The sequence below is a fragment of the Musca domestica genome, unplaced genomic scaffold (assembly GCF_030504385.1).
Source record: "Musca domestica strain aabys unplaced genomic scaffold, Musca_domestica.polishedcontigs.V.1.1 15, whole genome shotgun sequence".
In the NCBI taxonomy this organism is placed as follows: Eukaryota; Metazoa; Arthropoda; class Insecta; order Diptera; family Muscidae; genus Musca; species Musca domestica.
The window spans coordinates 10,965,059-11,037,147 of NW_026712207.1; the positions used below are offsets into that span (position 1 = coordinate 10,965,059).

The 72,089-nt window shown below is 35.0% G+C and overlaps 1 protein-coding gene across 1 annotated transcript; it reads left to right on the plus strand.

The window, feature by feature from the left end:
- Positions 1–21,877: 21,877 nt before the first annotated feature.
- On the plus strand, positions 21,878–55,089 carry LOC101893325 (uncharacterized). Its single transcript, XM_059119830.1, has 9 exons — positions 21,878–21,914; positions 22,277–22,386; positions 40,818–40,947; positions 48,969–49,288; positions 49,350–49,545; positions 49,620–49,970; positions 51,873–51,905; positions 51,982–52,215; positions 52,285–55,089. The coding sequence occupies exons 2-9, from the start codon at positions 22,363–22,365 to the stop codon at positions 54,573–54,575; spliced, it is 3,579 nt and encodes a 1,192-aa protein (XP_058975813.1). The 5' UTR covers positions 21,878–21,914; positions 22,277–22,362; the 3' UTR covers positions 54,576–55,089.
- Positions 55,090–72,089: the final 17,000 nt, after the last annotated feature.

Here is a 72,089-nt window from a genome sequence, read left to right on the forward strand (position 1 = left end):
TTTATTCAATTAAAATTGATCTAATTGTGTGTGCCGCTGTACATAAATAAACGTGACCCATATTTCACGGATTACATTTCAATTGTGAACATGACTCAGTAACTTACGCCTTCGAATGATCTACAATTTTAAATCGATTCAGGTTTTTTTGTTTTTTTTGGTTCCCCGTCGTATTTGATATGATTCTCGTCTATGAATGTAGTTGATTTTTTTTATTAAGTATTCAAGAAAATAAATTAATATTCGTTTTGTATCAATTGTCCCCCGGCCAAGTGAACGTTTAAATTCACACAATTCTCATTGTAATGTTGGGGGAATAGCTGCCGCTGATGGCGTTAAGTTTATGGTCGAGCATTTCTTCGTCTTTAAAAGAATAAATTCTGGCTTGAAAATAATTGTCTGGTCTTGCTTGCCTTGTCGCATAAATTCGAATTGTTATTGAGTTGTTATAAACATTGTAGATAGTCGATTCAGAAACATGATGAAATGCACAAGACACCCTGGGTAAATCCAAAAGAAATCTCTTTTTATGGCCAACACAAACCACAGACCAGCATTTTTTTTATGCAGTTTGAAATAAATTCAAACAAGATGCATATTCCTCCAGCTCATAACTCCCGAGAATATCACACATTTTTTTCTTTGTCATAAAAATATTTATTAAATAAACAACAATGGCTACAGTAATCTGCGGAATTTGCTTATGTTTAATTTGTTAGTACAAACAAGGCGGATTTGTTTAAACAAAGTGTGCGGGCACAGAAAAAATAGATTAAATTTGGTAAAAAGCCAGATAATAAAAAAAGTGCTAACCAAATATTTTAATTCATTATCGATTGGAATATCCCAAAAAAAGACTTTCTAATCACATTAAATTTTGCAAAAAAAAATCGCAAATTTTTTAATGCTGGTATTAAAAATTTTTTGCTTATGTGGATTATGTCAGATCAACTTTTAATGATTCCGCTCGAATCATTGGGGAAAGGAAAAGGCCATTAAATATGTATCATATCATTATAGGGTTGTGTGTGTGTAATACGTTTGGTATGTTTGCGGTAATGATATCTGCACAAAAGAAGTTATCAAATACACCGTTTTCACAATTTGTATACCCTCCACCATAGTATGGAGAGTATATTAAGTTTATCATTCCGTTTGTAACACCTCGAAATATACATTTTAGACCCCACAAAATATATATATTCTTGATCAGCATAAAATTCTATGTCGATTTAGCAATGTCCGTCCGTCCATCCGTCTGTTCGTCTGTGGAAATCACTCGAGCTTCCGAACGAAATGAAGCAAGTTGATAAAAATTATTACTATTATTATCTTATTACTCAAATGTGTATTATGTCTGCAGGACTTTCGGTATTGAAAATGGGCCATGTAGGTCCACGTCTTCGTATAGCGCTCATATAACGTTACCTCCCGACATGCGGTATTTTGATGATTTTAGCGACATTATTTACCGGAATTGTTTCAAAATTGGTATTTGAAGTTCGTAAGTGATAATACAGCCTAAGACAAAAAATAGGCCATGTAGGACTACGTATTCGTATATCCCCCATATAACGACACCTCCCGATATTCGGTATTTTGATGATTTTAGCAACAATATTTACCGGAATTGTATCAAAATTGCTATTTGAAGTTCGTAATGGAAACTATAGCCTATGCCAGGTCCACGTTTTATAACCCCCATGGTACCTCTCTATATTCAGTATTTTGATGATTTTAGCTATATTATATACAGATTTTTTTTAAGTTTCGCATTTGAATATTGTAATAGTTTGTGACAAATTTGCCTATGCAGGTCCACGTAGTCGTATAGACCCTAATATACGGCTACATTCGGTATTTTTAAGATTTTAATATAATTTTTAACGGATTTTATTATTACTATTATTATTTTTATTTTTTGAAAATTGCCATATTTGTACCAAATGGTGAAGGGTATTCAAAAATCGGCACGGCCGAACTTACAGCTCTTTTACTTGTAATACCCTACGATACTCTGGGGTACAGGGTAATTAGTCTTTGGACATTTGTTTGTAACATGCAGAAGGAAACGAAGTAGAACCATAGTTCCTATTGATGATCTTCATAGATTCGCATTCTGAGTCGATTTATGCACGTCCGTGCATCTGTCTATGTATTTTTGATTTCGTTGATATGTAATTTTCCACAAATGATTTGTTTGGCCCAAGGACAATCCCTTTTGAAATTTGTCAGAATTGATTCAAATTAAGTTATAGTTCCCGTTTATATCTTCATCAATTTTATTGTGTGCCATCTGTGTAATATTTGTCCAAATTGGATGTATTTCGGCACGTCAGACTTACAAGCAAGTACTCCCAATTTGGCGAAAATCGATTCAGATATAACTATAGCTCCCATACATAGGTTTCATGGTGCTTAAGTCCCTTATATTCACAATATGCACTCCACAACAATGATATTTGGTAACAGATAATAGATACCGTCCAGAAATACAACTCTCAAATTTTATAAAGATCGGTTTGGATGTGCATAGAGCTCCCGTATACGATTTCACGTTTTTTTTGTGCACCAAATACTTAAAATTAGCCTAAATGGAGTGGATTTTGCCACATACGTCCTAATTCGGCCTAGAAGCATGTACTTCAAATTAGGTGAAAATCGGCTACAATATCAAACTTTGTAATTTCAGTTCCATCCCTTCACCCAATACCCAATTTAGTACTTAGTACTTTTCAAACAATTATAGTACACGTTTCCAAAACCACCTCTATATCTAACTCCCATATACCAACTCAGACCACAATATCGAATTTCGGGATTCTAGCTGTATTCCTTCACCCAATTCCCAACTTAGTACCACTTAGTACTTTTCGTAAAATTATAGTACACATTACCAAAAACACCTCCATATCTTAAACACAGGCACCAACAATGGACATAGATAAAATTGAGGATTCCTTCACCTAATACCAAGTGTAGTACACAATTATACACAATTTCCAAAACACATTCATATCCTAACCATAGACAACAAACAGTGACATTTAAATTAAGTTTCAGGATATCAACTCTATCCCTTCACCCAATACCAACGTTAGGAACACTCAGTACTTTTAGTATAATTAGAGGGTGAGATAAAAAAAAAAAACTGCAACGCCATAATTTTTACATTTTTTTTTAAATTTCATTGAATGAAAGTAAAAAAGGTCGGAATTTGCATCAAATTTTTGAATAAGTTTAGATTTATTCGAATTGGTCACCTTTGGCACGAATTATGGCCTTCAAACGGCCAATGAAACCGTCACACGCTGCCCGAATGTTGCTTTGCGGTATTTTGGCTCATTCCCGGCGAAGAGCTTACTTGATGTGATCGACTCTTTGGCATTTTTTAGTGACAACCATTCTTTTTAAAATACTCCAGACACAATGGTCCAACGGATTAGTATTCGGAGACTTTGGTGGCCATTAAGCGCTGGAAATGAAGGGAGAAACCTCATTTTATAACCATTTTTGCGTGGCGCGTGCTGAGTGCGATGTTGCTGAGTCCTGTTGTAATATGTCCAAGGTCTGCGGCCAAAATGTTTGCGTACCCAAGGCTTTAATACACTCTCAGAATACATTCGTGATAATATTCGGCATTTATTCGATTAATACGAGCGGAGAGCGACCATCGGCTGTTATGGCGGCCCACACCATCACCATGGCCGGCACATTTTCAGCTGACCTCTTTGGCAAGTAAACACCGTCATTTTGATTGTTTACGATTAGCTGGACAACAAATGTTTTCAAACGAATGTTTCAAAATCAAATTCGACAGTTCACCACTTTCGGCCAAGCTAAGCAACTCTTAGCTCATTTGAGTCTATTTTCTTTCCGTTGCGGTGTAAGTTGTTGCACTTTTTGGAATTTCAATGAATCAGAAGAGCTCATTTTTAAATATTTGCCGAATGGAATATTGCGATATGTTCAGCTCACGAGCCATATTCGGCCACTGTGACACGTGTTTCGATAAGTCTCTTATTTACTTTTCGAACCATTTCTGCTGATGTTGCTGTTTTCTTCCGTCCATTTTCTTGACGTCGGGCTACGCTACCAGTATCACGGTAACGAGCGATGGTACAAGACAAAAAAGATTTTTTCACATTTAAATGCTGGAGTGCTCTAACAATAGGCACTTGTCTTTTTCCAGCCAAATATAAAGAAATCACACTATCACGCTTAAATTCCATTACGACTAACTTTTTTCTGGAAAATTCTCATAAAATGCTATTGTACGCTTGTAAACATTTTTTTCATCTCACCCTGTATTTGGGCCTTGATTCTTAGTCAGTCAACCTATTAATTCACTACCCTTCCATATACAAATAGATACAATTGTCACATAAATTTATAAATAATATTAAAGGGACAGTATTTTTGAATATTGGGCACTTAAAATATGTTCAATTATGTTTAATAATCCATGTCAAAAAGCGTAGAGGTTTCTCAAAAATTTATTTCGATTTTTCGGTTCTGTTTGAAATAATGATGTATGCCTTACTTTACATTTCCCCATAGTTTAAGTAATATAGATGATCTCCAAAAACGATTGAAACAAAACCTGATTTACATCCAATGGAATTTTGAACCACCAAGCGGAAATTTGTAACACGAAGTCAAGTGAGTCATTATTTTTCTCACAAAACTGGCTTTTGATTCATTCAGATAAAAGATTTTTCATTAAAATTTTCAAATTAAAAAAATAAATGTTTGTAACTAAGTGTTTTTTTTTACATCACTCGAAAAGTGCAACGATCCCGGACTTTTTGAAAGTACCGCCTACCCATTTTTTGAGTTTAAAATGAAATTTCCTTATAAAATGCGTGTCTCAAACCCACCGCTGAAATATTAACGAGAAAAAAATGAAATTCCTTTAAAACATTTGTTTGTTTGTGTTTGTCGTTTTCGATTACGAATTTTTAACAAATTTAAAACAAAGACAAATTGCTTTCGCAAATAATTGTCAATAAATAATACTTTTGTGGTAATTGATTTACGGACTCTGACCACTACACCTGCATTCCTTTTTGAAGACCAGTTTCTGTTTTTTTTGTCATGCGACCAATGAAATCTGCAGTCGTGACTAATAACGGCAAAGATATTTGGATTGTAAATAGAGACAAATAATTGAATTCATAGAGACGCAGTTAAAGAAATAGAATTTTGAATATTGAATAATTGTTGGAGTGGTCATGGTCATTCTCTCCTAGTTATTTTCACTTTTTGTTTTAGTAAAATTATTTAAAAATGTGTATTTAGTTCTTGGGAAGATGAAGAGACAACAACAGGGTAACTACCCAGCAATAAGGCACATTACAAAATAATGGGTAGGTCGAAATGACTATATACAAAACTATGTATAATGTGTTGAAGTCAAGAGAAGTAAGTACTTACCAAACTGTATACATCGGCCTAGTCATTTCTGTCTGCCCGATTATCTCCCTATATATTTGTCAAATTTAAATCGACCTTTTTTCAACTATTTTTTTTTTTTTTTTTGAAAATACCGCGATTTTAAAGAATTATTTTCAAGGACTTTCTTACCAAATATCTATAGATTTTTCTCAACATTTCAAAAAGGACAACATTGGTAAGGTTTTTAATTGTTTTTTTTTTTCAATAAATCATGGATTTTCTTTAAGAAGATATTTTAGCTTTCGTGGACATCGGGGGATCACAAAAAATCAAGGATTTTTTTTTGACATTTTAAGACTATTTTTGGGATTTTTATTTAAAATGTCGTGGATTTTTTAATAAAAACCCAATATCGTAGATTTTTTTTTTCAAATGTCCAAAAATCGATTTTCTTGTCTAAAATCGTCCATTTTTATTATATATATAATTTTTTTTATTTCCTGAACAAGAATATACTTTTTTAATTCTTTTCGGACAAAAAGAATATTTTTAGAAGATATTCATGCATAATTGTCATGGAATTTTTAAGAATGTGCTTCAAGGACCTTCTCGGGATTTATTAAGAATAATTTTCAAAGGCAAAGCTCTAGATATTTCAAGAATGCTTTTACGAGTTCCTCCTAAAAAAAGTTTTTCAAGGATCTCCCGACCCATAGATTAAGATTTTTCCACATTTTATGATGATATTCCTGGACAACAACGTGAATTAAGAAAAAAGAAAAATTCAAGGACATCGTGACAGAAAATCTTTCCTTTTTAACAATATTCTTACAAGATCTTTACGCAAAACAATCCTGAATTTTATAAGGAGATTTTTCTCAAATTCCTCCTTTGGAAGGTTATTTTGGAGAAAATTCTTGAAATATTTACTGAATTAAAATTGCTGATATTTAAGAAACATTTTAGGGAAATTCCGACCGAAAACTTGGACTTTTTAAGAATTTATTTGAGGTCTCCCAGACAAATGTTTTGAGGTCTCCCAGACAAATGTCTTGTATTTTCAAGAATATTTTTTAGAATGTCCTCCTGGACAAAAAATAGTGGACTTTTAAGAAAGTTTTTCCAAGGACATCCTGCCCAAAGCCCTTACATTTTTAAAACAATATATTTGGGGGTTTCCTTTACAAAAAACTGAGGATTTATAAAAGGACTTCTGTCCAAAATTGCGGATTTTTGGTGCTGGTTAAAAATCGCAAATCTTTAAAAAAACATTTCCAAGGACCTAAATCCTTATCCGCTACCTAAAAACTAAAAACTTTAGATTTTTGTCAAAATTTTACGAAGATCTTCCTGGACAACACCGTGAATTTTAAAAAAGAAAATTGCCTGCTGTCCAGAATCCTTGGTATTTTAAGAATATTCTTACAAGATCTTTACGGACAACAACCGTGAATTTTATAAGAACAAGTTTTTGAAGGCCCTTCCTTTGGAAAATTTTCCAAGAGAAGATGAGGAGATTCGGAGATTCAATTCAAGGACCTGGATTTTTGAGTATTTTTTTGTATAATCTTCCTAAAATTTTTTTTTTAAAAAATGCGGGAAATTCTGACCCAATACCCTTTTTTCAAGGATCTCCTGACCTAAATCCTTACATTTTTAAAACAATTTTTGGTGGTTTCTCTTTAATAAAATTGCGAATTTTTGAACTTTTTTAGAATGTCTTTCTGGATAAAATTTCGGATTTATAAGAAAATGGTTCAAGGAACTCCCAACCAAAAATTTAGATTTTTAAAGAATATATTAATGAGGTCTACCGGACAAGTGTGTTGGATTTTTTTTTAGGAATATTTTTTGAATTACACCCTTTGCAAAAATCGTGAATTTTTTAGGAAATATTTTCAAAATTTTTGGATTTTAAAAATTAAAGGCTTAGGATTTTTCTTGGACAAAAATAGAGGACTTCTGACCAATATTGGGGATTTTTTAGATTTTCCTAGAATATCTTTCTGAATAAAAAATTGCGGATTTTTAAGAAAAATTCTCAAAGAACTCTTAACCAAAGAACTAAGATTTTTAAGGAATATATTTACAAGGTTTCTCGGGTAAATATGTTGGATTATTTTTAGAATATTTTTGGCTTGTAGTCCTGTGCAAAAATCGCATATTTTTTCGAAAATTTTTTTCAAGGACCTCTTGACATAAATCCTTAGAAACAATTTTTTTGGTTTTTTTCTCGGACAAAAATTAAGGATTTAAAAATGTTTTCCAAATTTTTACAATGTCTTCCCAGATAAAATTTTCAGGTTTTTGAGAAGAGAAGCATAATATTTTAGTGAGGCTTTGAGAGATACAATCATAGTTGAGAACATATTCTGAGGGTCTTCCCGGACCAAAAAAATAGAGTTTTTAAGAAAATGTTTGCTGAACCAAAGTCATGGATTTTCCAAAAACAGTTGTCTATTAGGTTTTATGGCCTTATTCAAGTATTTTTTTCTGAAGTCATTAATTTTTTGAAGATTTTTTCTACCCCTTGAGTTTTAGGTACATCGACATTTTTTGAAGTTTTATTGAAAATGTTCTTTCAAGGTCGTCTGGCAAAAATTATGAAATTCACTATCGAATTATACAAATAAAAAAAAATGTAACTAAAAATATTAGAAAATATATGCGTGAGGTGATCCTGAGGACGAATAATCTTTTCTCATTTCGAAAAATGCGTAGTTTTTACTATTTTCTGAAGAAAGAAAAAGTAGTTTCTCCGAAGCTAGTATTGATAATGAATTCTTTATATTTTTATACCCTCAGCCATAAGGCTACAGAGGGAATATATCATTTAATACGGCCAAAACGTGCCTCATCAAAATGACGGTTTTAGACCCTAGGTCTCTTTGGACCAAATTCGTTTCAGGACATTTGGAGTAGATTTAGCGATGTCCGTCCGTCTGTCTTGCTGGTTGGCTGGTGCGCACGATAACACTCGACTAGAGTATCCGACTTGGTCCAAACTTGGTACATCGTAATATTATTATCAAACATAGATCGAGTTCGGAGATGGGTAATATCTTTCTTGTACCTACGATTACGAAATTACACGCATTTCAATATTTTTAACCCAAGGTCTGCTGTGAAGATGGAATATATCGGTCGACTCCCTCTGGGTCAACATTTTGATTAACCAAAACGATTATAAAATCCGAAAAAAGTATCCGGTTCCCTTAATATTTTACACATCTAATTATTTCTACAAATACAAGGTCTTCTATGAAGATGGTATATCGGTCCACTACATCAAGTTCTTCCCCCGGAAAGTGTCTAAAATGTTAATATCCATGAAGCTCATAAAACGCGAAATTAACATCTGATTCCATTAAGACTTGGCAAATCACAATATTTCAACAACCCAAGATTTCCTTTAAAGATAGTAGAAATCGGATCAGTCCTTCAGTCTTCCACAAAGGCTCAACACTTTGAGTAAACAAAAAGGATCATAAACTCCGAAATAAGCATGCGGTACTCATGAATTTTCACACATACCAGTTTTTTACTAACACAAGATCTGCTGTGAAGGTGATAGATATCTGCCAACCCGTTCTGGTATCTCACCCACAAAGGGTCACAATTTCCAATACCTATATCTGTCATAGCTTGCGAAACAAGTCGGCGATTCTATACAACTTTTTATATTTGATGTGATTTATCAGAATTTATGATTTCGAATAATAGTACCTCAAGCATTAATTTATATCAGACTTAGGTCGATTAGAATTGGACAATATTGGCCAACGGCTCCCATTCAATAATGGGGTTATGACCCAAAAAAAATCCCCATAATTGTAATGGAGATTATGACACGGCGCCGAATAATCATAACTCAAGACATTGGGTATACATTTGTCGGAAAATCCGACTTATACTATTTAACTAGTTTTTTTTGTCAGATAAGTATTTTTATCGCATTTTTACTGTATTTTAATCAAATCCCACATTAGTGGACCACAATTGAAGTTCAAATAAAGTCCTGTTAAAGTCCCAAATTTCATCGCCATAGTAAACACTCTGAGATATTAGTGTTAATAAAATACCCCAACATACCTATTTACAGCCAACACAACTCAAAAAGGTTGCCAATTTCTTAGAAAAAAATTTGAAAATCTCTGAAATCAAAAAAATGTGTGTCACGACAAAAATAGTTGCCCTCTAACTTGGACTTTCCCACAACCAAGGTTTGTCACAGTAGTGTGTCATAACTAAAGAAAACGATTAAAGTCAACTCCAAATAACATCTATAAAATCGATTAATTTCAATAATATCACAATAACAACAAAACATCTGAATAATAATTAAAACGATTTGAAGTTCATTGGACTTTTACATTTATCACCGGAGTGGGGTGTTAAAATTGTCATTTTTAAATATTTTATTATTCTCACAATAAATTTTATGTGTCATTGTCATTGAAAGGTCGAGATGACGATGCTGATGATTTGTTGCATATTTTGTGTAATATTCATGGTGTTGTTGCTTCTGTTGTTGTTGTCGCTGGCGTTATTGTTAGTTTTCCATATTACAAATGAGAAACTTGTTTTCTATGTAGAATTGACGCTCGACAGACAGACAGATAGACAGAGTGTTTCATTGGAAAAGCCAGGCATATTGTCAAACGGCCAGCTGAGTAGGCATCATCAGCGCCATCTCCCACCGGCGACCACAACCGAATAACATGGCTAAGCGAACATTGCATTTCTGTGTGTAGTTATTGTGTGTGTGTGTTTGTTGTGCTACTCTGAACATCATTTCTCACCATTTGAATAAATGGGTTATTTTGTTGTTGGTACATGAAATCGGAATCCCGTCTATGTCAATAACTCGAACATTGTCATATAAATGTCAGTAATATTTATCACGACTCCACGCTCGTCGGCATCACATGATTCCATTATTAATTCGCTGACATTTGAACTGGACATTATTGTTATGTTGTTTTGTTGTAATTCGATATCTCGATTTGTGATTCCTGTACTCTTTTTTTGTGGGCAGGAGTATGAGTGTGATTAATGGAATGTAGAAAGTTGGCTGATTGATACTGTCACAGGGGTGGCATAATTAACACATCAACCTGTTGCTAAATTTGAAAATCGGGCGGGGCGGACTGTATAATACCCTACACCACGATGCAGATTAAGTAGACGTACGTAAGACAAATAAAAAATTATATTGCGAAGTTATGTAGGTTGATAATATCAATTACGATCGGGTTTTAATGCATATTATGGGTTTAGAGCAGTTATAATTTGAAATCGAATGAGAGGTATATCCTATTCGGAATCGATCTCTACTAAAATAAAATACATGTATTGGATATCTAAAGTACGGCCGATTATCTCCAATTTTAATATGGTCCGCAACATTCAAAAGGCTTTTGGAAAATTTCATCTCGATCGGATATTAAATACGACCTGGACATTTTTTTTTACAAAACAACATGAACAAACGAATGGACATGCAGAAATCGACTAATTTTATAGAGATCTTCGAAAGGAACTATGGGTTTATAAATGCACAAAGACATAATACCTTGTACCACAGGGTGGGATATAACAAGTAAAAAAGCACATAAAGTCGACCGGGCCGAACTTTTAATACCTTTCACCATTTCGAAGGAACTTGAACTATTTCTTGAACTAATCGTTGAAAAATACCAGATAAATGAAAACGAAACTTGAAACAGTTACGGTGAATAATGTCGCTAAAGTCATCAAAATACCGAATATAGGGAGGTACTGTTATATGGGGGCTATGCGAATACCTGGACCTGCATAGATTTTCGGTCATAGACTGAATTACCCATTATGAACTTCAAAAACGAAAATTGAAACAAATCCGGTTAATAAAGTCTCTGAAATCAGCAAAATACCGAATATAGGGAGCCATATTTGTTTGGTGCAAGGACGAACCCTATTTTCAACCGATTTCGGGTTAATTGTGCACCAAATGGTCAATATCAGTCCAAATGACCTGCATTTTTGGTACATCCGACTGAATTCAGTCTAGAAGTAAGTACATCAAATCGGTTGGGATATAGCTATAGTTCCGTAATATGCATCCTACTAGAATGATATTTGGTAGCAGATTTCAGATACAGCCCAGAAATACCTCTGCAAAATTGTATCAAGATCGGTTCTGATTTGGATGTATTTCCCATATATATCTTTAACCGATTTCAATATCAGTCCCACTGACCTGAATTTTGGTACATCCCACCGAACTCAGTCTTGAAGTAAGTACATCAAAGAAAATCGGTTGGGATATAGCTATAGCTTCCATATATATATATTTCATCCGATTTGGTGTTTAAGTCCCTAACATCTGTAATATGCATTCGACAACAATGGTATTTAATACCAGATACCTTGTAGAGCTTGGAAATACTTTTTCCCAAATTTTATCGAAATCGGCTTAGATTTGGATATATATCCTTAATCCGATTTCAGGTTTATTGTGCACTAAATGGCTAATATCAACCCAAATGGAGTGAATTTTGGGACGTAGGCTTAAATTTGGTGGAGCTCGGCTCCGATAAAAATATTTTTTTTAATATAATCCTTCTGAAAGCGCTCTACGAGTATAACAATGTTATTTGGTATAAAAGACAAAAATGTCTGGTCAAATTTAGTGAAAATCGATCTGGGTCCAATTTTCTTTCAAAGGTATTTTTTTCTACATTTGAATGTTGAAAAATATTTTTTACAAGGGTTTCCTGGACAATAATTGTGATTTTTTTCCTAAAATAGTTTTAAGAAACATCTGAAAGAAAATTACGAATTTTCATTAACATTTTTTCCCGAACAGAAGTGTTGTATTTTTTTTTAGAAAAAAAAATCCAAGAATCCTCTGACTCAAAATTGTTGAGTTTTCAAGTAATAACTTAGGACCATTTTACCGAAAATCGTGGATTTTTATACCCTCCACCCTCCATGGAGGGTATATTAAGTTCATCATTCCGTTTGTAACTCATCGAAATAATAATAATTTAGCCCTGTTTTTCTTTCCGTCTGTTGTAATCACGCTAGGGTCAAAACGAATAAAGATAGGAAGCTAACATTTTGCACCGATATGTGTTTTGTCTGCAGGCAGATTTGGATATGCCCCCAAATATATTAGTTCTCTCTGAAACCAAATTTTAATTGATCTAAAGCCAGATGTTGATAGGTGATATGATCTACTTCAAATAAATAATTTTGTTACGGGAACTCGTCCGACTTTTGACTTTTTCTTACTGGTTTTGAGTTGTATCTGGCTTGCTACGGTCCCCTTAAGGGAGTTTTTAACAAAAAAGGCCCCATGGTTGACTCGTTCGAGGTTCAAATCTTATATCAAAATAATTCTTCCATTTTTATCTGTAATATCGCCAAAGACACTATATATCTATAATGCACGGATTCCGGGGAATCTTAATCCAAAAGTGTGGAAGAGGGAGGAACTTGCCCTTCCCTTGGTGGAAGATTGCATTAGAAATTTTATGGGATGTTTCAAAAATATTATAAATTTTCATTTCCCCGAAAATCAACCAAATTTCAGCTTCACATAATTTGTAATTTTACATATTAAAATTAAACATTTATTTATATATTTTTATATTTTTGGGTATAAGGTCATCCAAAAAGAGATTCGTTAACAAAGCCACGAATTTCAATTAAAACAAGATGTAATTTTTAGTAGGTCGCAAAACAGCTGGCAGCCTGCTCCTGATATTGGACAACAAGTACAACAGCAGAAGCAGCAGCAACAACAACAGCAACCAGACACAAGGATTGAATTTCGTTTTCATTTTCAATATACTTTAAAACAGCTTGAAATGTGTCCACGTATAAAGGCAACTAACTGTGTGAAGATGACATTATAATTGTGTATGTGTGTGTACGAAATATATGCCTCAGTACATTCGCCTGGATGTGGGCGACAATGCGTAAATTATATTTAAATGAGATCGAACATGTATGTGTTGTATGGTACGGTACGGTCATTAGCAACGAGCCAACAACAAAAACTAAAAACAATGCGACGAACAAAACAAACTGAGGTCATTTAAGTATATCTTCGAAATACATTCATTCATTCATACCAACACCACTGCTACCATTTAAGCGTTAAATCGATCGATTTTTTGGATTTATTTTATTTTCATGATTTTTTCCTCTCTTTGTTGTTATTTTTTTTTTTTTTTTGATGCAAAAAGGAATGTGATGAAATTAACTTGTTTTCCCCGATGTCGTGACAAATCGCAATGTTGTTTTTTCCGACGTTTTTTTTCGAGAGTGACATATTTATCACCCCAGTACGAATATGATACAGTAGTGGTGGTGTTTAAGATTCGTTCGGTTTTTTAGATCAATGATTTTTGCCAGCCAATGCCCATATTTTGTCCACGCATGACCTTCACGTTTAAAATAAATTTAAAAAAATGTATATATTCAGAATTTCTGTTTTCTTTTCTCTATTGTTAAATATTCTTCTATAATTAAATTATGTTTATGGCATAATTTAAATTGCACGAAAAAATTGCTATGTTTGTAGAAAACTACACTTAAAGGTTATTTAATCGTCGATAGATTTTGAATATTCAACAATTTCGACTATGAAATGATACACATCCACTTTTAAATTAATTGGTCCAGTCAGTGATGATCGTTAATAGAATCGAAGTGAATACATAATCTATGAAACTATAAATTGAAATGTGATTTGTTTTTGGAAAAATAAACAGGATCAAATTTTAGTTATGTCATGTCATTTATTCCATTAGCAGAACGATTTTAAAGAAAGCTGAAGCTAATAAAAATGTCATAAAAATGTTGTTTCATTTGAGAAAAAAACATAGAACGCAATTTTCTTGAAATAATTAAAAAACTAACGGTAAGACAGGAATTATGTGACTTGATTTGCCATATTTAAATCTCTGTAATTGGGTCAACCTCTATTTGAGTATGTAGAAATTGTTAGGCATCTCTTTTCTAGAGGAAAAAGGAATTTGTTGAAAATTCGATTCGAAAACCAATGCTTGTATTGAAATTATATAAATTGCGATATCAGATTAATATACAGCCTGTCTATTTTATAGGTCTTCGATCTGGGTCCAATTTTCTTTCAAAGGTATTTTTTTCTACATTTGAATGTTGAAAAATATTTTTTACAAGGGTTTCCTGGACAATAATTGTGATTTTTTTCCTAAAATAGTTTTAAGAAACATCTGAAAGAAAATTACGAATTTTCATTAACATTTTTTCCCGAACAGAAGTGTTGTATTTTTTTTTAGAAAAAAAAATCCAAGAATCCTCTGACTCAAAATTGTTGAGTTTTCAAGTAATAACTTAGGACCATTTTACCGAAAATCGTGGATTTTTATACCCTCCACCCTCCATGGAGGGTATATTAAGTTCATCATTCCGTTTGTAACTCATCGAAATAATAATAATTTAGCCCTGTTTTTCTTTCCGTCTGTTGTAATCACGCTAGGGTCAAAACGAATAAAGATAGGAAGCTAACATTTTGCACCGATATGTGTTTTGTCTGCAGGCAGGTCAAGTTCGAAGATGAGCTATATCGGTCCATGATATCGCATAGCCGCCACATTTTTCATTTGAAATTCTAAACAAAGAGTAATCATCTGAAAGGTAATTTTTTATATAGGTCCACGATATCGTATATTAGGGGATTAACGGTACCTCCCGATATTCGGTATTTTGATAATTGTAGCTACACTTTTTTATGGAATTGTCTGAAATTCCGCACAAGGAGTTCGTTCTGAGTACTTTTCTCCTTGGAAGCGAATTGTCCCTATATGTTCACGATTTAAGCCACATTTTTCAATGGAATTGTCACCGAATTCACACAAGGAGTTCTTTCAGAGTTCTTTGCTCCCTGGAAGAAAATTTTCTATAATGGTCCACGATATTGTATGTCCCCTCTCGGCACCTCCCGATAATCGGTATTTATATGATTGTAGCCACATTTTTTAATAGAATTGTCTGAAATTCCACACAAGGAGTTCCGTCTAAGAACTTTACTCTCTGGAAGAGAATTGTCTATATAGGTCCACGATATCGTATATCCCCCATATAACGGTACCTCCCTATATTCGGTATTTTGATGATTTATTTTTAAATATAATTGTTCGAAACTCTACAAAAGGGGTTCTTTGAGGGCACTATACCGCCTGTAAGAGAATTGTCTATATAAGTCGTATATCCCCCATACAGCGGTACCTCCTGATATTCGGTATTTTGATGATTGTAGCCACATTTTTCAATGGAATTGTCACCGAATTCACGCAACGAGTTCCTTCTGAGTACTTTACTCCCTGGAAGAGAATTGTCTATATATGTCCACGATATTATACCCCCATATAACGGTAACTGATATTCGGTTTTTTATGATTTTAAAAATATTATACACTGTAGTTGTTACAAATTTCGTATTTGAAGTTCGTAATGGATACTACAGCATATGACAAAAAAGTGCGTATGCAGGAAGAATTGTTATCGGATTTTATTTTAAAAAATCCAAATTCGTTCCAAAATACGAGAGGGTATTCAAAGTTCGGCCCGGCTGAACTTACTGCTTTTTTATATGCTCCACCATAGTGAGGAGGGTATATAAGGTTTGTCATTCCGTTTATACTCCACAAAGTATATATGTTGATTAGCATAAAATTCTATGTTGATTTAGCGTCCGTCCGTATGTCTATCTATCCGTCTGTGGAAATAACTCTAGCTTCCAAACGAAATAAAGTAGATTGATAAAATTTGACTCAAATCTATATCATGTCAGCATGACTTTTGGCATTGAAAATGTGCCATGTGGGTCCACATCTTGGTATAGCCCATATATAACGGGGCTAATTGTATTACAGCCAATGACAGAAGATTGTCTGTGCAGGTCCACGTCTTCGTATAGCCCCCATATAACGGTACCTATATTCGGTATTTTGATGATTGTAGCGATATTATTCACCGGAATTGTTTCAAAATTTGTATCTGAATTTCATAATGGATGATTCAGCCTGTGACAGAAAATTGTCTATGCAGCTCCAGGTCTTCGTATAGCTCCGATACAACGTTACCTCCTTATATACGATATTTTCATGCTTTTAGCTACATTATTCACGGTTTATTTCAAGTTGCGAATTTGATTATTATAATGGTTTATGACAAACAAAGCCTATGTAGGTTCACGTCGTAGAGACCCTAACATAACAGCTACATTCGGTATTTTTAAGATTTAAAATTCGTTCCAAATGGTGGAGGGTATTAGGCCGGGCCGAACATTTAGCTTACAATGACTTAAACAAAGTTCGAATATTTTTTAAAAAATTGTTCGAGGACCACATGACTGAAAAGCGGTTTTTACGACATATTTTCAGGGAAAATGCGACCGAAAAGTTGCGGATTTTTTAGATTTTTTTTTTTATAACGTTGTCATGAACATATGCCTTTTTTGGGGAAACCAAGGACATTGCTACCGAAAATCGTGATTTGTTTATGAAAATTATTTTATGGATAACCTGAACCAAATATCTGAATTAAAGAGAAGATGAAGTCTGACAATTTCGGAATGTTTTTCACAAGGTCGAAAACCGTCAATGAAGGTTTCCAAGAAAAAAATCAAGAACTTCCCAGTCGAAACATGTGAATTGTTGTGATTTTTTTTAGAAAATTCTTGGTAGGACAGATTGATGGAAACTCATGAAAATCGTAGATGTCTTAAGATTTCCCTGTAAAAACAAATCGTGGATGTTTTAAGAATAATTTTTAAAATCATCTGGACAAATGTCTTGAACATAAGCAAAAATTCCCTGTACTAAAAATTGTCAATTTTTTTAAAGAAAATATATATTAATTCGTTTTTTTTAATATTTGTACAAGGCTTTTCCTAAAAAACAATTTTTTTTTTTGAAAAACTCCTTACCGAAATCTGTCATATTCATTAAGAATTCCTTTGTAGAACCTTGTGACCTAAACTCATGTAAATAGTTGATATTTCCAAGGACTTCCTGGTAAATAATCATTGATTTCTTAAGAAATTCGTTTCAAGAATCTCTTGAACGGAGATCATAGAAATCGTGAGCTTTTTCCAAGGATTTCCTGGTAAATTTTCTAGTTCCCAAGTTAATACAAATTTCGATCGAAGACTTATATTAAGCGAGATTTATATTAATCTTGGAACTAGAGAATTTGTTTTTATTCAAAAATTTTGATTTTTTTTATTTAAATATCTCGAAACAAAAAAAAAAAAAAAGAAAATATGATTTATTTTATCGGATTTTTATTCTTCCAATTATCTACTTTTAACTTTGAAAAAATAGCAAAGTGTCGAGAATTTACAAAGTATTTGTCTCTTCTTTATTTCATGCAGTATATAAAAATAAAAATAAAATTTATAAAAACAAAATTTATTTTCAAAAATATATTCACATAAAATCACAACATGCCATTGACACAAGTCGTTAATATCAAGCGCTGCAAGTCAAAGTACTTTTGTAAAATAAGGAATTGTTTTTTTTTTAATACGCAATCATTAATATTGAAATTCACACTTTCGATGATCAGAATGCAGGCAGGCACTCATGTACACATATCTGTTTGTATATGTAAAGACCTTCAGATTATTATTTTTTAATATATATTTATATGTTTTTTTTTTTTTTTTTGTTGTGCAGTAGGGGTTTAAAGTCATTCATAAATACTTATCCTCGTTAATTGCTGACATCGCCTTTTGTTTTGTAAAATGTCGAGTCCAATACCCATGCACCGAAATCATAACTCATTTGATAAGATTGATAAATGTTTGTGATTAATTAAAAAATACAATTGTGAAATAAAACGAAATTAGATTACTCATGCTGTAGTTAATCATAAGTTTATTTAAAGTCCTGATTTCATAAAGGTAGAACCTTACATTTTGATTTCAGGAAGAATTATTTGTGGGAAAATGTTACAAATTCTATGAATATAGATTTTAAAGTTTCTTGACAATATACTTTAAAAAAATACGATTACGGATATGACATCCTCTCACAATATATTTATGGCAAGAAAGAATATTCTATATATCCACAACAATAATTTCTCAAAAAAGAAAAAAATAAATAAATAAATTGACGATAATGGTCCACTAAAATATATTTTAAAAAATCCACGATTGCAGCCCAAACAGTCCATAAATGTGTATTATTAAAATTTCCAAGAAAAAACCAGTAAAGAAAGTCTTAAAGTCGGGCGCGGCCGACTTTATGATACCCTATACCACTTTGCTAATTTAGTAGAGCTCCACTTAACAAATAAGATTTTTTATGGGAAAATTCAATCATACACGCTATGATTATAATTATAATTTAAAGTTCGGAAGACAAAATATGCCGAAGCATTTGTATCTTTTAAATTCGGACTTGTATTGCCCATTTGATATATGTGGGAGCTATATGCGAATCTGAACCGAACTTGATAAAATTTGGCAAAGATATTTCTGAGCTGCATTTGATATATTTCCCTGAATATCGTTGTTACGGAGTGCATATTGCGGCTGTTGGTAACAAATATAAAAAATCGTATGAACAATATATATGGGAGCTATAGCTATGTCTGAGCCGATCTTCACCAAATTTGACATACTTGCTTCTAGACTCATTTCGGTCGTAAGTGCCGAATACCATACTATTTGGGCAAATATTTGACGTTTGGTGCACAATAAAAGGTAAATCGGACGAAGTTATATATGGGAGATATATCCAAATCCGAACAGATCTCTATAAAATTTTGCAAATGTATTTCTGAGCTGTATTTGATATATTTCCCCTAATATTGTTGTTACAGAGTGCATATAACGGCTGTGGAGGACTAAAAGTGACAAATCGGATGAACAATATATATATCGGAGCTATAGCTATATCTGAACCGATTTCGATCAAATTTAACATACTTATTTTCAGGCCTAGTTTGGTTGTATGTGCAAAATTCCATACTATTCGGACTGATATTACACGTTTGGTGCACAATGAAAGGCAAACCGGACGAATATATATATGGGAGCTATATTTAAATTTTTACCGATTATCTCCAATTTCAATAGGGTTCGTCCTTGGGAAAACAAATGATTTGTGCAAAATTTCACATGGGCCGGGTAATAAATGCGATATGTACTTTGTTCACTAAAATACATGGACAGACGGACGGACGGACATGCATAGATCGACTCAGAATCTGATTCTAAGCAGATCATCATAAGAAACTATGGGTCTATCTCGTTTCCTTTTGCCTGTTACAAACAAATGCACAAAGACATAATACCCTGACCACTTTGTGGTGTAGGCTATTAACACGCTAGGTTTGGCCGGCCCGAACTTTTAATACCCTCCACCATTTGGAAAGAAATTGATAATTAAAAAAAATCTGAAAATATATGGGACCATACGAAGACGTGGACCTGCTTACGAAATTTTTTTAATAGGCTGTAGTACCCATTACGAACTTTAAATACGAAATTTGAAATAATTCCGGTAAATAATGTCGATAAAATCATGAAAATACGGAATATCGGGAGGTGCCGTTATATCGGGGCAACACGAAGACGTGGGCCTGCATACGAAATTTTTTGCCAGAGGTTCTAGTACCCATTACGAACTTTAAATACGAAATTTGTAACATTTCCGGTGAATAATGTCGCAAAAATCCTAAAAAAACGAATATCGGGAAGTACCTTTATATGGGGGCTATATGAAAACATGGACTGACATGGCCCATTTGCGAACTTAACCTGCCTACTGGTAAGCTATGCATGTATTCAAAATTTTAGCCTTCAATCTCAATTAGTTCGAAAGATAGCGTGATTACAACAGACAGACGGACACTGCTAGATCGTCTTAGAATTTTACGCTGATCCAGAATATATATACCTTGGAAGGTCTATTCTGAATATTTCGAGGAGTTACATACAGAATGACAAAGCTAATATACCTTCCATAGAATGGTGGAGGGTATAAAAATTCCGTGCTCGTTTCCGAATACGAGATAAGTTGGCATTGGATTCTTATGCCGTTGAGAGTTCCTCAAAAATATTGTTAAGGAAATTCTTAAAAAAAAAATTAAAACATTTCAAGATTCGGGTATTTCGAAGATGAAGGGTTTGTGGCAATTTTGAAAATATTAGAGATAAAGATTTGATATTTCAAATTTTAAATATTTCTGGAGATTGTCATTGAATATAGAGGATCCAACTGATTTTATAGAATTTTATTTTCCACAATCCCTGCTTAAATAACTGCCAAAAAATGCCTTAAACGGAATTCAATTTTATGTCGTTGGTTTTAATTAAAATGATTCACTTGGAAATATTTTTAATGTGGCAAAAATAAAATATTTATCTATTTCAATTTCAGCGGATTTCCTGGATTACAAACACACACATGCCAATTGTTTAAAATTTCGTAAATAGGCGATTAGCTGTAAATAAGATGGAATTTCGGTATTAATTTCACACGCACACTTAGCCACAAAGAGGATTGATTGGCGATTTTGATGCCATGTTGGCTATGGGGGGTAGATTTGCTCAAAGGCATAATATGTGTGTGTGTGTGTGTAGACGAATGTGCATGTGTGCGTATGTTCTTATCGAATAGAATTTAATTTTAATTCCGCCAATTTTGATGAAACAGGAAAATCTAGATGATCAAATATGTATGTATTTGCCAAAAAAAAAAAAAAAAAAATGAAATAATAAAAAAATCTTCTTTTCAAATGAATCAACACAGGTAAAATCTTCAGGTTGGAAACAAGATTTTTTTTTTGTTTTTTTTTTGAAAAAATTAAAACCAAGAAATTCTGGTTATTTTTTGAGAAAATTAATATCATATAGATAGAAACCCGATCGACCAAATTTGATGGCTAAGCATAACCACGAAGCCAGCACACACACACACACACACACACTCACTCACTGACGAGAAAAAGGGGTGATTTTCTCACAGCCAAAAAAAGAAAGAGAATTTGCCAAAATTAGAATTCTTCAATACTGACTGGCTGGCTTTTTTAAGCAAATGTTTTTAGCTTTTGGCCAAGATTGTTGTTGTTGTTATTGTGTTGGCTGTGTTTAAGAGATTGTGGTTGAAACGTGAGTAAGTGGTTTTGTTTTCGAGAGAGTAGAAATTTAAAAAAGAGTACAACAACACACACCCAAACTGACTGCATGGAGCTCATCTCCATTAACCATAACCAAATATCTGCTCGTTTGCTGTTATTGTTGTTGTTCTTGCTGTTGGTATCTCTGTCAGATGCTGGCAATATTGTGTGAGCAGATTTGTGTGCCCGGTCGAGGGGATTGCTGAGGTGTTAGGTAGTTGTTGGCTTACTCTCCTTCAGTGACGTCACAACGCATCTCCAAACCAAGAAACGCTTGCGCACCGACGTTGTTTATATTCGAAAGCTTTTGCCGTATCATCTTCAGTTCTCATAGGTCGATCAAAACGGTACGGTCTCAAGCTTAGCAACTTATCCTCTATTTAAAATAAATTGTAAATTTTGAATTTTATAAAAAATATCCAAAAAAATATATAAAAAAGACTATTGCCAAAAAACTTCTAATGAAATATAAAGAATAAAAAAATGAACAGAATATTCTAAAAACAAAAAATCACAAAAGGACCCACAAAGGAATATTTTTTGTTATTGTTGTTGTAATATAAAAATGCAAAAAAAAAAGAACACTGCAAAGAACTAAAGAGCATGTTATTTAGAAGACAGAAAATATAATATTAAGTGCTGTAGAAAAAAAGTGTTGACAAAATTTTTTAATTTTTTTGTTTTTCTTTGGTTCTTTTTTTATTTCAAGATTTATTTACTGGATCACTAGAACGTAAACATAAATATTTTTTATTTTAAATACCTGTGATTTACCACGTGTATAATTGCTGAAGTATGGCGCGTGCAGTTTTTTGCATGGTGAGTGTTAACTAAAAAAAAATACAAATAATAAACATGAAAATAATTAATTTAAAAAGTAAATATTTCAAGATCAGATCGAGCTTGCAAAGGATTATAAAAAAGTGTTGAAGGAATAATCTCAAAAGTGTTGACTTTAAAATAAAGTTCCCATCATGGGAAATTCTAGTTCAAAGAAGAAAAATTCGGGTTTTCAAGGAATTGAGTTTTTAGAAAAATTTAGTTCTTAGAAAATCTTAAATGGGAAATTTGTCTTTTAGGACCCTATTTTTGGAAATTTTCATAAAATAAATATTTTTCCAATGGTCCAATGCCTCTATGTTTCTCCAATAGAGAAAAATAGCCAATTTGCCTTAACAAGGCAAAACTCAAAAATTAAAAATTTTCATTTGAAGATTTTTTTTTGTTCCCAAATTACCGAATTTCCAATTTAGAGGGAATGAAGGCAAAAAAAATTTCCCCCATAGGAGATATATTTTCCCCAAGGGATATATGTTTCCCTTCAAATGGAATTTTTTGATTAGGGATATTTTTGATATTTTGCTCCAAAATAGTTCGCCTTACTACAAGCTTCTAAAAGAGATACAAATATTTCGAAAAAATAATAAATTAAAAAAAAACCGAAACAAAAATTTCCCTTTGAGTGATTTTTTTTCAAAAAAAATTTTTTTCCAAAATTGGACTATTTAATTTTTTACCAAAAGGTTTTTTAAACCCTATCTATTAAAATTGAATGAAATATTTAAAATGATGCCGAAACCAAAATTTCCCTTTGAGAGAATTTTTTTTTCTGAAATGGGAAATTTTCGAATTTTGTTTTCAAACTTAAACTAGTATCGAAATATTTCAAAAAATGAAAAAGATTCGTACAAAAAAGTTGGAACAAAAATTTACCTCTTTGGGAATTTTTAGATAAAAGGGAAATTTTTTTAAAATTAAGTACTTTTGGGCTTAGTCCGCGTTTTCCAAATATTTCAAAAATATTTCCGTTTGAGGAAATGTTATACCAAAATGGGAACATTATTTCCCTTTTCATGGAGATTTTTTGCCAAAAAGAGAATTTCTTATTTTCTTTTCTTCTTTGTCCCAAATAGTCTGCAATATGCGAGTATGAATAGCTGATAAACACCTCAACAAATATTTTTTTCATTGAGGGATACCTGCTTTTTCTTTTCCTGCTGAATAAAGTTTTCACCAATAAATTATCGTTGTGAAAATGGTCATTGAAATCGAAATAAAAATCCAACTACCAAAACCCTTTCTTAAAATTGTCCCTCTCTAAAATATCCCCTTTTGAAACCCTTAACCCAAGACCTTGGTATACCATTGTAGATCCTAATTAATTCTTTCCCGACCCTGTTTTTCCTAGACCTAATTGTGTCCCCGTAGAAATCAGACCCTTATCCCCTACCTTCTTTTCCCTAACCTAAAGCTATTTGGTGTTTATGAAAGATTCAATGACTTTTGACCACGATTTTTATTGGGGTGATTTTTTTTTTTTTTTAAATGGATATGAAGAAGATGCTACGGATCCTGAGAGGAAATTTTTATGGAGGTGTCTTCTGGAATTCAGACTCAAAAAGTGTATGGCCTTTAGGTCTGGTATTTGTGGTTTCAAATCAATTTTTTGATTTTGAAAATCGAGTGTCTTCAATGATTTTCGAAATACAACACCAAGATTTGCAGACCCATATCCCCTACATCAAATCAGTTCGATCGAATTAATTTCAATTCGCTGTAAAGTTAATTCCGGAATAGCAGATATTGCAATATTTATTCAATAACTCAATAATAATTCAATTCAAATTTAGAAAACATTAAGATTGAAAGTTAATATTTATTGAGGTGTCTTCTGGAATTCAGACTCAAAAATGGGTGGCATTTAGACCTGGCATTTGTGGTTTCAAATCCACTTAAATTGAAAGGGTCTTTAACATTGATCATCGAGCTCTTGTAGGCCGGAACTCGAGCCTTCACTTAATTCCATTTTAGTTTTGAATGCTAATTCCAAAATTGCAGATTCTGCAGTCTGCAGATTCAACAATAAACACATTTGATTTGTGTTATTGAGAATTATACTGCTCTAATTGTGTTTGTAAATATCCGGGATTTCAAATTCTCACCTCCAAGAGAGTTTCTCTTTCTCGCTCTCTCTTGACAAAAAACCCCCACAATTCATATGAAAACAAATTAAGAATCTAGTCAGGCGTTTTCTATTTTGAAGAATATATATTCTAATTTCAATTTCGTTATCAATTCAATTTTTGTTTTCGTTTTTCTTTTGTCCAAAATTTGCAATGCCTAATAGACAGCTTAAAAATGCAACACATACACACCACGCTTACAGCCGGCCCAATGTTTTGAGTTTATCGAAAAAATTCAAATTCAAAAAAGTAGCTTATTTTGAGAGCAAGTATTTGCCAGGTTAATTAGCAAATTGAATAAAAAATTTCAAAACTGACTGGTGTACACATGTGTGTATGCCTAGCTAGAAATCAGCTGCTGCTGCTGCTGAAGAAGAAGATGATGATTTCAAACACAACAACCAAGCCCCAAAAAGACAGCAATAACAGAAAAGGCTGAAGCCCACACCAAAGCAATGAGTCTGTAAATTGGTTAATTATGTTTTTGTTTTCGGATGGATGATGCTTGTAATCCAACTCCAGCAACACATGATGACTTTACGGATTTGAGTGTGTGTATATGTGCGATGTCAGGAACACTTCTTGGGTTCCCTTGGCTAACAAGAACACACACGCACACTCACATCACCACCACAAGTCATACGGCTTCCGTTGCTGCAAAACAAGTATTGTTTTTTTTTTTCAATTTTTTTACTTTGCATATTTCTCAAGGTCATTCACCGGTTTTAGCAAGTACGGCTTTAATTTCTGAATATTCGGGAGATGGCATTGTCTGGCTCTTCAAATAAATAAACAACCTAACAAAAAAAAATCAAACTAGACACACTTGATCACTTATGGCAAACAAATATTTGGGATACGTAATAATATTTGAACGCCCAAATAATATTGGCTTATGCGAAATTGATTATTTCCTCAAGAGCTTAACGATTTCGAAAATTATTTTATTGAAATAATATCATTAAAAATATATCACGTTTCAAATACAATACAAATTTTGCCGGGAGGTAACGCATTAAAATGCATTGTGTTGGCGTGAACAATACCGAAGGGAAAGGCGTTGACGATGACCGGCAAATATGTGTATTTTGAAAAGAAATGGCCATAAATTGAGAAGAAAAAAAAAAAAACGAAACATATTATGTTAATCTGTGTTCCCAATTCGAAAAAAGCCAAAAGGTGCTTTGTCAGCCACCCAAAAGAAAGAGTTTCACTTTTTTTTCTCGGCCAAAATGTTTCGAAAACAAAAGCGAAATTTCTGCAACTAGTCTATCTTTTCTATCTTTCGCCAGCACACGATTATAATAATGATGATGTTGATGACTAGAAGAAATCCGCCGCAAACAGATGATGTCATTTTACGTTATTTTTTTTATGGCTGATTGGTTGACTCCTCGGGTCTTTGGCTATACGGTATTTATGACAATGTTTGAGTTGTTCGAACCGTATAGCTAAAATGCTGTAGCGGTGCTTTGCTCTAAGCCAAAACGAGATTTAAATAATTTTATTTAAAAAACACAGCAACCACAACAAAAAAATCTTAGAACACAATATTGTTGTTGTTTGGCTAAAATTCTCTCAAACAAATCCCACACACACAGAGACATGCAGACAAAGCAACCGTCCGAAATGTTCTGGGATGATCGGTGAATAAGGATGTTTGAAAACCCCCTCGAAAAGAAAGATAATTGTTTCATTTTAACAGTTATATGGGCCATAAACATGTCATTAAAGTTATATAAGAAATTTTGTTTATTTCCAATAAACCGTTAGAAATGCAGGTGCAATGAAATTTGGCCAAGAAGAAAAAAAAAAACACAACGCATTGAGAATTGGGTTTTGTCTAACCAGTTTGAAATTTGCTTCGTTCTGGAAAGAAACTGGGGCAAATGAAGAGATATGAATAAATTTGAATTCAAATAGATCCAAAGTAAAGTACACACGTTTCAAGTAACCGGTATTCGATTACAGCTTTAGTGGAAAAATGGATGGAAATTTTAAATAAATTGTAGCTAAGAGTTAAATATATTCGTAATTAATAACACAATTAATAACAATCGCCAAATATCAAAAAAGAAAAAAAACATATATACGCTGCAAGTAACCGGTAATCGATTTCAATTTAATTTGTAACCGGATTGAAAAAAGCTTTATTCTGAGAGAAACCGGAGCAAGTAATGAGATATGAGTAAATTTGAATGCTTACATTCTCAAGAAACCAAAAAAATGGCATGCACCCTTTCAAGTAACCGGTATTCGTTTACAGTCTTATGGGGAAAATGCATGCAAATATTACATAAATTGTAGTTAATAGTTAAATATGGCAGATAATAGCTAATTTAATAAAAAATTGCATAAATTATTTTCGAGTAACCGGTAATCGAATTCAGTTTTTCAGTAACCGATTTAAAATTTGGTTAATTCTGGAAAGAAATTAGGAAAAATGAGTGGAAGTATTCCAATTTGAACTCTTCAAATCCATTGAATAAGAAAAAGAGTGCTTCCACGATGAGTAACCGGTATTCGGTTACATCTTTTTTGGAAAAAAATGCATGTGAATTATTAGTTTGTAGTTGATTATAGTAGATAATAGCTAAATAAATAAAAAAAACTACATATTTTCGTCTCAAGTAACCGGTACTCGATTTCAATTTTTCAGTAACCATTTTGAAATTTTGCTTAATTCTGGAAAGAAATTGGGATAAATTGAAAGGAATGCAGGTTCTTTTTACTTTACGCCTAAAAAAAATAAAATCCAATTAAAATATGGTTTGAAGTAACCGATAACCGTTTCCAATGCAACTTCAATCTTGAGCAGACATCAAACAGACAATTCTCGAATTAAATTTCACTGCTTATTTTAATAATTGGTTATAAAAGGTTAAAAATGTGAGAAATTAATAAAAAGTAACCGGTAACCACTTTTCATGTCATCACAAATTCTGATGTGAACTATTTTTCTATAAAAAGATATCCTATTCTTGAAGCTTAAGCAAATTTTACTACATATTTGGTCCAGGAAAAATTAAAAAATATTATAAATTCATAAAGAGTAACCGATAACCACTTTTCATGTCGTCACAAATTTTGTCGTGAATTACTTCTCTATAAAAACAGTCATATTCTGGCTGTTTAAATGAATTCTACTACATATTGGGTCTAAGAAGAGGAGAAATTTTTGAAAATGTTTTGAAGTAACCGGTATTTGCTTCTTATTTATCTATAGAAAATAATGAAAACTACCTTTTAAATATTTAAAATTTATTCCGGGTTTACTTCAAATGAAGCAGAACTCATTTTTTGCAATTCTTACATAAAACTCGTTTAAAAAGTGTTTCAGGTAACCGGTATTCATTTCCTGAATTCGTTTTATAAAGCCCAAAAAGTTTCCAATCTCAACCGAAAAGCGAATTTTTATTGCAGTGTCTGGAAAATGATTTTTCTTCTGAAGTTCTTAACCCTTTTCCGGTTTTCTTGCTTTGCATAAAATCAGTATTCGGTTACTCGATTGGTATTGTGACCTCTTCAACGGCTGCTTTATATATTTTGAAATTAAGGAGTGAATAAATTTATTTTCGTCTGTATTAGCCTAATTGAAGCTATACGTCTATAGTTTTGGGAGTGCTCCGGGACCAACGAGTATTCGAATAGAAATAAGGAATACATTGTTTCATTTCGTAAACAGTTGACACACGGTTCATTCTACAATGCTATTACAGGTATGGTCCAGCCTTAAAGACGAAGTCAATAGAAACTTCCCCAAATGTCCATTAGAAGAGAGCAAACAAATAACGGAATAACGCTTTTACATTTAAAAAAAGAAAAATGTAAAGCATTCAGTTTTTGTGTTGGTTTTCGTTTTGAGTAACCATTACCTAAATATTTGCCAAATGGTTATCGGGTTATTTAGGTCCTCAATTAAACAATTTTCTCTTTTCCAAACAACCATCCAACACCAAACACCCTACTCAAATCCAGGGAGTCATTTAAATAGAAATATTTTCTAATTTCATTATACTCCTAACGAGTAATCGAATAACCATTTCCCCCATTTCTAAGCAAGGATGAATGGATTTTGGAAAAAAAATTAAAAAAAACAGGTTCACTGAACTCTCGTTCACTTCTAATTGAGAGTTGCTTATAAAAATTAACTCAATATACGACATAATATACAAACATTATAGGGTACCCAAAACTAATCTAATGGGCGATAAGTAATCGAGTAGTCGGTACAGGAAAGACAAAGCAGTTGGCAGTAAAAGAAAGTAATTTTTGGTAAAAGTTATATGAAATGTTGCATTAGAATAGTTTTCAATAAATTTCTGAGCATTTGGGAACCGGTTATCGGTTAGCAAGTAACCTCTTGGCTAACAATTAACCGGTTACCAAGTACCCGTTGAAAAAGATCGTTGCTCAGGAATCCAATGAACTCCACCATTTTTTCCTTCCTATATTCTCCATATGTGCCCCCTCGGAGGGTTTTGGTTTCCAGTATTGAATAATATTTGGTATTCTTGTGTTTCATTTGTCATTTTACTGTGTTTGAATGATTTCAAAACCTTGTTTCTTTTTTTGTTCCCAGAAACCTATTATAAATCAAATCGAGCCATGGGGGTTTCCATACTTTCTTCTTTGTCTGCGTTTCAACACCTATTCCCAAGTGTTATTTGGGTTAACTTTTTTTGTGTTTTTTTTTTGCATTTTTTGTAATAACAGAACTTTGTCTGTTTGGCATACCAATTGGCCAATTCGTGTCTGAGTGAATGTCTATTTTTGTTATGGCCAAAAGAACACTTCCAGAATGGTGGCAAAATTAAATTTAATTGGCCCTTAAGTAGAACATTTCGAGCAGCCACAAAAAAAAATAACCAAACCAAAAGATAACAAATGCCAACAGAACCGAACCGAACCTGGCTAAATTAGATGGACGTGTTGAGATAGATGTGGGACGCAATACCAAGGAAGTTAGAAGAGTTATTGACTCTTTTAATTGTTGTTTTTTTTTTTTGTGGTGGGGGTTTTTCGTGCGAGTGGGGGTTTAACTAACACTTGGCGTGCTGAGTGCTAATTCCCCACAAAATTCCCAAATAATTTTTAATCAAGCCATAAATATCTGGGCGGATGTTACAAATTCTCAAAATTGTCTAAGATGGCTTTAAATTATGGCCAAAAGAAACTTGCGGGTTTTCACCACTCTTTTATTTTTTTTTTTTTTTGCCAAAATGAAACAAAAATATTTATTTTGGTTGGGGTGACATCACAGCCAAATATTTCAAGTTGTCACTAACATTTTCTTCGGCTGCTGCTGATGGCGGGCAGATGGATGCTAATGATGTTGGTGATCTTGTTTTGTTTTTGTTTTGGACTGGCATAGCTGTTTTTGTTTTGTAGCCAAGCCAAATGCGGATGTGACTGCAAACAATCGATGTTTTGTTTGGCTCGTCCATAAACCGGAATGTCGATATAAAACTTGGCGAGGCCTAATTTAATTAATGCTAATCAATTCGATTTTTTTTTTCAAATCAAAAAAAAAAAATATGATTTTAATATCAAATCAAAATCCAAAGAAATACATGCCATTGTGGATCCTGTGTTGGTTGGCCATAATCAAAAGAAATTTCCGTTTTTTTGCTTTTTTGGAAAACATACAACAACTGCTTTTTTGAGGGATTTCCAATGCAAGTACCAAAATTGTTGTGGCCTTCACAGCGCTCTTTTTTGCGATTTTTGGTTAGGGCTGGTTTTTTTTTTCGATTTTTGGTAAAACAGCTCTGGAACAAGTTTACCAAAAATCCATGTAGGAAGCCTTAATTTACCGGGGTAGGGGAGGGTATAAAATTAAATTTTAACTGCATTGCAAACCAGTTGCGTTTTTTATCTTTTTCTTCTTCTGCTGTAAAAGTAACTGCATTCTCTTTGTGCATTACGAGAGTGGTGTGAGAGTGTGTGTGTATGATGCATGTTTTTGAGTGAAGCTTTTGAAAAAAAGATGCACTCAGAATCCAAATGGAGCCTCCATGACATTCACGTTCATTCACCACCACAGACATTCCACCAGCCATGTCATGAGGCAGTTGGCCAGTTGACCTTGTTGCCATAAAGTCAATATTTTATGGCAATGCGTAAGGTTTGTCTGTCTTCACAATTCTGTGGCCGCATAATTCAATAATTCTTTTTGAGAGAGGGAGAGGGAGGGGAGGTGAACCTTCTTTTTTTTCTGACGTTGTTAGTTAGTTAATATTGACTAGTTTTATTTGGTCAATTATGTATTCAACTAGTTATGATAATGTTATTGGTTTCAAATATTTTTTTTCATTTTTTTTTTTTTTGTGAAGAAAAATGTGCAAAATAATCTGAGGCTGCCTTCATTATGCTAGATTTAGATGATATCATAAACATGTCATCTTCATGAAAAAAACCAGCCGATTGGCAAAATTTATTTAAATGTCATCTCTCAAAAATTCCATTCCATTCTCTGTTATCTTGGCTTAAGTAATCCACTTGACATCTGCTTCAAAGAAAACCCATAAAACCCTCTCCCCCCACCAAATGAATGCAACGCATAATGAGTTTGTTGTATTCGATTATTGGAAGCATGTGCCACTTAAGGCGGCAGATGATTATTTGGGAGATAAAACTTACAAATCGCTGAAGATGATGATGACGCTGATGAATTTGCACAAAAACCCATAAAACTTACAAAGCATTTGAATGGCTGGCTGGCTGGCTGTCAACCCTAAAACAAAAAACCTATAAAATTTTAATAACAAACGAACGTTAAACAATTTAAAAACTTATAAAATTAGCAATGAATATGTCTCTATGTTTGTGGTGGTATTTTTTCTATATAAAAAGAAATAATTTTTATTACTTTCAAATTTGCATGACAAATAGTCGTGGCCAACGTTGCATATGGTTTTTATTTGAAAATATCAAAAACATCCATGAAATCAGTATCGGAAACGGCTACTAACTTTGAAAACTAAGCCATTGTCAGCAGCGGTGATTATCACATAATTATATTTATTGATAGTTTTTTTTTTCTTTCTAAGAAATAAAATAAATGAAACAATATGATTAATAAATTTTGCTAATATTGCAAAATATTGGCTTTGTTTTGCACAATATTGCCATATCGAAGGACCATTTTGTGAAATATTTGCTGTTTCAATGGCCCAACATTCAGATAAGGCTTTCCAAAACAATAAATAATGACAAACTCCAAAATTTTCTCCCTAAATATTTTAAATTCTCTAAAAAATCAAAAATATGTATTAATTGAATATTTTATTTATTAAAACATTGTTTCCAAATACATATATAGACAAGGGCCAGGCAGAAGCAGATATTGTTTCCAAATATATACAGACCTGGGTCTGGGCATGCCTTTAGTGAGCGTAATTCTCTTCTCGCTCACAATAAGAACCAATGAAAAACAATCCCATCAGAGAGTCACCAAATTGGGAGAAGGTAAAAGTGCGACTCTCTGCCCGGTCCTGATATAAATTGGGATCAGCAATATATTTTCTCTTATTTCGAGAACTCCCTTCAAAGGAAACTATATTTTCCAGCCAAATTCTGCACGTATGAATTTTATCGTATGAATTTTATCTCCCCGAAAAATCTATTTACTCTCATGATTTTTGTCGTTCTTGTTTAAGCCTGCGTTGGGCAGAAACTTCTCTCCCTTTCCATTATTTTTTGTAACTGTGTGTCTGAATGGATAAATGAGTGTTTATGTATGTGAAGAAAGATATATGGGTGATGGGCCAGAAATGTGTGATGTTGTTTACTTTTGAGTTCTTTTTCCTTCTCATTTCTGTGATTGTGTGAATGTTAATGGAATTCCTTTAAAAGAGTGTGTATGGATGAGAACAGAGGTAAAAATATGTGTCATGTGAGAGGTTGCCCAAACCTGGTTTTTGCAAGGAAATTAAGCCGGGATTTTATTCCCGATCACAATACGAATATTTTGAGAGTATTTTTTCCTCTCTCGATAGGCATTGTATCGTTAATGCAATGCTAAAATGACAAATCGTGACACCGATTTAGTATATCCATCCCCATTGGGCAGAGAGTCACATTTCTCTCTTCCCCCAATCTTTCAATTCGTTATTGTGTGTAATGTGAAGGAGGGAAAGGGATGTGTCATGTGAGAGAGATTATGTCATTTGTCCAACATTGGTTTATACCAGTCTCTAAAGAGGTAAGAGTGCATTGAGAGAACGTTATTCGTCAAAAACTGGTTAAGACCTGAATTAGCTTACAATTTTAAAGACCACCTCCAATTTGAGATTAACACACTGTACTCGTTTCGACCAGCTTCGGTCAGATTAGCACATGCACTTTAGCACTCTCTTTCTCTCTCTCTCTCTGGGGATCATACCATGTGAAATACTTGGTTATTTTCCATTTGAGGCATTTTACTTCAGACTTTCTTCTTTGTTTCGGAGAAGATCCCATTTTCACATTTATCTCCTCTCTTTAATTTTTACTGAAAAATTTACCAAAGGGAGAATTTTTAGTTCCTCACGAGAAGTGGAGAATTCATTATATACTGATACCTCTATTTCTAACCATGAGTGCTCATATAGCATGTTTTTGGCAAGAGATTTGGAGATTTTGGCCCAGGTAATACATTTTTGTCTCGGAATATCAAAGATCTAGTTAATTTTCTGCCAAAATTTCGAAAATTACCAGGTTTCTTTCGCATAGCTTTGAGTGGTTTCTGAATCACCAGATGTTAAACAATTATCCAATTATCAATTCAGGGGACCTAACAATGTCGATGGCTGTTTTTACCTTTAGAGCTCTCTTATCTCAAAACAAACACCATTACTCACTAAAGTCTGAGAACACTCATGGCAAACAAGAAATGCAAAGATAGTTTTGATAGAGGAGATTATTAAGAGAGAGAGAGAGAGAGAGAGAGAGAGATAGCGGGAGAGACTATCACTTTTATTTGTGATTCAATAGACTGTGTGGCTCTAATATTCCCTCCGAATAATTTCTTATCACATGTACTCTTAAATTTGCTCTCTTCTTGGTTATCACTGCTCAAAAAGCAGTTATGAGCAACTACGAACGAAAGAATATAAATAAAGCACACATATTCTTTCTCTCTTTTTTAATTTCCCGTTGAGTTGGCACCGCTACCAATGCATATATTGTGAGTAAGGCTGCTCTTAAGGGGTTTGTTTTTTAAGTAGGCATAAAATAACCTATTTTACATACGCAATAGTATTATCACGATTATTATTGTTATTATTCAAGGACATTCCCACGCAAACAGATGAATAGAACATAACAATTGTCAGATGCTGGGAACCTGCAACTCCCCTTTAAAAGCCTCAGATAGTATAACTCAAAGCTAACATATGTGACATTCAATGTCAAAACGAGCACACCCAATTCTATTTTCAAATTAATTTACATGCCTTTCACATCACAGCATAATCAATCACCGAGAGGTGTTGCACACAATCATCCATCCATCCATCCACCACTAATGTGTGGGCAGAAGAGAGAGAGAGAGGTTATATTTCTTCCCATTCTTTGCACGTACGAAATATTTCTTTTGTCAAAACTGAGCTAATGCCTTCTTTTTAAATAAAGCAACAACAACAACAAGTTGTTTTGGCTCCATTCGAGTCATCAGCCATCCATCGATCAGATTTAGATTTTACATTCGTTGTGGCCAAATGTCATGCGTTTATAACAACTCTGCGCTGGCACGCATGTGAACAAGACTTGTAACCACTTTTTTTTGCCGAAGCGTTTACTTGTTACTTACAGTTGAGATTTCCAAACATTTGTCTATGTCAAAAACGTCAAGTGATTTTGAGGTGATTAGTTTTTTTTCGCCTTCTTCTTCTTTTTTTACTTAAATACATACTTGCCAAACAATGTATGTGTACATGTACCTAGAGTGAGTGACTTAAGGAGAAGCTGCTTGACCTATGGCTTGGCCAGAGGAGCAAGAAAAACGTGATGGGTCTTTAAACACATTTCAACTTCGTGTTTATTATTTGGCGGGGTGTAATATTGAAATTCTTATACAACGTGTATGAGAATTTGTTAAGGCTGTCTATCAAAAATTTGCCACTCTTGGAATCGTGTTCCACATACTTGGCTCACACAGAACAAAAAAAAAAGAATAACATTTAAACTTGTTATCTAGGCAATTTGACATTATGCCTTAAATGTGGGCAGTATTCTTAAGTCAAAAGAAGAAGAAAATGGAGATAAAAAATCAAAACCAACAAAAATCTCTTTTGACATTTTCAGAGGTCATTTCAGATGTTTTTTTGATGCCTTAATCTAGGCAGTTAGCCAGCCAGCCTAACGGTTTTGTGTATTATCTTAGCTGTTTATTTCTTTTATTGATTGCAATTAAAAACATATTTACTTTTGACACACAAACGCACACAACGGCTTCCGCATTAATTGGTGAGGTCTAATGCCGAATTATTTTTTATCTGCTTTTGTTTTGGACCTGGGGAAAAGCCATTATTAAAACCATTCATTCATCTAACCTTAACCCCATACATTCCATGCTAAATTCGTTGCGTTGCGTTTGCACAGATTCTCCACGCACACACACACACACACATGCTACGTACGTACATACGTGTCAAAGACATATAACTGCTTTTAATTGCAACAAAATAACCAGTCAAGACTCCTAACACGCCCTTTGCCAACAAACGAAACGAAACAATCGGATGGTGTCTTGTTACGGCTAGCCACGAGACACAAGAGACAAATCATCACTAAGAAGCTATCAAAAAGCAAAATAGAAAAAAAAAAATACCCCACAACAACAACACCACCAACAAACACCCAATGTGACTTGTTTAGTCTGTCAGTCAGTTGTTTAAGCCTGGCATTTAAACATCAAAAAATAATAAACAAAATTAAAAAAAAACAACAACAAAATACACGTTAGTATGTGCGAAGACACTTGGGCCATGTAGCCAAGAGCTGGCTAGCTGTGCGCTAACTTAGTATTGTTTGACACTTGATTAATGAAATAAAGCTGTCAAAGAAACTAAAAAACGCCATCACATAGCAAAATATTGAATTTTGAATATTGTTGAAACAAATGGCCCTCATCAATAAATTCTTATTGTTTTCCGTTAGTTTGGTTTATTCGATCACGGCGAATATCAATCGAGTTTTGGTCATTTGTTTGGTGGAAATTAGTTTCAAGGTTTTTTGGATTTACATGGGCCATGGAGGCCCTGTGGAAAATTTTTGTTTCCAATATTTAATAATTTACAAGAGATATTTGAACTCATTAGCTGTTGTTCACCTGAAAGCAGGCAATGCATAGAAGACCGTTCATGAAAAGAGCGCCCGTGGGCACATGGAGAGAGTAAGCACACAGTTTAAAATTTGGAGTGTGTTTTTGAATTTGATCTCTCCCATGGGCACCAGATGAGAGCAAAATCTCAGTCTCACTGTAATTTTAGCCATGTTTTACCGCAAATGATATATATTTAGATATGGAGAGAGCAACTCGTAAAATGTTCGTATCTATGAACAAAATTAAAGCAAAGCTTTTGCATTGGTATTGGATGACTGAAACTGTTCCATCTTAGAGATATATGAAATATTTCTTATATTTTGTCCACAGAAGAAAGCGTGTAGGAGGCCTTCTGTTCACAGAAGACTTGTAGATGGTATTCGGTTCATAGAAGACCCATAGAAGGTTGAAGAAATGTCCAAAGAAAGCGCATAGAGGATCGTCTGGAATACCTTATGTTAATAGGAGACCTGTAGAAGATATTTTAAAGAATTGAAGAAGGTCTTCTGCCCTCAGAAAATCTGTCAAGGTATTTAGACCTTTAATATCTTTCTGTCTACATTAGGAGCGAAGAATATCACCTGTCGTCAGGAGGCATGTAGAAGTAATTACGTTCTTAGAAGATCTGTAAAAGGCACCCTGTCCACAGAAGACCTGGAAAATATATTCTGTCAACAGATGATCTGCATAAAGTCTTCTGACTATAGAAGACCCTTGAAAAATTCTGGGGCTATGGAAAACCTATAAAATTGTCATAAGAAAATCTTCGGGAATACCTAGTGTCAATAGAAGACTTGTAGAAGATATTCTAAAGGATTGAAGATGGATTTCTGCCCACAGAAAATCTGTCAAGGTATTCATACCTTTAATATCTTCCTGTCTACAGAAGGAGTGTAGAGGATCTCCTACCCACAGATGACATGTAGAAGTAATTACGTCCTAAGAAGATCTATAAAAGCCCCCCTGTCCACAGAAGACCTGGAAACCATATTCTGTCAACAGATGATCTTCGTAAAGTCTTCTGACTACAGAAGACCCGTGAAAAGTTCTGAAGCTATAGAAAACCTATAAAATTGCCATATGGTCATCTTCGGGTATACCTTCTGACCTGTAGAAGATACTTTAAAGAATTAAAGAAGGTCTTCTGCCCAAAGAAAATCTGTCAAGTTATTGATACCAGTAATATCTTCCTGTCTACAGAAGGAGTGTAGCAATTAAGTAAAACAAGTAATTACGTCCTCAGACGATTTGTAAAAGGCACCCTTGTCAATAGAGTCTTCTGACTACAGAAGGCCCAGAGGCTATAGAAGACCTCTTAAATTGCCATAAGAATATATTTATACGGGGACCTATATTTCTAGAACGTCTTTTAATTACAGAGGACATAAGAAGATTTTCTGTCCAATAGAAGGTCTTTTGTCTGTGGAAGATCTGGAAATATCTTCTATCCCATGAAGAAGGTCAATAAAAAGTCCATAAATTGACTTATGGGGTTCGAAACTTGGGTGGTACCTGAATCATGGTGCCAGCTATAGCAAATCAGTTGGAGAAGATATTCTTTCAACAGAAGGCCTGTAGAAAGTCTTCTGATTACATCGGATTCTAGAAGATCTTCTGTCACCTGAATAATTGTGGAAGATTTCCAAGCCTTATAAGATTTATAAAAGAGCATTTTCCATAAAGACATATTCATACCGGATTCTTTATTGAAAGAAGATCCTATATTTATAGCAGATCGCAGAAGTGATTCTGTCTAAAGAAGATTAAGAGAAGGTCTTCTGTCTAGAGAACATGTGTATAAGGTCTTCTATCCACTCAAGTGGTGTAGAGGGTCTTCTATTAATGAAACCATCATAAATTTCCTCATACATTACGAAGGGTGTATGGTGTTGAATTGTGGTGTCAGCTGTATCCAATCAATTGTCCTATGCCTGAAAGCATGCACCAGTTTTTGTATTTTTACTTAACTAAATTTCATTTAATTATCCTCCTCCAAAATACATCAAAGCTAACATGAAATTTATCATCTGTCTCAAATCAGCTGATTTGTGCCTGAAAGTATGCAGTATTTTTTAAATTGAATCTACTTACTTACCCATTTCAAACCCAACCATATCTTTACCAAAATTCTTTAGGATTAAATTATTCTAATGAATTTTTTATCCAGGATTTCGAATGAAACTTGATTGCTCAGCTGTCGTCAGCCTGCATCATCAGTATGCACCAATTTTTATATATTCAGTTTTAGCACATTTCATTGATTTTCAGTTTAAACCCCCTAACTTTATCTCTGCCACAATTCATCAAAATTAAATAATTTTAATGGATTTTTTTCTTTTGGCTTGCAAGCCTTGACTTGATGATCAAAGCATCATTGACTTGCAATAATAATTGCTTTTCAAAAGTCTTTTGAATTTTTTTTTTCATCTTTTTGGAAATTGTTGCTTAGTCTGCAAGGGGATTTGTTGTTGCAAGATACCTCTCCAAAAATTGTGTTTTTTGTTTTGCTTTTGCAAATGCCATTTACGCAAATGCGTTTTTACGTTTGAGAAACACAGCCAACCGCCAAGTAATGGCAAAAGACAACAAAATTAACAAATTTGCATAATGTTCATTAAAATCCATGCAGGTCTAATGATGTTCGCAGAGAAAAGACATCAAAAATGAAAATCGAGTGCATTTTGACATTTAGAAGGTAAAGAGATCTGCAAACACTCAGAAACCCATACACTTGCAGATCTTGCATATATTTGAACCGGATCTACAAACAATTTTTAATTGCTTCGATAACAGAAACCAAAATAACTAGAAGCCACAACAAAATCCAAAAAACAAATCAGATAACAAAAAATACATTTTGAAATAAAAACACAATGATAGAAGTGGGGAGAAAAAAAAACACAATAATTTGTCATTTCAAATTGGCATTGTGTTGGTTGTTAACACAACATCACAAACAAAGTATTTCCTCTTTTTGGCCAATTGACTTTTTTTGGGAATCTGCCTGGCTGAAAATGATGTCAAGCCAGGTGAAAGATGATATTGTTTTTTTCGAATTTAAAATTAAAATAAAATAAATTTCATAAATTATGGGTAATATCTTGGAAACCAAGTTAAACCACTTCGACTTCGCCTCCGTTCTTGTTTTAATTTATTGTTATGCAAATTAACCAAGCTTAGAAAACGCCAACTAGTTCTACAAATTCTAGTTGTGAAGAGAACAAAAAAATTCCAGATTTTTTTTATGTTTTTCGTGTGTGACAATATTAAAAAAAGGGAGAAACCAAAAATATTCAAAATTATATAAAATAATTATTTAAAAATTATATATATGTATGTATTTTTTTATAATTTATTGATGCAGGTTCCTGTTTTCATAATTTTAATGGCAACAAACAAAAATAATTAAAATATTTGTGAATCTCTCTGGTATGTTTAGGAAATAAATTATTCAAAACGCTCTTTGATCTTTACAAATTTTGAAACAAAAAAAAAATTAAAATTGGAATTTATTCCATGAGTGCCAAAATTTTTTAAAACATTTTTCATTTTCCCCTGTTAACATTGCCAATTTCTTCCACAAAAAAAAGAAAAAAATGTAAAACACATTTTCATTGAATACCCTCCACCATTTGAAACGAATTTGGCAATTTACAAAAAAAAAAAAGAATAAATAAAATTATTTTAATCTCGAAAATTTCGCTAAAATCATCAAAATACCATATATAGCGGGGTACCGTTATATGGCGGCTATAAGAAGACGTAGACCTGCCCAAACAATTTTCAGTCTTAGGCTATAGTATCCATTTCGAACGTCAAATACCAAATCTGAAACAATTCCGGTGAAAAATTTCGCTAAAATCATCAAAATACCGAATATCGGGAGGTACCGTTATATGGGGGCTATACGAAGACGTGGACCTGTACAGACAATTTTCTGTCTTCTGATGTAGTATCTATTAAGAACTTCAAATCACAAATTTTAAACAATTCCAATGAATAATGTCGCTAAAATCATCCAAATACCGAATATCCGGAGGTACCGTTATATGGGGGCTATAAGAAGACGTAGACCTGCACAGACAATTTTCTGTAATAGGCTGTAGTATCCATTTCGAACTTCAAATACAAAATTTGAAACAATTCCGGTGAATAATGTCTCTAAAATCATCAAAATACCGAATATCAATTTCTAATAGGTCTTCTCCATGTCTCCTTCCAGAGACACTCTGAGAAAATTTTTTGAATTACTCTCCCTCTCTCTGTATTTACATTGTATGTCTTAAAACATTGTTTAACTGAAGCGAAATTTTGTTTTTATTCGCATCGAGAGCCCATGGGCGCCCCTTGGCTTAACGGTGGTAAACAAGACATTCTATAATTTTAGGCTAACAACAGCTAATGAGATCAAATCATGTTTTCATATGTTGCCACGTAGTCTGAGAAGTCTTCTCCAGGTCTTCTATTAACAGTAGACCTTCCAGAGATCTTCTGAGAAAAATTTCGAGTTACTCTCCCTCTCTCTATATTCACATTGTATGTGTTATAAGATTGTTTAACTGAAGCGAAATTTTGTTTTTATTCTCATCTGATTCCCATGGGCGTCCCTTGGCTTAACGGTGATATACAAGACATTTTATGCATTGCCTACTTTGCCACATAGTCTGAGAATTCTTCTCCAGGTTTCAGAGATCTTTTGAGAAAATTTTTCGAATTACTCTCCTTTGCTCTATACTTACATTGTATGTGTTTTAACATTGCTTAACTGAAGCGAAATTTTGTATTTACTCTCATCTGGTGCCCATTGGCGCCCCTTGGCTTAACGGTGATATACAACACATTGCCTATGTTTAGGCGAACAACAGCTAGTGAGATAAAATCATTCATTTTTATTTTCCTTAAACAAATTGAATTTTTAATTTTTTTTATTTTATATATCCAAATATATTTATATTATTATTATTTTTTTCCATTTCCAGGCCATCGCTTGCATTTTAGTGCAATGCGCAATATCTGTCAAATTAGATTCAGAAAATCGTCGTCTCATTCTTGACATTAAAGATCAAAAGACGACCAATAAGCAATATTATTCTTCCAACTTCGATACCAGTAAGTACAACCAGTTCTTTTTCTCAAACATCACAACATCCCTATGAAAAAAAAAAAATCGAAATCAAGTTCAAATAACCCCCAACCCCTAATCCTATCCTCCTCATATATACATATGAAAATCATGTACAGAAAAAATTTGTATTGTAATATGAGGGGATGAGCATGAGATGGTTCTGCTTTCGGCTTATTACAATTACTTTTATGAAGAGGCTGAACAGACGTTTTCCGTCAAATTCGCCTACTTATATTTATGTGAAAGAATTCTTGACAGACGTTATACGTCAAATCTGAATATCTTCCAAACGTAATATTATTTATTAAGGAATATAATTTTATAATTACTTCCCCACTTATCACCAATTAAAAGCGGGTATGTTTATTTTATTATGTCTTTATTGAACAAGATTCGCAAGCAGAATGCCAGAATATCGACAGATCATCGTTACTTATAGGAATATTACAATGTAACAAAATAAAGTTAACGGGATCAAAATAAGACAAAGAGAAAACATAAATGGATTACATGTTGATTTGTTGTTGCAAAATTACGAATTGAGTGTTTCATTAACAAATTGAGTGAAACTATAATTATAGCAAAATGAGATTTTGTCAAATGAGTATAATGGAAATAATAACAATCATGATCATAAAAATAGCAGTGATATAATTAAAGTAATTTCATTTCAATTTAATATGATAAATTAAATAAAGCTATAGTGATGTGAACTAAAATATATTTTGGATGAGAGTCAGCACGTTACAACCTCCCCCTCTGCCATAGAAGTCGTCCCGACGATGTGGCAGGATCTAAGTCATCTTTTCCGTGGGCGGAGTACTCTTCTAGTGCAATCAATGGTTTCAGAACGACTTTTAGTTTCCTCATTGTTTGTTGCACTATTTGTAGTGTTACAGTCTTGTTGTTTGTCTTTGAAGATTTGTATATTATTGTTTGGATTTGTTGTTTTTGAAGCTGGGCGACCTCTCTTTCTTAGTGGGTATATTGGTTTATCAGTTTTACCGTCATACTTCGTTAATTGAGATATATGGTACGTTCCCATAGGGATTTCAGGATGTTCGATGGATGAAATAATGAAACACGAGGAACCTTTTTTATCGGTTATTAAATATGGACCGTCTCTTCGGGGTACGAACTTCGAAGCTATATTTTTATCAGCATTACTTAAAACGTGTGTCGCCACTAAAACTTTGTCTCCAATTTCCAAATCTTGACCTTTTCTACGCTTTGAATCCACATAAGCTTTGTTTCTGTCTTGCAATTTTTCAACCGATTCGTTAGCCTTTTCCATAACAGTTGCCATTTTCAACAAAAAAGGAGTTATTTGAGGTATAAAATTTTCGGACAGAATAACAGCTTTTAAATCGAGGTTTACTTCTAATGGACTCCTTAATTCACGACCAAATGTTAAATAAGCTGCAGAATATCCTGTGCTCTCGCAATTAGCAGTGTTCATAGCAAAACGAATCGAAGAAAGTTTGGAATTCCAGGATGTATGATCTGTGCCTACATATATAGCAAGTTGTGTTTTTAGGTCACGATTTTTCCTCTCAACAGGATTAGCTTCCGGGTGATACACAGGGGTGAAGGATTGTTGTATATTTAAGCAATATGTCAGTTTCTGCATGATCGCTGATATGAACTGTGGACCATTATCTGTATGTATCCGTCTTGGGACTCCGTAACGCAATATAATGTCATTTAATATGATTTTTGAGCAAATTTCAGCAGTAGCCTCTCTGATTGCAAACAATTCCACCCAACGACTGCAAATATCTTCTACTACGAGAATCCACTGATTCCCTTTTTGTGTACGTGGCAATGGACCAACGAGATCAATGGCAATAGTTTCGAATCGTTGTCTACTTGATACAGTTTGAAGGAGACCTACCGGTTTTAAGTTTGATGGTTTATAACGCTGACATTGCGGGCATTCTTTGACGTATTTGGTTATTTCAGATCGCATTCTCGGCCAATAGTAATTTTGCGTAATCCTGTTAATTGTACGCTCAATTCCGTAATGACCTGCCAATGGGTCGTCATGACATCTTTTTAATATATCCGAACGCATAGATTTTGGAATAACCAACTGTCCTAATTCAGAATCCTGATCAGAACAGTATCTGTATAGTACACCATCCACCAGAATGTATCCACGGCCTGTGTGTCGCAACACGTTATCATCATTGGTTTCGAATGAGTCTATAATATGTTTTATATCGCCGTCTTGCAATTGTAGGTTTCGTACATTTGCAGCACCTTTTGTGGGGAAATCTACTGATATGGAAAAACATTCACATTTAACATCAGTGTGAGTTTCTACCGGACAGGGAGGACGAGAGAGAGTATCGGCTACAACATTTTCTTTTCCAGGGGTATATCCAAATTTTATATTAAATGATTGTAGCTCTAGAGCCCACCTTGCTAAACGCCCTGTTGGTGATTTTAGTGAGAACAGCCATCTTAGAGGTTGGTGGTCTGTAAGAACATTTATAGTGGAACCTTCAATGTATCCCCGAAATTTCTTCACAGCCCAAACAACCGCTAAGGCTTCTCTCTCCGTAGTCGAATAGTTACGCTCGGCAGGCTGCAACAAACGGCTGGCATATTCTATGGGGTGTTCATCTTCTTTCTCCCCCTGCATCAGAACTGCTCCAAGCGCATAATCGCTAGCATCGGTTTTTAAATTGAATGGCTTATCTTCACTGACTTGTTTCAGGATTGGAGGAGACGACAACATCATCTTTAATGTCTCAAAAGATTTTTGCTGGTCTTCCCCCCAAATAAATTTTGCGTCTTTCTTTGTTAATTTAGATATTGGTTTCGATATATTAGCAAAGTTTGGGATAAAACGTCGGAACCACGAACAAGTTTGAAGAAAAGACAACACTTGCTTTATATTTTTCGGGCGTGGTCTTTGCATAATAGCGCTAGTTTTATTCGGATCTGGCATCAGTCCTTCGGCCGTTAAAATGTGACCAAGATACTTAACTTCTGACCTGCAGAAGAAAGACTTACTACGGTTAAGTTGGAACTTGAATTTCTGTATTTTCTCGAAAACCAATTTTAAATCCTTTATATGACTCTCAAAAGTTTTAGAGCATATAATAATATCGTCTATGTAAGCCAAAATTAAAACTTGTGGCAGACTGTTTCTGAGTTTATCAATAAGTCTTTGAAAAGTTGCCGGAGCATTTTTGAGTCCGAACGGCATTCTTTTGAAAATATAAATCCCAAACGGTGTAGTAAACGCAGTTTTGACCATGTCTCGCTCAGCCAATTTTATCTGCCAGTAACCTGATTTTAGATCTAGGGTTGACATGTACGACGTGGCTTTAGCTGCATGTAATAAGTCATCCATACGAGGCAAAGGATATTTATCAGTTACTGTGATGGCATTTAATTTTCTGTAATCTACGCATACTCGGATTCCTCCAGTTTTCTTTGGAACAATGACGACAGGAAAAGCCCATGGCGATTCCCCTTCTACAATAATGTCCTTTTGCAACATGTCATCAATCTCTATTTTTAGTTTTTCTTTCATGGCTGGGGAAATTCTGTAAGGAGGACATGATATGGGAGCATTATTACCCGTATTTATATAATGTTCAATATATGGGACCGTATCCATTTTGTCTTCAAAAATTTCCTTTACATTTGTTAACAATTTTTCAATGACTTCTTTCTCTTGTAAGGACAAGTTTGTTCCTTCATCATCCTTCAGAACGAAATCAAACGCATTTAGTTCAAAAATGTCAACTGAATCCCTTCTTCGTTTCATGGGAGGAAATAATTTGGAATCAATTTGTGGCTGATAGTTTTGGGGAACAGAGTCTTCAAAAATTCGATTTATAGATCTAGGCGAGTAATCTGTGACGTTGTTAGAGGTGGTTGCATTGTTTTGTTCGATCAGTGATAAATAACTATTTACTGCATTTTGATCCTTTATGTTGGTATGTGTTATTGGTATCGAACGTATTTCACAAGGGTTATTCATTTTAAACTCGAAATTTTTATTGGGCTCATCTTTGAAATGCCAACATCTATCTGCCAGGTCCAAAACAATATTAGCTTGTTCCATAAAATCTATTCCAATCAGTGTTCGGTTATCTTTAGCTTTGGGTAAACATATAAAGCGTATTTTCCTGAAACGTTTTCCAATGAGAATTTTGACTATTGTGGAAAATACTGTTTCCTGCCGAGGTATTCCATCAGCTAAAATAATTTCTGCCGAAACACTTTGAAATTCGACCTTTCTTTCCTTAAGCTTTTGAAAAAGTTTATATCCTGCTACACTGGTTCGGGCTGCCGTATCAAAATACGCTTCGCCGTCCATACCATCTATATTGATCACAACTGTTGGTACGTTTCTGCCCACAATGGTAGTGGAAAGGGAATTAAAATCCAATTTTTCTGGACTATTTATTGTGTTTTTGTTTTTGTTGCAGTTTGGGCAATTCGCTCTAAAGTAGCCAGCTGCACCGCAACCGTAGCAATTTATTGCCTGTTCTCGTTCTTTGGTATTACCTCTCCTGTCCGATTCTATCTTTTTGTAGCATGTATCAATTGTATGATTTTTCTTTCGGCAAAAGGAGCATCGAATATTAGGTCTTTCAAACGATTCGGGCCTCGGTTTAGGCATATTATTTTCTTCACGAAACATTTCAATATCTCTAGCCTTATGAAGCAAATCTTGAAACGTTTTTACATCATCTCTAGATAATTTTTCCCTTATGAACACATTAAGTTGAGAGAAGATTATGTTGATCATAGTCTTTTCTGACAATCTATCAGACAGTTGAGCAAAAAGTCGACGTTTTCGACATATAAATGAGTCGGTGGATTCAAGAATTTTCTGCTTATCCTGCGTTATTTCTGCAAATATACGCCAATCGGGCTTTGGGGGAGAAAATGCTTTGCGCAAAAAATCAATAGCCATATCAAAATTTTTAGCCTCATGTTGGACTCCTTGCCACCATGTGGATGCATAACCTTCCAATAACAGCGGAAAACTTGTTAATGCTAAATAATCCGATACATTTTGGGCCTCTTTATAAACGAGTATTGTGGCTATGAAACCTTCCACTTTCGTCGTGTTACGGCCACCGTTAAATCTTGCACTACAGTTAACAAAAGTGGTTTTTGGTTCTGTTTTTGCATTAACGTTATTCATAAGTTGATGAAATTGGTCCTGGGTAAGTGTAACGTTTACGGGGTTGTTGTTAGAAAGGCTACTATTATCGACAATTGTGCTAGTTTGTGACATAGAAGATTGAGCTGACAATATGACATTCGGCGAAACATTTTCGTTACGCAATAGCGGATTCGGTATGTCATTACCAGGGTTTTGTGCAACATCCACATTTTGCGCAGAATTAGGGTCACTATTTGATCGGATTGGAGCAGAAAATTGACTTAAAGGAGCTACATTAGAAGTATTTGTGGTGGTACGTGGACTTCTCCTAGGTGGATTTGATAAATCACCATTTGAAGGCGATGCATGATTATTGCCTGAAGTGTTTGGCGTGTTTCTGGGGCTGCGACGAATCATCTCGATGTAATTCTTTTGTACCCACAAACAAATAAAACAAACAAATCTCCAAACAACAACTACAAACTGTAACAACGTCTTCAAATTATGTGGATTTTTATAGTTGGGCGCCAATGTAATATGAGGGGATGAGCATGAGATGGTTCTGCTTTCGGCTTATTACAATTACTTTTATGAAGAGGCTGAACAGACGTTTTCCGTCAAATTCGCCTACTTATATTTATGTGAAAGAATTCTTGACAGACGTTATACGTCAAATCTGAATATCTTCCAAACGTAATATTATTTATTAAGGAATATAATTTTATAATTACTTCCCCACTTATCACCAATTAAAAGCGGGTATGTTTATTTTATTATGTCTTTATTGAACAAGATTCGCAAGCAGAATGCCAGAATATCGACAGATCATCGTTACTTATAGGAATATTACAATGTAACAAAATAAAGTTAACGGGATCAAAATAAGACAAAGAGAAAACATAAATGGATTACATGTTGATTTGTTGTTGCAAAATTACGAATTGAGTGTTTCATTAACAAATTGAGTGAAACTATAATTATAGCAAAATGAGATTTTGTCAAATGAGTATAATGGAAATAATAACAATCATGATCATAAAAATAGCAGTGATATAATTAAAGTAATTTCATTTCAATTTAATATGATAAATTAAATAAAGCTATAGTGATGTGAACTAAAATATATTTTGGATGAGAGTCAGCACGTTACAGTATTAATTTTCCTTTAGAAAACCAACAACAAAACCAATGTAGAAAAATAAATTTCCTTTTGTAGTAGTTGTATCATTCTCCTCCTCTAACCACAATTTTAGTTTGATGTTTTGTTTTATATTTTTTTTTTCTGTAGAAAATTCATTTCATTAACCTTCCCTTTACCACCTAATTATCATGGATCCCACTAAAACCAATTAATAACATCTCCAAAAATTAATCTGCATTTAATTATGCAGATATTATTAACCAAATATTTTGATTTTTAAACATTTTTGGCAGCAGTAAAAAAATACTATTTTTAGTAGTTCATATTTTTTTTGGCGTAAAACTGTAATTTTGTGAATATCCCCATTTACAATTTTATTTGGTAGTTAGTATCCTTTTTTAGTTTTTTGTAATTCCAATACTAAATGGTTTGAGCGAATATCCCCGCTCAGCTCAAATAGCTTAAATTCCAGTAGTTTTGTTGTATCCTTTGGTATTTTGTTTGTTGTTTCATGTAGTCCACCCAGAATTGTCTACATAACCCTGATATCCCCCCTCAAAAAAATTTTCAAAATCTAAAATAATAAATTGTTTTCATTTCCTTATCAATATTTATCTCTAAAACAAAACAACTCTGTAGCTTTACTACTAAAACTCTAGCGGCAAGCAACAAATATTTTTTTTAGATGCCAGCCAACAGCAAACAAAAGAAAATAAATTAAAAGCCAAAAAACAAAATTATGCCAAGCAACCGAAATAAAAACAAACTGAAAATCAGCCACAAGTACGCAAGCGCCAGCCATTTAAATGCAGTAGTAATCAAAACTCAGTTATCGTCCATCTCTAAAACCAAAAACCAAAATCAAAACCAATAAAACAGATCGCCACAGATCGTTTCGACTTGTAAATATTATTCCTCTCTCTCTCTACTCCCCACCACCACAACCACCTCCACCACCACCACAAACAAACAAACCCCCCCACCACCACTCAAAACAAAAACAATATACCAAAAAAAAAAAACAACAACTAAGCAAACAAGCAATCCAAACCAAAAATTGCTAGTTAATACCAAACACTTTTTTATGCTCTCTACTCCTATTCCTCCACCTACTCCTATTCCTACTCCTCCACCACCACCACCAACTTATCCTATACCTAATACCTGTCTTTTTTCCTTATCTCTATTGTATGTATCTTCTTTGTATAATATGTAACCTGTATGTTGTCAATGGAAGTTCTAAGTAGTACTCGTACATAAACAAAGCTTCGCATACTCATCCCTTATTCCCCTTTCCCCTCCCCAAAAAAACAAAGCACCTCTCCAAAACACCTCCTTACTACCTACAGTTTAACCCATCTAAAAAACACCTCCCTCCTCCCCCACAAAACCAACGAAGAAGCATTTCCTCAACGAAAAACCCCTTCGAAAAAAGAAGAGTAATTTTCCCCCCAAAAAACCTCCTCCCCCACCACCCGAAAACAAATATCCTGTGCTTTTCCTTATGCGAGCAGTGTCAGTGTTGTTGTACTTTTTTTCTTCCTCCAGATCATAAAATTTCCTCATTTTCTCAAATCATAGCTGAGGCTAGGGCTGTTAGGTTTATATCCAGTTTATATAGGATTTTTTTCTCTCTTACTCTGTTTGATACTCATTGACCTTACCCTTACCTTAAAAACAATACAAAAACCAAAACCAACCTCTTAACTTAACTACCCAACCAAAAGACGCCTACCGTTACGGATATGACATCGGCAAGACCGGCAATTTCCATCACGAGACCCGCGGTCCTGATGGTGTCACCTACGGCTGTTACGGTCACATCGATCCCTACAAAGTATTGCGCGCCACTCACTATGTAGCCGATGCCCATGGCTATCGCACAGTCACACCCATGGAACCTGTCGTCACCTATCCACCCACCAACGATCCCAATGTCAAGAGCACCGGTGTGTTGCTGCAATGGGATGAATTGTATTTCCCCATTGGTTGTGGTAAATTCGAAGGTGGTGTACGCCCCAATATCCCGTTGATCTTTGTCGATAATGTAAGATGGCCGTCGCGGTGCCAAAGAATTAGAAATTTTAACCCCTCATCATGTATTGTAGAAACCCGTTGCTCCCGGATTCTCGAGCTCATCGAATTTGGTATTCAAGGGTTCCGATCAGAAGAGTCCCCAAATCCATAGATACGGTGCCGGCAAGGGCACAGGATTATTGGATGATGGTGCCTCCCGTTTGCAATCGTCGTCGAACCAGGTTGTGTCGGCACTGAAGCCTGGCAGCTACAATACCGGAAATTACAGTGAGAGATTTTGAAAAAAAGCGAAAAAAGCAACGTAGAATGGAGCTAGAACATGGTTTGTTTGTGTGTTACAGATGGCGGTGGTGCACCAGCTGCAGTGCCATATGTTCATGTGACTGGCGCCCAAGGAGGACATGGTGGAGCCGGTGGCAATGGAGGCAATGGTGGCTTCGGAGGTAATGGCGGCTTTGGACCCAACGGTCCAAATGGTCCCAAGGGTCCAAATGGTCCCAAAGGCCCCTTCGGTCCTCCTGGCCCACCTGGTCCACCAGGTCCTCCCGGCCCAACTGGCTTTGGAAAAGGATCGGGATCGGGAACCCCAGGAAAACTTGGTCAAGGCGCAGGATTCGGCGGCTCATATTCAGGCGGTAACCTAGAAGGACAGGCATCGACCGGTTTTCCTGGGGCCATCGGATACACCCAAGGTTAGCATACATACAAGTCAATAAATCAAACAAAACGGAGCTTGGACTACATCTAGATAAAGAAAAGAAAAAGATAAATGAACGAACGAAATCATACACATTGTACATAGTAAGCCGAAGTTAGCCGAACGGACCCTTAGGCCTTTTATATCTTATTTTATATAACTACTACTATGTTTAAGAATAAAAAAAAAATGCTTTCAAGCTTGCCGCGGCACCTGGATCATATAAGAACTAACTAACAAATGTGCATTTGAAACCAAACAAAAGCAACAAAAAAATTCTACCGAAGCACCATACTTTCAGTTCTAAAACCTACCCCAAACCAAATATATAAACATACTATATTCATTTCTCTTCCCGATACCCAAACCTGTCCTTTTTTTTTATCCACCACAATTTCCACATGCACACACACACACCACTACCCACACTAACCTAAGCACCAAAACGAAATCTAACCGCTGCCGGATCCACTGGCTATATCTCTGCCTACCAACCTACCTACCTACCTATGTCTTGCTGGACCATGTAACCAATAGCAATATTAAGGCTATTAAAATATACTCTTGTATGTATCTCTCTCTTATATATATGATGTGTAACAATGTGTGTATGTATCCAAGCTCCGGTTCAAAATAATTTTTATTTTGTCTTTTATTTTAGATAGGAACTAAGCTATTTATATTTTGTATTTTTTTTTTTAAGAGTTTGTCTTTTATTTTCAGCTTGAGAACAGAATTTGTAAAAAGAAAAACAGAAATTGTAAAATTGTTGACGACGCACAGACAAAAAAAAAAAAAACCAGGACCGTAATAGCACCTTAGGGGACCACATAACTCTAGCAGGGATTATATCGTTTAGGGTCACTTTTCCAGGCACTGCAATTTTTTTTTTTGTTATTTTTGCTCAAGCACACTCTTGCATAAGAATATTTACTCTCTATATCTCTTTCTCTCTCTTCCTAAATACATATATATTCTCACATTTTTTATATAAATCTATAAATGCCTATATATGCCGATGGTTTTAATGTTATTGGGACTCTGTTCACTTTCCCCCTTGTTTTTTTATTTGTCTTGAGGTCAATTTTCGTTTTCTTCAATACATGGGAATCATGTGTTATATTCTTCTATATATATTTTATATAAAGCACCGAGTCCCCCTGAATGCACAACCACAACCACAACAACAACAAAAAAGAAAAGAAAAAACAAAATCATAAGCTTCTTCTCACCTGTTCTCAGTACACAAACACACACACACACACACATGCCTATGCACACTACACTTGACAATTGTTGCCCACAATTACACCCAACTCACATTACTCTTGAACTTCTCAATCACTTTATTTATACCTCACTCTCTCTCCCTCTCTCTCCCTCTCTCTCTCTCTTATTTTCTATTTTTTTCTCTCTGGAGTATCAAATTTGTTCTCCAGCTCTTGGTAAATTAATCCTGCACTTTATGCTCCATGCTCCATTCTCTCCTCACCCCACCGGAAAGCCTTCCTTCAGGGCTTTTACTAACCCATACCCTTGGAAACGGGAAATTGTCTTTATTTTTTGGACGGTTTACTTTTTTTTTGGTCAAGCTTATGGTGTTGGGCTTATGCTTTTTTGGCTTACTGTAGGTAATGGGTAACCAATAACCAGTATTCAGTATTTGTAGTTTAATCGACAATAATGACGTTTAATTTTTTTCTTGTGTAACCATAACCTACTTAGTTTCGTACTTAGTTTAGTCCAATAGTAAAAAAAAAATCTTGTTATTGTATTTGTAGCCGTAAAGTAGTCGAGTAACCGAATAACCATTACCATTTTCTGGCAATTGAACTAATTGTTTTTCTTTTTTGTTTTTCCATTGTCCTACTTTTTTTTTTTGCTTAACCCAATTTAGATAATGGTAAATATGAAGATGGAAGATATAAAGGTAAGTTGAACTTAAGCCCCTCTCCCCACCAATGGACCTGGATGATAATTATTTGTGAAATTTTTGCTTTTTCCAGGCATTCAAGAGGGTAAATATTATCATGATAATTCTGGTAAATATGTTCACATTGAAGGACCAACTGGACCACCTGCACCACCATATGTGCACGTAACTGGCCCCAATGGAGGTTATGGCGGTAATGGCGGAAAGGGCGGTGAAGGCGGACGCGGTGATGGCGGCGGCAAAGGCCCCGGCGGTCCAGGCGGACCTAAGGGACCCGGCGGCCCTAAAGGACCTGGTGGACCAAAGGGTAAAATAAAATGACTTTACATTCGCCAATAACACCACAACTAACTTTTCTTTGTTCTCTTTCGAAAAGGACCTCCCGGACCACCTGGACCCCCAGGCCCACCCGGACCTGATGGACCAACCAAACCAGGACCCGGTGGCCCATACGGACCTCCCGGCCCACCCGGACCACTAGGCCCAACCAGACCAGGACCACCCGGCCCACCAGGACCCCCAGGCCCAACCAGACCTGGCCCACCAGGACCTCCAGGCCCCACCAGACCTGGCCCACCAGGACCACCAGGCCCATACAGACCCGGCCCACCTGGACCACCCGGTCCCACCCGTCCCGGCCCACCAGGACCTCCCGGAAAACAACCCCCACCACCACCCAACGGCGGTGACAGAGGCTATCTACCACCCAAAAAAGATGATCCCAGGGAATCGACATACCAGAACAATGGCTACTTGCCACCAAAGGGTAACAATCCACCAACTAGTAATAAGTTCGAATCATACTCTCTAAGCATCAATCCACCAACACCACCAGCCTCGGTCAACAAACCGACCGCTTTTGTGTCCAATTATACGGTGAATAGTAATGATGGTGCACAAAAGAAGGTCACAACCACATCCACCACATATACCACTACCACCAATACCAATAGCAATAGTAATAGCAATACCAATACCTATACCAATAGTAATAAGTCAAATCAATACAATAGCAACAACAACAACAATCAAAAGAATCAAAATAATTATGATGAGAAAACGTTTGATCAAGTACTAACCTATATTCCCCCTTCTTCTTCCACTCCCACTCCCACATCCTCCTACCACAACCAACAACAACACAAAATCACGACTACCACTACCACAACGAACCAAAACGCCAACAACAACAACAAAAACACCTACAATATTATTGGCAACTCAAAGGTCCCGGACGTCGCAACTGAAAAGGACAAGTACTTTAAGACCCATACAACTACAACGACGACGACAACAACAACAAATCAAAATGGTAATAATAACAACTACAAAATACCAACAACAGGTTTGAATATTGACAAGACCACAACAACCACATACGGCACGAATACTAACAAGGACCGTGACAGTAAGGTGACCGTGACAACAAGCACTAACAACTACAATAGCAACAACAACAACAAAGTTACCAGTGGCTATTTGCCGCCACAAACGGCTGGCTATGAAAAGGTGGTTAGCACCACCTCAGGTGGCGGTGGAGGCGGCGGAGGCGCTAGTGGTTTTGGTGGTGGCAACAAAATCACCACCACAACCACCTCGATCACCTCCGGCAATACCTTTGGCGGTCAACCCTTCCAAAAGGTAACCGAAAAAGTCACCGGTAACTATGTTAGCAACAATGCCTTCATAAATCGCACACCCGAACAAAAGTTCCAAACACAAACCCAAACCCAGACCTACACGCCCACGGTGACCGTTAGCAAGACACCATCCACACAGACACAGGTGACCCAAAACAAACAGACCATCACCAAGACCACAACCACTAAGACACAACAGACAGGTACCGCATATCAGCAACAGCCACAGAATGTAACATTCCATCCCACTCTTTCCCAGACAACAACAACAACAACAACTGCGAACAATTGTGCCTGCCAAGCTGACAAGGCTCATTCATCGACATCCTTCAACTCCAATAGCAATCCTAGCAGTTCCTCCTTTAACTCCTTCAACGCCAATCATTTCCAACAACAATTCACGACCGGAAGCGGCTTTGCTGGTCAGGCTCACTTTGGCAACATAATGAACTCGATGGCTTTTCTGCAACAAATTCCCGTTGTGCCTCAAGTGCCCGGTTATCCGGCCTTCTATGCGCCCGACAAAATTCCCAAGGGTGCCATTATTGCCTTTATGCCCGTAGTCATTTTGCCCGAAGCGGCCTATGCCAATTGCCAAGAGAATTTGAACAATAAACAACAACAACAACATGCATTTGATCCCTTGCCCCTGGGTGTACAACCTGCCCCCTTCCCCTACGGTTCTAGTTTGAATTCGATATTCCCCGGTGGCGGTGGTGGCCGCAAAGATCAGTGTATGTGTCCCTGTTCGTGTACACAAAATATACCCGATCACAGTCACAAGAAACGTGAAACCGATGCCGCTGCCGCCCCGGAAGACGAAGCCACAACCGTAGAAGAAGCTGCTGGTTCAAATGCAGAAGCGAGCAATGTTGCCAAGGAGGTAGAAGAAGTCCCGGCATTAGTTGTTGAAAAGGATCTGAAACAATCGGACGAGGTACAATCTGTAATAAACAATGGCGAGGACCAGAGAGTTGCAACTGAGACAAAAACTAACGATACGACAGAAAGCGAAACGACCAATTAAATCTAGCGCTAGCATAGCTGCTGAAGACGACAACACACGACGTTTGAGTAAGGATTTCCCCCCCAACGAACTCCCATCCCAATCCCGTCCTGTTCCCGTTTTCCCGTCTTCCTATCCAGTATCCCACTCCCATGGCCCAGATGTGTCTCGCCCTAAATGCAATCAATCCCAGCCCGTACAGATCCTGTATCCCCTACATCCTGATCCTGTTCCTGATCCTCCCACTCCTACCTCCTCCCATACTCCCAGAGTTCCTGTTCTACTAACTCGAATGCAAACACATTTGTTTAATTTTTAATTTTTTCTGTTTTTAACATTAAATCGCTCGCTCGCTTTGTAAAAAATGTTCTCTTTCTCTCTAGCCACACCCCCTTTTTATTTTGTTTAATTGTCATTTATTATTTTTTTATTATTATTATATGCTTGTAATTATTATTATATTATTATAATTTGTTACTAAATCTAATAAGTATTCGAAGAAATGAAAATGCAAACAAACATCTATAAATATCGACCAGCATTGCAAAAAAAAAAAAAAACAACTACCATTTTACCACCTACCAACTATCACGCCCCCGGTCAGTATCGATGCGACAACGCCATCATCAAAACGAAGGAGATTAAGCTATTGCTCTAAGTCTATCTACCCTATCTACCTAATATCGTATTTAGAAATGTGAAATGTTGTTCATTATTGTCTACGTAATTGTATTTTAAAATAATTTTTATTTTTGTTTTATTATCATTACCATATATTTTTTTTTAATTTCTAGATAATAGTTTTTATTTAATTCAAAAGAAAAACAACAAAAATCCCCAAAAAAAAAGAGAATCTACTTCATTAATAATGAAATCGCAACGTATTTTTTTTTGTTAATTTAATAGTAGAAGAGGATGAAGAAGAAATTCACATTTCTTCGAACGACGAAAAACTTGAAAATGCAAAAAAATAAAATTGTTCAAAAAAAGAAAAACAATGTAAAAATGCAATTGGTGTTTTTATTTGGGGTGGGGAAGGGGGGGTATGCAGATTTATGCTTCAGATACATGGAGCATAGTAACAATAAGCCTAGTTGATTAAATAAATGGTGGGGGCCGCCATAACAGCCGACGGTCGCTCTCAGCTTTTATTTATCGATCGTGGTATCAGAATAAATGCCGAATATTATCGCGAAAATATTCTGGAGGGTGTTTTAAAGCCTTGCGCACGCAAACATTTTGACCGCAGACCTTGGACATTCCAACAGGACTAAGCACCCGCCACCCAAGAATGGTTACAAAATGATCTTCCTCGCTTCATTTCCAGCGCACAATGGCTACCAAAAACTCCGGATACCAATCCGTTGGACTATTGTGTCTGGAGTATTTCGGAAAGCAAGGCTGGCACAAAAAAATAATTTCATCCCCTTAATATTATGTGATCATCTTCCCCAACAATAGGCTTCAATACTGACCGTAACTCCATGCAACATTTATCGAAAATTGATTACAAATTAACATGGACCTACGGACTAAGACCACAGATAGCTGGATCGACTCAACTTGGGGAGTTAGGAAGATTGATACACGAAATTTTGTTACAAATTTTTGGCAAATCAAACTTATGTTTAGGGTATAATAGCACACCGAAATTATATAAAATACGAAACTGGTATTTAGGTACCATAGGCTGAGGTACAGCTGTCGACAAAGTTGATGAGTCAGCTCGTGATATTTCCTTCCTTTGTTAACAGAAATAACAACTATATATATATATATATATATATCTATATATATATATATATATATATATATATATATATATATATATATATATATATATATTAGAATAAGTTTAGATTTGTTCGAATTCTGGCCATCAAACGGCCAATGAAACCGTCACACGCTGCCCGAATGTTGCTCTGCGGTTTATGCCCCATTCCCGGCGAAGTGCTTGCTTGACGTGATCGACACTTTGGTATTTTTTAGTGCCAACCTTGCTTTCCAAAATACTCCAGACACAATAGTCCAACGGATTGGTATCCGGAGTTTTGGTGGCTATTGTGCGATGGAAATCAAAGCGAGGAACCTCATTTTGTAAACATTCTTGGCGCGTGCTGAGTGCGTTGATGCTGAGTCGTGTTGGAATGTCCAAGGTCCGCGGCCAAAATGTTTGAGTGCCCAAGGCTTTGATACACCCTCCAGAATATTTTCGCAATAATATTCGGCATTTATTGTGATGCCACGGTCGATTACACACGATCATTTTGTTTGTTTACAAACTGCTGGACAACGAATGTTTTCTCATCGGAAACAGAGAAAACCAAATTCGGCAGTTCACCACTTTCGGCCAAGCGAAGCAACTTTTTATCTCTTTTGAGTCTATTTTCTTTCTGTAGCGGTGTAAGTTCTTGCACTTTTTGGAATTTCAATGGCTTTACCCCGAGCTCATTTTTCAATATTTGCCAAATGGAATATTGCGATACGTTCAGCTCACGAACCATTTTTCGACCACTACGATGCGTGTTTCGATCAAGTCGCTTCATTACTTTTCGAACCATTTCTGCTGATGTTGCTGTTTTCTTCCGTTCACTTCCTTGAAGTCGGGCTACGCTACCAGTATCATGGTAACGAGCGATGGTACGAGGCACAAAAGATTTATTCACATTTAAGTGCTGGATTTCTCTAACGATAGCCCATTGTGGTTTTCCAGCTAAATACAAAAAATCACACTATCACGCTTGAATTCCATCACGAATAACTTTTTTCTGGAAAATTCTCACCAAAAAATTCTCACTGGAATAATTTTAACAGCTGTAGGACGAGTGGCATAGAAATGTCAGCAGTGAAGTTGGTTACAATTTTTTTTTTTTCATCTCACCCTGTATGTTTCATCCGATTTGGTGCTTAAGTCCCTCAAATTCGTGATATGCATTCGACAACAATGACATTTGGTAGGTCGGAAATACCTCTGCTAAATTTTATCGAGAACGGCTAAGATTGGGATATAGCTGCCATATATATCCTTAATCCGATTTCAGGTTTATTGTTCAAATAATTGCTAATATCAGCCGAAATGAAGTGAATTTCGGGACATACTTTCCCATTTTGTGGAACCTGGCTCCGATATATATTTTTATACCCTCCACCATAGTATGGAGGGTATATTAAGTTTGTCATTCCCTTTGTAACACCTCGAAATATACATTTTAGACCCCACAAAGTATATATATATTCTTGATCGGCATAAAATTATACGTCGATTTAGCGATGTCCGTCCCACTGTCCTTCTGTGGAAATCACTCTAGTTTCCGAACGAAATGAAGTTGATTGATAAAATGTTACTCAAATGTATATTATGTCTGCACGTTGTCGTATATACCCTAATATAAAGGCTTCATTCGGTATTTTTAAGATTTAAACAGAAAATTGCCAAAATTGTTCCAAATGGTGGAGGGTATTCAAAGATCGGCCCGGCCGAACTTACAGCTTTTTTACTTGTTTTTGAATGTAATCTCTCTCCATGTGATATTATGCAATCTATAGCAAATTATTATTGCTATAAAGCCAAATGTTGACAGGTGGTATGATTTACTTGAAATAAATCCTTTTGTTACGTGAGCTCTACATAATATGCATAGTGGTGCAGGGTATCATATTGTCGGCCTGCCCGACTTTTGACTTTTCCTTACTTGTTTTTTTTTTATATTTTACACAAAACAAATTAAAAAGTATCAGTCGGTATTGCCGACAGATATATACCGTCAGCCTATGTTCGATTATTTAAATATAATTTGGCTAGAGTTACGATTATTCAAACGTTTGACCCTCTATAGAGCAGGTTCCGAAGGAATAGGCCAATATTGTCCAATTTGTATCGGTCCCAAAAATATGATATAAATATTGCGACGTTCCTGGCATGGATTATATCGACTTACTCCTTCACTTTATATGAGTTATGTAATAATTTTTAGAAATTGTTAAAATGTGCGTGATGTACCAGAGAGAATCTACAGAAATATTTCATTTTTATACTTCATCTAATACAAATAAGAAATATTGAAATATTATGTCCAATTTTTGGCGAAATCATAAATTCCGATAAATTTCATATTCATATCTGGAAATATTTGGGCATAGCAAATAGCAAAGAATTGCTAAATTGTATGACAGATAAAATTATTGAAATTGTGACCTTTTGTGGGTGAGGTGCCAGAAGGGGTTCGAAGATATATATCAATTTCACAACAGATCTTGTGCTAGTAAAAGTTTTTCCTATCTGTGAAATTTGCAGAGAGTCGTATGCTTATTTCGCTTTATTTGAGCATTGGTTCGATCTATACCATATTTATAACAGATCTTGTGTTGGTAGAAATATTCAGATTTGAAAATTCTAAATGGAATCGGATATTAATTTGGCGTTTTATGAGCTAAATGGGAACGTACCAGAAGGTGTGGACCGATATATTCTATGTTAACACCAGATCCAGGGATGTGTGAAATTTTAAGACGTTCGGATCCTTACATCACATTTTATAAGAGTTAAAATTATTTAAAAATTAGACCCTTGGTGGGGGAGCTAATCGATGGAGTGGGCCAATATTGTCCATTTTCGCACCTGACCTAGCACTGACGCAAATATTATGATTTGCAAAGTTGGGGCAAAATCGGATCATCCTTTCTCTTTCTGTGCAGAAAATATATTTTTTTGAAAATTTGGACCTTTTGTGGGGGAGGTACCAGAAGGAGTGGACCGATGTATTCCCCCTTCACACCTTGGGTTAATAAAAATATTAGGATGTGTGAAATTTGAAGACAATCGGACTCTTACTTCACTTTTTATAATAGTTGTAATTATTCAATATTTTGACCGTTTGTGTGGGAGGTACTTGAGCCCAGCCAGACAGACGGGCGGACATCGCTAGATCGACTCCAAATGTCATGAAAAGGATTTGGTCCAAAGAGACCTGGGGTCTAAAATCTTTATTTCGACTAAGCACGTTTTGACAGTATCAAATGATGTAACCCACTGTAGCCATATGGCTGAGGGTATAAAAATTAATTTCCTCCTTGATAACCTACCCAACCCCCAACTCCCCAAAATGTAAAAAAAAATCATTTTTGTGTATGTCCCTATAACGTACTATAACTCCGACCTTCCTTTATCTAACTCTAACTCATTTTCAAGTTTTTCATTTCTCTAACTTTAAATTACATATTTGGAAATCCATTAACTTTTCGAACATGTTCCTATAACAATCAGTAATTTGTTGAGTATAAAACGCTTATCCGCATATTTTCTCAAGAATATTATTTTTTTTTCCTCACAACCAGCCACAATGGCATTTCGTATTAAAATTGTTTTATCCAGCTTGAAGAAACAACTACATTTTGGTATTGGCCACAGGCATTTTGGGTCGCAGCCGTGCAGTCATTGAAAAATGTCCTGGTGTCCTTGAAGGAAGACGTTTTTTGTTTGGTGGCATGTCCCCCTTATGTGTTGGCATGTTGTTGCTGTCGTCTCTGCTGAAGGCTGCACGAATTTAATTCGTTTAAGGCTGATAAAAATGGTATCCGCTTTAAATAAAAGTAAACGCCATCCACCCCGCCAAAAAACGAAATGGAAATTAAATGGTGTTTCGCATTTTTAAGAAAAGGGTTCAATTTATTTTCGTCTCTGAAATAAATTGAAAATTTATAAAGCATTAAAAATAAATACATAAAAAAAGTAATATTGTCACTGGTTGTGGTGTTGTAAGCGTTTGATATTTTCAATTGAGTATAATTTCCTTCGGATTTTATTTCAAGGATGACCTTTATAAAATTGTTGGCAATGGGATTATTTTACGTCAGCCATTAAATCGTGGAAAATTATATCGATTAATGACAACCCTATTTCGGCTGTTAATCATACGCGCCTAAAAATATGCTTTAAACTTTAACAAAGTGCATTGGAAGAAATGACGACAAACAGTTGATTAGGCGTTTTTAATATCCTCTAGAATGTTAAGCAGTGGATAATGGCATAGAAAAACGAAATATTATTTGGTAAAGCAGGCATGTTATCAAACAACTTGTTGACTTTGATGATGTCAAGTATAAAGGGTCATCAAATGATGGCGAAGGAAATCAGGAAAATAAAGAGTATGAATTACTGAGAAACTGAAATATAGTTGTTTCCGTTTACAAATTTGACTGTGGCGTTTAAATATTGATTCTCGCCTCCACAAAAATATGGTAATATAAATAAAAATTGAAATCTTGTAATATTTACAGGGTGAGACAGGGTAGAAAAATATAGGTAGATGATTCAACGCTTAAGAACATTGATATGTCAAAATTTTTAAAACGTTTTATCAAAAATAGGTATATTTTTAAATGTTTTCTTATATGACGCGAATCGGTGGTTGTTACAATATGAATTTTTCAACAATATTTACAAATTTCAATAAATTTTCATTCAACTTTTTCATTTCCAAAATCAGTTTGACAGTTCATTGTTCCAGCAGCTGTGTCGATGAGACAACCTGTATTCTTCTATCAAACTACTTCAGACTGCTGTCATTTCTAAGCCACTCGTCCCACAGCTGTTAAAATTATTCCAGTGATAGCTCGTTATATTGTCTACAAGCGTACAAAAGCATTTTTGTGAGAATTTGAAAGAAAAAAAAGTTATTCGTGATAGAATTCAAGCGGGATAGTGTGATTTCTTTATATTTGGCTGGAAAACCACAAGTGGCCATCTTTAGAGCACTCCAGCATTTGAATGTGAATAATTCTTTTTTGTCTCGTACCATCACTCCTTACCGATTACGTGATACTGGTAGCGTAGTCCGACATCAAGGAAGTGGCGGAAGAAAACAGCAACATCAGCAGAAATGGTTCGAAAAGTAAAGAAGCGACTTGAACAAAACCCGCGTCGCAGTGGCCGAAAAATGGCTCGTGAGCGGAATATATCGCAATATTCCATTCGGCAAATATTGAAAAATGAGCTCGGGGCAAAGCCATTTGAAATTCCAAACAACTGCAAGAACTTACATCGCAACAGAAAGAAAATAGACTCAAAAGAGCTAAAGAATTGCTTCGCTTGGCCGAAGGTGGCGAACTGCCGAATTTGGTTTTCTCCGATGAGAAAACATTCGATGTCCAGCAAAGGACAGCTGAAAATGTGCACCTTCGGTTGACTGCCAGAACTCAAGCGCCGGTCTTGGTGATGGTGTGGCCCGCCATAACAGCCAATGGTCGCTCTCCGCTCGAATTAATCGACCGTGGCATCAGAGTAAATGGCAAATATTATCGCGAAAATAATCTGGAGGGTGTATTAAAGCCTTGGGCACGCAAACATTTTGGCCGCAGACATTGGACATTCCAACAGGACCATCAGCACGCGCCGTCTAAGAATGATTACAAAATGAGGTTCCTCGCTTCATTTCCAGCGCATAATGACCACCAAAATCTCCTCGTACCAATCCGTTGGACTATTGTGTCTGGAGTATTTTGGAAAGCAAGGTTGGCACTAAAAAATACCAAAGTGTCGATCACCTCAAGCAAGCGCTTCGCCGAGAATGGGCCAAAATACCGCAGAGCAACATTCGGACAGTGTGTGACGGTTGCATTGGCCGTTTGAAGGCCATAATTCGTGCCATAGGTGACCAATTCGAACAAATCTAATCTTATTCTAAAATATGAGGCTTTTTCCGACATTTTTTGCTTTCATTTAATAAAATTAAAAAAAATGTAAATATTATGGCGTTCGACTTTATTGCAGTTTTTTTTCACCCTGTATATGGTGAGCAATAACCCTAAAATCAGATAAAGATGTATATCGGAGCTATATAAAAATCTGAACCTATCTCAATAGAATTTGTCAGAGGTGTTTTCGAGCAGTATCTGATGCCCGGTATCAAATATCATTGTTGTGGAGTGCATGCATTACTCATGTGAGGAACTTTAACGCCAAATCGGATGAAACATATATGGGAGCTAAAGCTATATGTGAACCGATTTTCCCCAAATTTGATGTACTTACTTCTAGACTATGTTCGGTTGCATGTGCCAAAATTCTGGTCATTTTGGACTGGTATTGGCCCTTTGGTGCACAATAGACCTGAAACCGGATAAATATATATTGGAGCTATATCCAAATCTGAACCGATTTTGACAACATTTAAGGCACTTATATTTGAGCTCTATCTGATGTTCGGTATCGATTATTATTGTTGTGGAGTGCATGTTACGCAAGTTAGGATATAAAAAGTACCAAATCAGATGAAACACAGGTATGGGAGCTATATCTATATCTGAAGCGATTTTCCCCAAATTTGATGAACATGCTTCTAGACAGAATTCGGTCGGATGTGCCAAAATAAAGGTCATTTGGACTGACATGGGTTATTTGTTGCACAAATAAACCGAAATCGGCTAAAGATATATATGGGAGCTATATCTAAATTTTAACCCATTCTCACCAATTTTAAAAGAGGTTCGTCCTTGACCCAAACAAAAGTTGTTTGGAAAAATTTCATCTCAATCTGATTCTACATTTTGTTCCCAAGATTACAGGACCGATGGACGGACAGTCAGTCAGACATGTATAATCGACTTAATGATACCCTACACCACTTTGCTAATTTAGTAGAGCTCCACATAACAATTAAAAGTTTTTATGGGAGAATTCAATCATACACGCTATGATTATAATTATAATTTTTAGATCAAAGGACTAAATATGCCGAAGCATTTGTATCTTTTAAATTCGGACTTGTATTGCCTATTTGGTCCACAATTAATTTGAAATCGGATAAAAATATATATGGGATCTATATCCAAATCGGAACCGATCTCGATACAATTTGGCAAAGCTATTTCTGAGCGGTACTTGATATATTTCCCTGAATATCGTTGTTACGAAGTGCATATTAAGGCTGTGGGTAACAAATATAACAAATCGGATGAACAGTATATATGGGAGCTATAGCTATATCTGAACCGATCTTCACCATATTTGACATACTACCTTCTAGACACAATTCGGTCGTAAGTGCCAAATTTGATCCAATTTGGGCAGATATTAGACGTTTGGTGCACAATCAAAGGTAAATCGGACGAAGTTATATATGGGAGCTATATCCAAATCTGAACCGATCTCGATAAAATTTAGCAAATGTATTTCTGAGCTATATTCGATATATTACCTCAAATATTGTTGTTACAGAATGCATATTACGGCTGCGGAGGACAAAGATAACAAATCGGATGACCAATATATATGGGAGCTATAGCTATATCTGAACCGATTTCGATCAAATTTGGCATACTTATTTTCAGGTCCAATCTGATCGTACGTGCAAAATTACATTCGGACGGATATTACACGTTTGGTGCACAATAAAAGGCAAATCGGACGAAGATATATATGGGAGCTACATCTAAATTTTGAACGATTATCTCCAATTTCAATAGGGTTCGTCCTTGGCCAAAGCAAATGATTTTTACAAAATTTCATCCGCATAGGGTAACAAATGCGAACTGTACTTTGTTAACAAAAATACATGGACAGACGGACGGACATGCATAAATCGACTCAGAATGTTATTCTATGCAGATCATCAAAAGGAACTATGTGTCTACCTCGTTTCCTTCTGCCTGTTACAAACAAATGCACAAAGACATAATACCCTGACCACCTTTTGGTGTAGGGTATAAACAGTCCTTATTCCTATAGAGGCCTGATAAGGAAATCATACATCTAGATAAGATAAGTAGAGGATATTTGTCCATAAAGGGTAATTTACAAAGTCTCCTTTTTTTTACTATCGTTTCAACATATAGAGGATTGGTAAGGAGGTCTTCATAATAAAATATTATTCAAAATTTTAATTTTTAATTTTTGTAGTTATTCAATGTATTTCTGCTAAATAAAAGGATATGGCTGGCATTAATTTTTATCTTCAAAAACGATAAAAATCAACACAACTTCGAAAATATTCCAAGAAAAAATAGCACCATAAAACAGCTTCTATGGCACTTACATTTTCAAAATTTCTGTAACTGACACATAATTCCTCTTTCTCTCTGAGCTTTTGAAGTAGATATTTTGCAAACTTAATTTTTCAATGTTATCGATGTCATCAATAAAGATTGTCTTGTGTCGCCTCCAACATTCCCCGAGGAGGAGACAACATCAAATGCTGAAGTCAAAGCATTTGCCAGCAATTTATGGCAAGGAAACGGAAATCGATAATATCTTAATTTTGCTTGACTCCACTCACTCTCGGCGGGGGTGGCAGAGTGAATAAACAAACAAAGAGGGCCCAACTTGGTAAGCAATAGAGTCGTTGCACGGAAATGTCTTCCTTACATTTGTTTATCGAACTGGTAGGGGTGGTTGGCTGGGTGTTATGTTAAACAATATTCTCTGTGTTTTCTTCCAAATGCCATTTGATTTGCCCGCAAAGAGCTGTGTGGAAAGGTCACAAAGCTTCGTTTGCCTCCAGTGTAAACATGAACACCTTTTAATGACATCGCTTGGAAAATCCAATTTTGATTATTTTACATGTGCGCCGGTTGGTTGGGGTGTGGCTCCATTTGGTAATTTTGTGGGCAAAGCGATTAAAACTGTAGATGGCAATGGAAAGGAAATAAGTTCGACGACATGCTGGAGGGAAATTGTAGCAGCAAATATAAATAAACAAAATTAAGGCAGACTTAGTTTTCCATAAAATTCCGTCTTTATACCCTACACCACATAGTTGTAAGGGTATTTTGTTTTTGTGCATTTTTTTAACGTGGACTAGGAAGCGAGATAGACCCATAGTTAGTTTTGAGGATCTTCATAGAACCACTTTCTGAGTCAATTTATGTCTGTCCATGTATTTTTGTGAAGAAAATGCAGGTGGCATTTATTAACCGAATGAGATGAAATTTTCCAAACAATATTTGTTTTGCCCAAGGACGAACCCTTTGAAATTGGTGAGAATCGGTTCAAATTTAGATATAGCTCCATATATATCTTCAATCGATTTCGGGTTAATTGTGGCCAATATGAATATAAATTTCGGCACATCTGACCGAAATAAGTCTAGAAGCAAGTACATCAATTTTGAAGATACTCGGAAAAATTTTGGAAAATCCAATGAAACCGTCACACACTGCCGAATGTTGCTCTGCGGAATTTTGATCAATTACCGCTGAAGCGCTTGCTTGAGGCAATCGACACTTTGGTATTTTTTAGTGCCAACCTTGCTTTCTAAAATACTCCAGACACAGTAGTCTAACAAAGGATTGGTATCTGGAGATTTTGGTGGCCATTGTGCGCTGGAAATGAAGCGAGGAACCACATTTTGGAACCATTCTTGGGTGGCGCGTGCTGAGTGCGATGGTGCTGAGTCCTGTTCGAATGTCCAAGGTCTGCAGCGAAAATGTTTGCGTGGCCAAGGCTTTAATAAACTCTGCAGAATATTTTCGCGATAATATTTGGCATTTATTCTAATGCCACAGTCGATTAGTACAAGTGGAGAGCGATCATCGGCTGTTATGGCGGCCCACACCATCACCATGGCCGGCGCTTGAGTTGTGGTGGCCAACCGAAGTTGCACATTTTCAGCTGACCTTTGCTAGACAACGAATGTTTTCTCATCGGAGACGGAGAAAACCAAATTCGACAGTTCAACACTTTTGGCCAACTGAAGCAACTCTTTAGCTCTTTTGAGTCTATTTTCTTTCTGTTGCGGTGTAAGTTCGTGCACTTTTTGGAATTTCAATGGCTTTACTTGGAGCTCACTTTTCAATATTTGACAAATGGAATATTGCGATATGTTCAGCTCACGAGCCATTTTTCGGCCACTGCGACGCGGATTTCGATCAAGTCGCTTCTTTACTTTTCGAACAATTTCTGCTGTTGTTTTCTGTTTTCTTCCGTCCACTTTCTTGACATCGGGCTACGCTACCAGTATCACGGTATTCTGGAGTGCTCTAACGATAGCCACTTGCGGTTTTCCAGCCAAATATAAAGAAATCACACTTTCACCCTTGAATTCCTACACGATTAACATTTTTTCTGGAAAATTCTCACCAAAATGCTTTTGTACGCTTATAAACAATATAATGAGCTGTCACTGGAATAATTTTAACAGCTGTCGGACGAGTGGCTTAGAAATGACAGCAGTGTGAATTTGGTTGCAATTTTTTCAACTCCCCTGTAAATATTTCTCTTAACCAGAAATCCGCTATGAATTTGTGGTTTATCGAACTTTATGATTTGTCATAAAATTGGATATAAATATTCGATTTCCTTAAATTGCCTTTTTATTTGTATTAGATGAATTATGAAAATGGAATACTTCGGTCCGCTATATCTGTTACCTCACGCATATTTCAACATTTTCCAAAAATTTGCACATGCCTCATATAAAGTATAGGAAGTAGTCGATATAGTCCAAATCTGGCACGTTGTAATATTTATATCAGTCTTAGTTCAGATATGAATTGGTCAATAGTGGCCAACTGCTTCGGAACCTCCCCCAAAAAGGGTCAACAGTTTGAATAAACTTAACTCAAGGCTATGGGTATACTTCTGTCTCCAAAACCGACTAATACTATTTTACTTGTTTCTTTGAAAATTCTTAAAATTGCACGAAGTCAGTCATTTAATGAACGTAAGATATTTGGCCCTGATGTCCATGCAAATATAAAAATGCATAACACTTACTATGAAGTTCCCTAAAAATCCATAATTTTTGGACAAGAAATTTTAAAAATATTCTTCAAATTGAATGACTTTTTTCAAGAAGCCCTTAACAAATTCTTCACAAAAAAGTCTTGTAAAAATATTCTTGAAAATATACGTTCAGAACACCAAACCTATGAAAAGAAAATAAAAATTCCTACGAATTTCTTTAAAAATTATTCATAAAAATTTCTTAACACAAATCACTTGAAAAAATTCAATATTCCTAAAAATTAATGATTCAAGTAAAACATTTCCCCTAACCATAATTTTCCCCACAACTGTTAGCATTCCCCAAAAACACCAGACCCATCCACAAGCAGCTATAGTTTTGTGGATTACTTTTTTTTGTTATTGGTAAATATTTACTTTTGGCAAACAGTTGGCAATTATGTGATATTTTTAACCGGCCAAACAAACGCGGCAACATCTCGACTCTCAAAGAAGTGCCGCCAAAGAGTTACAATTTTACTTGTTTTTTTTTTCGGCTTGGCGGGAAGTGATGCCGCTCAAATAAGCCCTTAGGTTTTTTTGTGGTGACTTATGGCGGGCGCAAAAGTATCGCCCCAAACTCAATTACTCAGCAAAGACCTCGATGTGATCCGGACACACATAAATGATTATTTGTTCAATTATTATTATCGTTTAAAGTTGTCACTGTCACTTTCAATTGAATTACGTTATGTTATGGGGGTATTTTGTGTGGAGGGAGTAATGTATGTATGTATTTATCTGTCATGGGGTTTATTCGGCAAAAATCCAGTGATTGAATAAATTGAATTTAATTTGCTTAACAGGTGCATCTCGTTGAAATGATAGCTAAGGATAATGAATTTAGATGTGTCAATGCTGATTTTATGATACTATTTGACATACATTTTTCAAAGATAATTGACAAATAAATTAAAAGTATTTTTGTTAATGGTCTAAAAAATTTAAGTAATTGAAGTAAGAAAAAAAAGGTAACTTAAAGAAGAAAGTTAATATGATTTTTAATGTTTATAACTGGGAAATTAAGAATTGAAATTGGGAAAATTTAGCTATAATTTAAAGTAAATAGAAAATCTCCTTACAAATTGATTTTTGAAAATATGAGAGGCAACACAGTTAGTGTATTGTGAACAGATTTCCGAAGAACTCACAAATGTGTACAAAGAGTGAAAACCAATTTGGAAACGAGCGCTCCTTGGGGAGAAAGATTGAGAAAACTCAATTTTTCGATTCATGGGGTACGCTGTCCATCTGCCGGTTGAAATTGCAATTATTTTATTTTATTTTATTTTCTGTAGAACTCTGAAATTTGATATAATAGGGAATGGACTTTAGCGGTCAGCGATTAGGTATAAATCCAATATAAATGTTCCTCCTGATTTTCGGTATTTTGAAAGTGTTAACAACAATTCTGTACAGAATCATCTTTAATTCGATATTTCTTAAATAATTCCACTACTTGCTGTGGTCGCCAAATAATTTGGGATTTTCGGTTTTTGAAGACTCTATCCCAATTTCCAACGAAATATACTGTAATTAAATATTTCATACAACTTCGATAAAGCTCTTCTATTTGGTGTAGTGTCTATATGGAGTACCTACAGATTATCAGTATTTTTAAGTTCTAGTAACTATATCGATATTAATCTGTTGTAATTGTATATTTCGGACGCTCAGTATTTACTATTTCTTCTCACAAAAATTTTTCCTACATGGGTCCAGTATTTGGTATAATGGTATCTACTAATTTTCGGCAATTTGAAGGAATCGACAACAATTTTCCAAAAACGTATTATTCCATGGAAATATAAAAAAAAGAAAAAAAAAAAAAAAAACAAATTAAGATTCGTAGCTAAAATTTTGCACAGATCAGACTTTTGTCTGCAGGCAGGTCAAGTTCGAAGATGGACTATATCGGTCCACAATATCATATAGCCCCCATATAACTGTACTCCCAATATTCGGTATTTTGATGATTGTAGCCAATTTTTTCAATGCAATTGTCTAAAAGGAGTTCATTAACAAAAGGAGTTCATTCTGAGTACATTACCCCCTTGTAGTATATTGTCTATATAGGTACGCGATATCGTATATCCTCCATATAACAGTACTACCCTATATTCGGTATTTCGATGATTTCAGGGATATTATTAACCGAAATTGTTTCAAATTTCGCATTTAGAATTTGTAATGGATACTACAGACTATGACAAAAATTGCGTATAGCCCCCATATTGGTACCTCTCTATATTCGGTTTTTTGACGATATTAGGTACAATATTCAACAGAATTCGAATTGTCTGAAATTGCACACAAGGAGTTCTTTATGAGTACTGTACCTCCTGACAGAGAATTGTCTATATAGGTCGGTATTTTATGATTTTAGCCACATTTTTCATTGGAATTGTATGAAATTGCACACAAGGAGTTCCGTGTGAGTACTGTATCCCCTGAAATAGAATTGTCTATATAGGTCCACAATATCGTATATTCCCCATATATCGGCACATTCCGATATTTGGTATTTTTAAGATTTTAACAGAATTTTTAATGGATTTTATTTTTTGGAAAATTTTCTAATTCGTCCCAACTGGTGGAGGGTATTCAAAATTCGGCCCGGCCGAACTTACTGTTTTTTACTTGTTAATATTTAAACAGATTTTTTTTTAATTCTTTAAATACCCTCCACAATTTTCAAATTCTTTCTAAATGGTAGAGGGTATTTAAAGTTCGGTTCAGTCGAACTTACTGCTTTTTTACTTGTTACTTGTTTGTGTTTTTTTTTTCGTCTAGTCTCTTTATATATTTCATATATTTATATATTTTGAAACCCAGTGTTTCGCTTCAATTTTTTATATTTTCAATTTTACTGATATGGCGGGTCCAAGTGTTATATCGACAAAAATATGAGGCTTAATGTCATTGCATGTAGTTTGTAAGAAAAATGCGGACCCCTCCATTTTTATGCAAATATGGTCAAAACTTCAAATATCTTTAAGATTACTTCTCCGTTTTATTATTATAAGAGATACGATTTTTTAAATTTACGTTTGGATGAAATTTTCCAAAAATTAGGCCATATCGTCTATCATTTAAAAATTGTGAAGTTCAGATATTGTTTAAATTTTGCATATCCCAATATTTGCATTTTATCGATCATATCTATTGATTGGAATGTGTGCCTAATATTTAGAACATGTGCGAAGGTGGCCACCATCGCAATATTCCTTCTAGTACCACTCTAGATTAGATTACCATTTTGAATCCCCAAAGATAGAAATTTTTGTATAATATTTTGATCGTGTGAGTGAAAGTGAAAAGTATTGCACCTATCCTTCTAGTGCCACACTCCAAGAAATTCAAAATTTCGATAATCCAAAATCTTATAAAATGTGAAAACATCTCCGATCTTTAAACATCGCACAATTGAATTTTGTATATCGTGGCAAAAAAAATTGAAAAAGGACCATCGGCTCAGCCTGTCCGATATCACACTTCAAAACTGATACCCTCAGAGGTATGATTATGGGAAATATACGGTCAGTATCTTTAACCGATTTCGGGTTAATTGCGCACCAAGTGGCCAATATCAGTCCAAATGACCTACATTTTGACATATCCATCGATATCAGTTTAGAAGTAAGTACATCAGATTTGGAGAAATTAGTACAGATATAGCTATAGCTCTCATATATATGTTTCATCCGATTTGGGCTTTTAAGTCCCTCACGTGCGTAATATGCTCTCCACCAGAATAATATTTGGTACCAGATAATTTACGGAGCTCAAAAATACCTCTGTCAAATCGAGATCCAACTAACAATAATTTTTAAAATGGTGTCAAGATCGGCTCAGATTTCGATATAGCTCCCATATATATCTTTATCCGATTTCAGCCCTAAATGAACTGCAAAAATACCTCTGTCAAATCGAGATCGGACTAACAATAATGTTTAAAATGGTGTCAAGATCGGCTCAGATTTCGATATAGCCCCCATATATATCTTTATCCGATTTCAGCCCTAAATGAACTGAATTTGGGAAATACCGACTTATCTTAAATCAAATGCTCCAAATTTTGGTAAAAATCGGTTCGCATTAAGCTATAGCTCCTATATATATGTTAAATCTGATTTGGTGTTAAAGTCTTTCACATGAGTAATATGAACAAGGAAGAATATTGTTTTAGGATTCTGATTTGATTGGGCGCCATTATTTTTCTACATTTATTTGAAGCGATATTCAGCCTAGTGTATGTATTTCACAAAGGATGTGGTTAAAAGTAAATACAGTATTTTGAAAAATAACAATGAATCCTCGTAAAAATTGCAAACAAACATGTCATACAGTAATTATTATAAAAGTGCATAATACCCCGTTGTTTATGTCATTTAAAAAATTATTAAACATCATTTAAAATGAATCGAATTAAACTATTACGAATATTTACTTTGTCAAGCAAGACAAATTTTGGATAATTTTGTTGTTATTAAATATTGAAATTTGTTTTTGAAAAAAAAAAAAAACAGCGTATTATTTTTAATCTTTATGGGGTGTGGTGTGAAAACAATTGTGTCCAAATATTGATGTGACACCTTTGGTGTTAACATCAGTTACGTCAGTTGCTGTTATTGAACCGAACATGTCAATAAGAAAATAAGTTCGGGTATGCTGGGAACTTTTTGTGAAGCAGCAGGCAAGAGAGTTTAACTCTAATTCTGAGTTATTCATTGGAAAATTAAACTTTTCGAAACAAATTTACTAAAAAAACAAAAAAAAAAATACAATTTCATGAGTAACTACAACTAGACAAACAA

Excerpts from the sequence above, each read along its gene's own strand:
- LOC101893325 (XM_059119830.1), top strand. The coding sequence starts at position 22,363 with ATGGCGCGTGCAGTTTTTTGCATG. Across the intron at positions 40,948-48,968 it reads TTCTTCCAACTTCGATACCA|ACGCCTACCGTTACGGATAT; the intron begins GTAAGTACAACC and ends CCCAACCAAAAG. Across the intron at positions 51,906-51,981 it reads TGAAGATGGAAGATATAAAG|GCATTCAAGAGGGTAAATAT; the intron begins GTAAGTTGAACT and ends TGCTTTTTCCAG.